This window comes from Protopterus annectens, chromosome 6.part1, assembly GCF_019279795.1.
Source record: "Protopterus annectens isolate FY-2018-M chromosome 6.part1, PAN1.0, whole genome shotgun sequence".
Classification (NCBI taxonomy): domain Eukaryota; kingdom Metazoa; phylum Chordata; order Ceratodontiformes; family Protopteridae; genus Protopterus; species Protopterus annectens.
Window position 1 is genome coordinate 458322383 of NC_056738.1, and position 72089 is coordinate 458394471.

Here is a 72089-nt window from a genome sequence, read left to right on the forward strand (position 1 = left end):
ACTAACAGCTTCACAAGAGTCTATACTGTTAATTGCTGTGATTGCACTGATGGTATGGTTCTCCTACCCTAAAGGCTCTAAAGGTGTAATGAGCCAGAATAACTTCTGAGGATTTATTAATAGAAACAGAGACCAAAAGCAACCAATCCCCTTAGTGATCCAGAAGGAAAACATCAGCAGCCAAACCTGTTGCATCCTAGTCAGTTTGCATAATGGCTAACAGCAGCAGGTGTAAAACCCAAAATCAGGAACAATGTGGAAGAACACTATAGTGCCATTATAAAAGGAAATTATTTAAGAAAAATAAGAATTTTTTTCTTAAATAATGTTATTGTATAATAGCAATAACTGATTCTGTGGTATGGTATGGTATATTGAAGATTTAGCCATGGTTGGCTTTGTTTAATCACTCAGGCTTCACCCTTGTGATTAAACCACACCAACTGTTGGTAAATCTTCAATATACCACACCCATGTTGTTGGTTATTGCTATTTTATTACCCCTATAAAATCAATTAAATCTATTCAACACACTCACTCTATTTAAAAAATATAATTAGTTAAATCTAAAATTATATGCTATAAAACAAACTTCTTAAGTATCTTCTCTATAGCCTAGCTGACCTAAATTTTAAAATTGGTGCCAGGGAAATATTTTCATTTAATCCCGGGGGAGTATTGGCTTCCAGTATCAGCTGCCAATATATCACCTGGTATTCTATCTTTGTCTTCCGTGGTTCACCTCTTGAACCCTGTGGACCTTCTTCAAGCACAAAAAAATGTATATTTAGCTTCTTTACAGCTTAAAGTATGCTTATACAGGGCATTTGTTATGTCTTTCTTTTCAATGTCATATAATTGTTCATAGATCCTTTACTTTAGTGCCCTTTCTGTCTTCCCCACATAAAAAGCTAAACAGCATTTGCAATGGGTCAGATAGAGCACCCCTTTACCATTACAATCTGTGTAAATTTTGGCTTGCATATCTGTACTATGTATATAAATACCTTAACTGTTACTAATATGGGCACACTGGGCACATGTTCCACATTTAAATGTACCTTTCCTGCTTCTCATGAACCCTTTATCTTTTTATCCTTTAATATTTCTAAGATGTTTTTAATATTATAACTTTTCTTAAATGTAAATTTTATAGGCTGTTTAAATATCCCCCTGTAAGTCCAATAAACTGGCAAATATTTTCCAATTTTAGTTATAATATTTTTAATAATATTAGCATCTTTGTTGTAGTTCATTACAAATGCTCCTGTACATGCTGAACCTTCTCCTTCTTTCACCATATGCTTAAAATTATTGCTGTTAACACTTTTTTGATTTTACAGGCTTCAAGTTAATATTCATTTTCCCCAGAATGGGAATGTTTCTATCTCCTCTCCTTGCATTTACTTATTTAATTACCTCATCTATAAGGCTAACTGGGTATATTCTCTCTAAAAACATTTCTTTCAATCTAAAACACTCATTTTTAAAGTCCCCCTCTTCTGAAGTCATTCCCAGTATTCTTATAAAGTGACCCTTTAGGATACTTCTTTTTTGTTCATAAGGGTGTGCATTGGTAAAATACAAATATGAGTTTGAAAAAGTGTCTTTTCTGTATACTGTAGATTTAAACTGTTCCTTGGCTTCAAGTTTATGAATTGTAACATCCAAATAATTCACTTGTTCCTTAGTAAATTTAAGGAATTCTGTAGTTGTACTGATATAGTTTAAGAATTCTTTCAATTTATCTTCTGTATCTGTCCAAAAAATGCAGATATCATCTAAATTTTGCTTATACATATTCCAACAACTTGCATAAGGAGAATATTGTGTTGTGAATATACTTTTTCTCCCACATATGCATATTCATATAACTTGGAGCACAACATGCTTCCATTGCAACCCCACTTATTTGTTTAAAAAATTCCCCTTCAAAATGGATAAAGTTGTTGTGCAGCACAATTTCCATTAATTCTAATAACGCTCTGAAGTCTCTGAAATTAAATGTGGCCTTTTCTACCACGGTCTCTTCAAACCATTCCAGCTCCTTTTCATGAGGTATGGCAGAAAATAGATCTACAATGCCTATTGTAATGAATATTATATCTTTATTATACAAATTCCTTTCTATCCCTTTTAAGAAATCCCATGAATCCTTTAATATTCCTTCTTGCTCTATCCACATTGGTTTTAACTTTCTAACTTTAAATCTATATATTTAGCTATAGGATATGTTTTAGATCCATTATCAGCCACAAATGGCTTAAGTGGGGGATCTATTACATTTTTATGCACCTTAGGAATCCCAAAAATGGATGGTATAAAAGGCTTATCCATCCATAAATAATTATAAGCATCTAAGTCTATCAAACCTTCTAGTGATAAATCTTTAAATTTATTATTTATTTATTTATTTATTTATTGTTTGTTAACCGGATTAGTCCAGCTGGGCTTGTGGCCCATTTTCAGTGGAGACCCGAGGAGAAAAGCTCCATTACATAATATAAAGTACATAGATTTGCAGCATTAGAATATATCTAATATACAGAATTTACATCATTATGTGATGTAAGTACATAAATTTATAAACTTACAAAAGGCAGAATTACAGAATGTAAAATCTGTCTTAGAATAGGCAATATTAATTTCATTTTTTGAGACTCTGGCATATTTACTTTCATCATTGAGCATATTCATCATCTTACCTAAATATAATATATTATCCATTATCACCATCCCTCCCCCTTGATCTAGCCTCATTACCCTTATGTTACTGTTCTTAATACTAGCAATAATTGTCTTTCTCCCAGGGGGGAGGTTTGGGCTTACTCTAACCTTCTGCAGTGCTTTTCTTAACTCTGTTTCTACAACTATTTCAAAGTTTTTCAATCGGGGGTGCAATTAAGAGTTATATGTACTTTTTCTCCTAAAGCTCATACTCTCATCTCTTCCACTGCATTCAGGTGTAACAATTCCATATTCTTTTTTTGGGTTCATATTAGAAGCTCGAAGGTCCTGTTCAGCGAATACGAAAAGAGCGACACATATTTACTGAACTGCGAATACGCCGAATGCCGTAAACCACGAAATTTAAAATCACATATCTTCATACTCGGCCAACCCCACCACCCGTGACATACTACCTACCCAAACAAAATAAATAAACCACATACATACACTATATCTATGCACTTACCTTAACCTGCACCCTAACCCTAAGGTCCATAACTATCGCACACTTACCCTACAGAGATATACTCCAACAAACTAAATAATCCATACACATACACTTAACAAAAGCTTACTTCTAACCCTACATTAAACCTTACATACATTACCTATATATGCACTTTCCTTAACCCACATCCTAACCCTAAGTTCTGTAACTATTGCGCACTTACCTTACCAAGTTATACTGCAGATGGGCCAACTATGATGAATCGACATTTCGAATTTCCCAGTTTTGAACGTTCGCTGTTTTCGTGGTTCAAGCAATACGTGTCGCTCTTTTTGTATTCGCTGAACAGGACCTTTGAGCTTCTAATATGAACCCCTTTTTTCTAATAAACAGCTTAAGATCGATTAATAATTTACTAACTTTATTTTTTCTTACTAGGGACAAATTTGGACCCTTTCATAAATAAATTAAAATAAGTACTATCCATCTCTATGTTACTATAATTAAAAATAATGAAATTCTTGTATGAAAACATATATTCTTTTTGTACTATCTGATCTTTGTTGATGTTCAAAGCTGTTCTCTGTTCATATTCCCTTACTCTATCCTTGTTTTCACCATCTATCTGGTTTCCGCACGCCCCCCTCCCCTGTCGTAATTTTAATAGGTCACTGGTCTGTATTTTGTTCTTTCTGATCTTCTTAGGGCTGGAAATTCTAAAGAGTCATTTAAATCAAAATCAAAATTATCTCCAATTTCCCCTCTATCATAATTCTCATGTCCTTCATATTGTCTTCTACCTGCTGTACGATATTCTCCTCAATAATACTCTTCCCTTCTATCTATAATTATGTGGGTTAGCCATATCGTGTGGATATTTTTGGGTTTAGTAATAGTGGTTTCCTTTAAACTGTCTGGGACTTGGGTAACTTCTCCTTTCTTTGTATTCTATTCTCTTTCCAACTTTTTGCTTTTCCTTCTCACTAAGAAGGCACATTTCTCATCAATTTTCTTTCTAATATTAAAATATTTACTTTTTTCTTCCTCCACCGTAAATAGCAAATCATTGATTAACTTATTGTTAACACTATCTATCTGTTTATATGGGTCTGCTTCATAACAATGAACTTTCATAACATTGAATTTCATAACACTGAGACCATAGCATCGAAAATTCAAAACATTGAAAACCCAAAACATTGAAAACGCAGAACATTGAAAGTGTGCTTCATAACATTGAAAACTACATTGCACAAGTAAATAATATAACCTACACCTACAACAACACCTAACTAACAGACTTTCTACTATGTTTCTGCAGGGACAAAAGCCCCCCCATGTATCCCCCATTTGGGGGGCTCTGCCACCCACACCCCCGTAAATTAAATATACCAACTCCAAGATCGCACTACAGTGGAAAAAAGTTAATTTCCTAACCTGATACAGTGAGGTTAGGAAATTAACTTTTTTCCACTGTAGTGTGATCTTGGAGTTGGTATATTTAATTTACTGGGGTGTGGGGGCAGAGACCTCCACATGGGGGGTGCAGGGGGGCTTGCCCCCCCCCCTGCAGAAACGTCTTAGAAAGTGTGTTTGTTAGTTAGGTGTTGTTATAGATGGAGAGGATGTTATTTACATATGCATTGTAATTTTCAATGTTATGAAGCACACTTTCAATGTTCTGAATTTTCAATATTTTGGGTTTTCAATGTCTTGGGATTTAGATGTTTTGCTCTCAATGTTATGAAATTTCAATTTTATGAAGTAGACCCGTTTATACAACATATCCATAATCTTTTCAATCTGCTTAGTAATAGCTCTCATAATAGAGAATCCACAATTATCAAATATGTTAAACCACTCTTTATGGATATTAGACCCTTCTACAACATTATGTGGGTATTTATATACCCTTAAACATTTTGGTACCATTTCCATTTGTAAACATTCTCTTAAATATTTTTTATCTAAGTGTAAAGTTTTGCACTTAAGCATTATATCATATAGGAAATTTACATTGGCTTCATACATATCAACATTTTCAGTATCATGCTGTCCAGTATGTGTAAATGAATAATTATTCTCTACCAACCATGCACCTCAATCAAAAATGGTATTACCATAGCCATTGTTGTTAGCACATTTGGGATGGCCAGGGTGGTGCAGAGGTTATCGTTGCCATCTCACAGCAAGAGGTTCTCTGGTTCGATTGTCTGTTAGGGTGCTTTCTGTGCAGAGTCTGCATCTCTTCCCCGCAGTCATGTGGGTTTCCTCTGGATGCTCTGGTTTCTGCCCACATCCCAAGGACATGCTGCAGGTGGATTGGACACTCTAAATTGGCCCTAGGTGTGAGTGTGTGCCTTCTGTGGAAGGTCAGCCGCTGGCTGGCAACTTGACAATGTAAAACTCCACTGCCAATTGTTTTGCGGACCGTTGTTCCTGTGTGGTGACCCCTAATAGGAAAAGCCAAAAAAAGAAAAAGTTTAGCATGTCTACAAGCCTAATGCAACTTGCCTAGTGTCATGAATGTAATTACAGGCAGCTTTTTCTGGCAGATGTTCCTTCAGTTTAGAAGCCATCAAGTGTTACTTGAGAACACATTTCCCTGGTTAATTGATTTCATGTTACCGGCCTGAGTTTAGTAACGGTCCTTTCCCCTGTGGTAATACCAAAACATGGTCCCATGAAAGTAGTGCCAACATCCTGACTTCCTCTCAATAAACATGACAATTCTTTTATTTGTAAGATTGATTTTATTGGAGGGCATTGACCCAGAATAATAATTTTGAGCAAATGAATCCTTGCAAGGATAATAGATATGAAATTTTGTTGCACTGTTCCAGTTGTTAAAGTGTTTGACTGTCTCGTCTGTATGTTTTGACAATTTTAAGCCAAGGTCAAGCAGGATTCCTATGCATTTTTGCCATATAATATTAGATATAGCATTATTTAAGTTATTCCTTGCAATCATACAGGGGACACTGGCCAGTTTTTGAGGAGTAGAAAATAGCATAATGTTATATATTTGGGGATTAGTTAGCCAGTTACAGAGATTTATGAATTTGCTATGTAAGTTGTATTGAAACCCAGAAAGCATTTTATTTGCCTATAAATCTATGAGATCATCAGGTTGATGTGTGGTAGGTCATACAGTAAGTCATTTATAAATAATGAGAACAGCAAGGGTCCAAGAAGTGATCCCTGGTGTTCTCCGATATTGTGTTTTCCTTTACCAGATAGGATATTGCAGTTATACAGATAACTTTTAAACCAGTACATAATATTTAATCCAAAAGTGAGTTTGTGTAGTTTGTTGATCAGGAGGGAATGATACACAGTTTTAAATGATCTTATCAAATCTACAAAGGGAATGGAAGTAACTAAGCCATTCTTCATACTGCAGCAAATTCAGTTATTGGCAGTATAAAGTACAGTCACAATACTAAAGGCCTCATGAAACTTGTGTAATTTGTCACAAAGGATACCATCGATATTTATATTGACAAATATCTGCTTGTAAAATCTATAGCAGTATGTTCAAAGAATGCTTCTGTAATATACATTGGAATGATGAAGGTAGTATAGTAACTAAGGAGGGGAAAATGCCCCCAGGTGCAAAGTGTTACAGAAAGATCAACTAATCCCAGTTGCTCTGTAGTGCATACCAGCATTTAAAAGCCAGTACTGCACATGCTTTCAATGGGGTGGCACAGTGGTGCAGCAGTTAGTGTTGTCGCCTCACCGCAAGAGGTTTTCTGGTTTGATTCTCAGCTGGGGTGCCTTCTGTGAGGAGTCAGTATGTCCTCCTTGTGTTCATGTGAGTTTTTTCCTGGTATTCCAGTTTCCTCCCACATTCCCAAGACATGCTGAGGGGGATTGGACACTCTAAATTGGCCCTAGGTGTGAGTGTGTACATGTGTGCCTTTTGTGAAAGGTTGGTTGCTGGAGTGGCAATCTGACACTGTAAAACTCCACTGCCAATCATTCTGTGGACAAATGATCTGCTGTGGTGACCCCTAATGGGAACAGCCGAAAGGAGAAGAACACTACACATGCATTCAGTCCTGAGCACTGTAGCACTCTGTGTGTGATATAAACTGTAACAACTGCTTGCTGCCTTGTGGGCCACTTTAAGCCTAACCAGTTTTCCTTTTGGTGTTTGAATTAACCAGTCCCATTTGGTGTTAGATTGGCCTTTCCCATCCAGTCCCATGGTTGATAATTATAAATGACTCTTGTGAGAATAACTGAGATCATACCATAGATAGTTTAAAGGGACCCATGTTTGGGATAAAACATTTAATAGCTTCCTGTGTCCATTAGTAGTACAGGGGACAGTCCTGGGGTACATTTTATATAACTCATTAATAGATACAAGTTAGGTTTTGAATATGGACAGGGATGAGCTATGTTTTACATGAATGGGGAGGCTGTTCTAGAGTAGTGATATTCTATGTGGGCTATACCTGTCCCCCCAAACCATTCTGTTGATGTTGCAGAATAGGTTCAGATCCCTAGACTGGGTATTATTGATGTCATTTGACTTACTGATGTGCAGCAGGTCCATCCGTATTGGGTAAAAAAAATGCCTTGCTTGCCAGACACAGGTCACATCTTAGCAGTCTGTAGGATACAGAGTATAGTGACAGGGCTCTGAATCAGTCCATATAGGACATGTTGTTTAGGTCTTGTGTCCTTTTAGTAAGGTATCTCTGTGGGTGTTCCAGTTGTTGCATGCGTCTGGACAGATACATGTCAAAGAGGGCATTATACACAATGACTGGCATAATGAGGCAAAGTAAGGGGGGATGACATCCCTTGATCTAAACACAATCCCTTTTCTTATTAGCAGTGCAATATAGAAGGACTTTCTTATGACAATGGGCACATGGTTGAAATTTAGGTCGCTATCCACATAAGTTCCCAAATCCAGAACAACTAAGTCAACTCTTGTGGGTGTGTTATCATTGTGGCATTTCCCTGGGGTTGATTACTTCCCAAAGGATATAATAATGTATTTTTGGCATATAGATTCAGTACATGATTTTGGCACTTGTTATTTATTTGGGACAAACCTTTCTGCAAGATGGCTTGGCCTTATGAGGATTCAATGACTGTTCCTAGCTTGCAGTCACCAGCAAACTTAGTCAGCCACAGCCCTTTGGTATTGGCTTTTACTTCAGAGCAACAGATTCTAAACAGGAGCATTGGGACCTAGGGGACTTCACTTGTGCCAGGTCTGTTTGTGGAGATACCTTCCTCTATTTTGGTCTCCTGCATCCAATCTTAGAGCCAGTTGGCAAGTGAGTGGGTGACACAGGAGTTTATTCCCAGTTTATTTAGCTTTTCTACTATGCACAAGTGGGGGATTGTTTCAAAAGCTTTAGACAAGTTGAGGTATGTGGTACACACCATTTTATCTTCTTTCATTGCATTGGTGACCTTTTTAAAAAAGTCCACCAGGCTGAGTAAGTGTGACCTACCCTTGGTGAATCCAGACTGAGACAAATCCAGTGTTGGGAGGTTTCCCTCTGCCCTTAGTGATTAGTCACCCCCCCCCCCCCCACCCAGATACTTATAAGAAAACAGGAATCCCAAAATCAAGGTCAAAATATAACTGGACCATGATGCCGTACCTGAAAATGTATCAAATTCCATAGAAAAATAGTGAAATCCTGTATATTTGCCATATTGTGCAAACATTTTTAAACCTTTAAAATGTAGCAGGAACAAGTGGAGAACTGGAAGTCTATTTCTATAAATTGCTAAGAACATAGTAATGTAATAAGACTTAAAGCACTACTTTCTTAGAAAGAATGACCATGGACTGAGCATTTATTGAGTAGAAGGGCACTGGGGTGCAGAGAGGCTTGTATCTTTGTTATACACTGCTATTTAAATGGTATTTTTCAAAAATGTGTTTTCAGGCTCACTCTCAACATTTTTTCAACATACTTTACTTTTTGCATTTTCATTTTCAGGATTTGGTCCCAGGATATGGTTTTTCATGCAAATGTGATAGAAGATTCCTGTCTGCACTTTCTCTATGTGTGTCTGTCTATATATATATATATATATATGAATAGCATCCATGCAATTCTACACTAAGCTTTGCCACTGTCCTCCTTTATCTTGTCAGGAATTCAATAAGGGCCATATTGTTTAAGAGGTAAAGCATTACATGAGTTTATGCTTCCATAACAGGTTATTGATTTGGATTGCAAATATATCCATCGTTATTCCTTCCATAACAGGTTATGTATTTGCATTGCAAATATATCCACCGTTATTCATAAAAAGAGAACACATAAGCACCGTTTTCATTACAACAGAATACCAGCAAAGAAGATCTTCATTTCTATGAATTACATTCAGGCCAGTAGCACTGAAAACCTATAAAACATCTTCTACAAATCAAGGTTCTCATTTTATATTTTCATTACAAATTTACTTGTGTTGTAATTGTCCTTGGTGTAAAGAGAGCAGAATATACTTCAGACAGTGTAAATACTAAAGAGTGCAAGCTAACCATAATGTGAAATGCTAAATCTGTCTTGTATAACTCAAAACTTGTAGTATCTCTGTTACTAGAAAAGCAAATCAAATTTTTTTTGAAAGTGGTTATAAAAACCAAGCTTAATTATAATCAAATATTCTTGTAGAATCGCTTTTTGTCTGTGAATAGCAAATATGTAATGTTTTTTGCTTAATTCTTTGTAGAGGTTCTATAATTTATTGCAATGCTGTGAACCCAGAACTCTCATATTTTTTAAATGTTTAACTTCTTCACATGGATTGAGCACTTTTTGCACAAAATATCTATAATGGGAGAAAGCATTTTTATTTGTTGTAAGTTTCAAAACCTTATGTCTTAACAGCATTGATGGAATTTCAGATATCATGCAGAGTGTATTACATTTGGAACTGCAAAATACAATGAAATGAAAATCATTCAAAAAATGTATTCAGACTACCTGCTGGCATAGCAGTTTACATTCCATTTTCAGCACTGGTGTCTGAGACTGGAGGGTGAACAGGCACCATCTATAGATAATATGTTAGGGAAGGACAGACCTTTGAATAATGTTTTATTTTTTTTTTCCAGAAGGATGAATTGCCCAAGTAGTAGCCAGCGCATAGATTTTTTTTTTTTGTTTCACACAAGTAGATTTTAAATAGAGCACATTCTAAATGATAATAATACTTACATTTCAAGTAAAGTTGACTGGCAATAAAGCCATCACAGAAATATTCAATTATCCATAAAATGTAAAGGTTGCCTTATTTTCCCATAGCATATTTAACACGGAGTTGAACCATTATGAGCGTCAGGTTTACAAGGAAGCAACTCATAAAGGTAGCTGTCTAAACACCATGCCACAGGAGACTCTATAATAGGATTTCTGGTTGACAAAAATTCAAGAGATATGAGATTGCAATCTAGGAAGATTGAGGGAAGCATGGGAAGGATGGATATTATTTATAAAATATAAGAAGATAAAAAAGAAGTTAATATGCATATAGAAGAATATGATCTGGTTGCAAAGCATAACCAATTTATTTTGTTTGAGATATAGTTGCCAAGAAATTCACCTCAAGAGAGAAGCTCGAAAGGTGAATATTGGCATCTATGTCAACAACATATAAGTGAACGTTATGATCAAAGACCACTCATAATTCTTTGACGTGCATAGAGCTTTAGAGAAAAAAAAGCATCAAGTATTTTGCCAGCTATCAAGGCCTTAAACTGCTGTCAGAAAGGCAATGTAACACTTAGTCCCTTAGATTTACACCCATCTTGCCATGCCTTTAAACTGTCCAGATTTTCACAGAATGGCCAGATGTTTACCTCACTTGTTTGGACTGTTCCATATAAACTCTATGGTTTTCAGACAAATCATGGAGGATTGAGTAGTGACTTGTATTTGAGTTTCAGAGATCTTGTCATTTAGAGAAAATGCAGGCAAATACATATATGGTTATTTTATTTACTTTCTAAGTTTGTAAGTGAAGGGAAAGATTATCAGTACTGACAGCAGGCAGAATCAAATATTTTATTCTACCACTGTCATTTCCGAGTCAGTACTGGCAAATTTTATGATGTAGCACTAGACCCAGACCCCCAACCTTAACAACCTAAGCAGGAGGTGTTTAACATTTGTTAAGATCAGGTCTCATGCTACTCTAGTGCTTAATTGATTTGTCTTTTTCTAAATAACAGAGAATAATCACCATGCTCTATGCAGTACAAACATTTTGGTATGTATTAAGTTCTAGATAGTCCCCTGTTTTGTTGATCATTTATTGGAAAGTACAGAATGTTTTATTCTTAACAGTTGTTATACAAGCTATCAATTATATAGGGGATAAAACTAAGAACTGGATAAAAATAACACATGAGAAACAAAGGTATAAGTAGGTAGACTTAGATACTGTTATCCTCTCTGTAATAAGATGAGAAAAATCTGTTGCAGAACTTAATGGGACAGCATGTAAAATGAGTTAAAAACAAGACTTATGATTGTAATATGAATGCAATATGAATGTAAAATTGCTGACAAATGGATATATAAAATGCTATACAAGTTATTGCTGCCTGCATTTTAATGCATGCTTAAACAATGGCGATTTTTGTCATTGGTTTAGTTTGCCAAATTACGTAGCAGTCAAAGTTCATTATATTGACTATTGCATAATTCAAAGGTTTTTGCCATTTCTTGGAATTTATGTGACCCTGGAGTTAGTATATTTGATTTGTGTGTGTGTGTGTGTGTGTGTGTGTGTGTGTGTGTGTGTGTGTGTGTGTGTGTGTGTGTGTGTATGTGTGTGTAGTTACTTTTGGTAATTTTAAATGTGATCTATTTGTTTACATTTCTGATTACTTTTTTCAATGATTTTGGTAGCAATTAATGTTAATATGTGCAGGTTAAATGCTAAACTGAATTTTAAAATCATAGAGGACATGTTCTTAATTTGAATTCTGAGGTATAAAATTATTCAGGATGACTTTCTTATATTTATATAGAAAGGAAGACCATATATTTGGACATATATCAAAACCTGGTGTTAGATTTTAATATACATTTGCTAACTGGAAAAAAAGAATAAATTACAGATGCTACCTAAAAACAAACTATAAAGTAGAATGGAAAGAGTGCTTGGTGGAAAGGAATTATTATCATTCAGAACATATTTATGTTAAACCAGATATACTGGGTCTTTCTAAGACTCATAATATCTGCTTATTAGAGTAAATGAACACATAAATAAATCACTGTCATTGGCCTATACACATCACAAAATGTACAGTCTGTTAATGTTTGGTACAAAAGATTCATGCAGTTAACAGACGTCTCATGAATCCTTCAACCTGACCTACTATTAGTCCTTCGGAGCTGCTATATCCTGCATGGTAAACATTAACAGTACATCAGACATGCTTAAATGATCTAAGGTGCAAAAGGAAAATTAGAATGGAGACATAATATATGCTTCACTTGGTATAGTATTAGGAATGTTAAACATTCTAAGTTGCTAAAGTAAACATCAAAATGAAACTATAACATCACAGGTGTGCATGGCAAAAGCCACAGATATCCAGTGCTTCCTTATACCCTTTATATAGGAAGGAAATATATACTCACTATTTATTAATAAAAAAGTTGTTTATGGTACTCAGGTCAGCTTTTTAATTTAATCCATAATATAGGTGCAATGAATTACATGAGAAAAATTATGATTTCATAATTCACTCCACACTAACACTGTTATGAAGGCTTCATTTCACTCGTAATTTATAATACGCCCATCTAAATGTATTTTAAAAGTCAGCATATGTGTTTTGGCTAACATATATCACATCTGCCATAACGGCCATAAGAAATGTTATGATGTGGGTATGCCATGACCAAAGTAGTTGCTTCAGCACATCCCCCATCTAAACACAGGAAACAAAAGATTATGTACCCAAGGTCTGTGGAAGGTTGCTCTGTGGTTAAAACCCAGCCATGTGTGCTGAATGTCAGTTCCTCAAAATCAGGCAATAAAAAGCCTTGCATGAAGTGATCATCAGTTCCACTGTGAGTTATCAAGAGTACAATAAATGTGCAGGCAAATTTCAATGTTTCATTACTGTGCTTCATAACATTCCTTTTTGTTATATGGCTTAATATGTGTTATAAGTATCTGCTTACTCTTAAAAAAGGTTTTTGTGATGCTCCTTTTTTCCATTCTCACAAAGCTAAATCTTGCTTCTATGTCAATTTTACTTACATGCATTTGTGTGTGTGAGTGTGTGTGCGCGCATGCGTGTGCATGTGTGTATATACACAAACATATATATAGTTTTATGTGTGCATATTTTGGCTGTGCCATATTACTCAGAAAGTATATTTTACAAGTGTTGTTACCATATATATATAGTTCTGATGTGAAAGTAAAACATAAGATGCATGTATTCTGGTAGCAAATAGTTCATTTTGACTAATATAACATTTTGTTAGCCAAGCTACATAATCTAGTTCTTGAATTTTACTTCTGAAGAACAATTGCTGTCAAAAAGTATACTATGTCTGTTTATACCCTCCTAAAATGCATTAAGTACTTATTGTCTGTGCAAAACAATTTTAACACAGGCAGAAGAACTGTTAAGATTTAGGTAAAGTTAACCAAAGGACACTAAGTAGTTCTGAATTGAAATGTTTAGTGCAAGGTGTACATATAATTAAGGACATTTCTTCCCTATTTGGAAGTAACACCAATCATAATCTTGTTAGTTATATAATTATTTACGCAGAAAATGTATAAAATGCTGTGATGATATCTCTGGTGTGTGGCTGTAACTACTGAATAGGAAATCCCTTGTAGGATGGTAGTGAATGAATTAGGGGTATTTAACAGGTGAATAATCACAGAGACTGTACAGATGAACATGGCAAACAGCACTTAATGAAACTAGCTTTTGTAAGTGCTAATGATGACCTGCAGAAATGAAGAACTGTACCAAAATGATAAGTAAGCAAGTGAGAGGGAGAGGAAGTAAAGTAGGAAAAAACAGTCTTTGCAAAGGAAACACCACTCACTGCTGCAAACTTTGCAGGAATGAATGCAAAGCACTAAAACATCTGCTAGGATAACAAATGAAATATAAAAAAAAGTTTAGGAAATATATAAGATGCACAACCACATGAAGTCCCTGTCTTTTGGTCACTCAGGTTTCAATTAGCAATTTATTCACCGATTTATCGCAAATACCATGCTATTTCTCTAAATTTAACCCTCCCATAAAAGTCATGCATTTTATTTAAAATAAATGGGTGTATATTCAAAAAGAGATCAACAGTATAAACACCTAAAACAAAAATAAAAGGGAGAGATAGAAAGGAAAAGTTTTGCAGTTCAGCTGTACTTCTTGTAACTAGTAGGCACAGAGTTCCCAGATAGGTTACATGAACATAAAGGGATCTGAATTGGGAAGAACACTGAGCTAGATCTGTTTTCACCGTAGTAGAATATAAGCGCATGCTAAAATGTTGTTCATATGAGTACAAATATAAGCTGGTTTATGACTAATGTAAAGAAAGAGGAGAATACTTCAGAAGTTGTACATAATATGTCCAAATTTTGGAACACATAGAACTTGCGACAATTTATGTTTGACTACTAAAATCTCAGCCAATAAAAAATGCAGCAGGGAAATCTGTAGACACTGCAGTTTTAACTTTTCCCACTATGACTTTGTCTGTTCAATGCTTTTATAACTGGATAAATTAATGATCATTATAGACCAAGGCAGACAGGGCTATATCACAGGCAAACAATATATGCATTGACAGTTTAGAGCAGCCAGCAAATACTACAGAGAGCACCTGGAGTTTAGGAACAACCTAAAACCCCGGTGCCACAAGGTACTACCACTGGCCAATGTGCTACCATGTAAAAACAAGCAATGAAAATCAGGAAGTATGTCTGTGGTCCTGGATGCTCAGACCCAGACAAGGAAGGCAAGGTCAAAAACAAATGCTAGATGTTAGAAAATGTAGGGAGCCAGTCAAACAGTAAGCCATTGGGAGGCATTCAGAGACTCACAAAAATTCAGGGTGATCATGAAAATTGCAAAGACAATATGTGAATGGTGAAGGTAAGCTACAAAACCCAGGAGCTGTGGTGCTCCAAGACTAAATACTGACTCTCAAGTGTATGAGACTAGCCAGAAGAAGAAGAAGAAGAAGAAAAAGTGTATGAGACTAGCATGGATGGTTTCCAGTAATGATGACTTTCAGATAGAGATGTCCAATCTTAGATCGATGTTCAAAAGGTGAGGTTACCCAGATGAATTTTTGAACAATATTTTTGTGAAGTAAACAGGAAAAGGAGTATTGGTTACTTTTCCCCTTTACTAGGAAAAGTGCAGGGTATTAGTCCCTTTGTTGAAGGTGACTCTAAGGCAGGACAGAATGGGGTAGGGGGTTTTCAATGTGGATTACTTTTACCCTACACAGGACAATTTGAAGGTCTGAAAGAGATTGTGGAAAAAAACTGGTCTATATTCCCCACTAATAGTGAATTTCAGGATACAGTAGGACCAAAACCTATTGTGGTGCATAAGCAGGCTCTCTGTTCCAAGATGTTGTTGGAAAGACTTAATTTATGTTTGAAGGGTCTTTTATTGTAGTGACCGGGTACGGAAATTTTTCTCTTAAATGTAGGTTTTCATGCAGCAGTAAGGGAGTGACCTACCTAGCCCTTTGTACAGAATGTCCTGTATTTTATATAGGGAAGACCAAGACAGTATTAAGGCAGAGGGTATATGAACACCAATATGACATTAGGAATGAGAGTGAGCACAATGCACTTGCAAAACACATTAAAGGACACCCGGGACACTCATTCAAGTTTTTTGTGGTATAGATCAGGTTCAATTGGGTGAATGGGGCGTCCAGTGGATGTCTATTTGGAGTATTTGGAGTTGAGGTGGTAACTAAAAAAACTAATGCTGCATAACCCCGGGACTAAACAATAATGTTTCTATTACCAGTATGCTTAAACTAAAGGTATCATATTATTTTTAACCTTTTACTTCAAACCTTTTATTTCATTCTAATATGTGCAAAAAAAGTTTTAATGTTTCATTTAGATGATTGAAAGTGTTTCAGGTCATTTGTTAAAGTTGGGTGTTCAGTTTTAAAAAAGTGATGTGATACACTATTAGTTTATCTGGTAACTAGTGAATCCACACTAGCTGAAACACTAAATTCAAACCATCTGTTTTTATATTATGTACAACATAATGTTTTTTAACATGTTTTCCAGTTTCACCAAATGTTTTATGAGGACAAAATGGTTTTTCATTGGTTAATTATGCCAGTGTTTAAGCTTTAACAATTGGCTTAAACACTGGTGTCATTCAAAGGGGATCCAGTGTCTGTCTGCCTGGGATGACATGCTGGACAAGCCACGCTGCTTCGCAAGGGACGGCTTGCACCTGTCACCCCTGGGATTCCGGATATTGGCAAAGGCTCTTGCCACCCCCATAGTGCCTTTTTTAGGCAAGGCTCAAATTCTAAACCTACCACCCTAGAACACAAAAAAGGAAAAAAACTAAGGGTAATGCTGCTCAATGCCAGAAGTCTAAATCTCAAAATGCACGCACTCGAGGCCCTTCTCAGTATGGAGAACATCGATGTCTGTGCTGTGACAGAAACCTGGCTCAAGGCTCCTGAGAGCACCCCAGCGCTATCAGGTTTTACCTCATATCATGCGTTCCGGCCCCAAAATCAGGAAAATACCAAGAAAGGAGGGGGGGTATCCATATTCATCAAGGACACCCACACCTCAAGACTGGTGGCAACGCACGATGCATCAGAGACCATCCAGGTGCAATTAACCATAGGCAAGACTGCTCTGCAAATTGTAGCATGTTACAGGCCACCCTCACAAACTCAGGAACCTCACATGGCCTTCCTGAAAACACTAGAGGGGATAAATGTATCACCAAACACCATCATACTAGGTGACTTCAATTACCCTAATATAGACTGGGAGCACTACTCAAGCCCAAACACCCTAGCCCAAAAGTTCCTGGAATTCATAAACTCAAATGCCATGGAACAACTAGTCACCATCCCCACAAGAGGAGATAACATACTTGATCTCATCATCACGAACATGGGAGCACAATGTTCAACACCGGAGGTGTACCCCTCACTGGTGAGATCAGACCACAAACTAATCTCGCTGGAGGTCCTCATCCCACCCCACCTGAAATAAAAAAGACCACAGTAAAGAACTTCTCAAAAGCCGACTTCACACTTCTAAAGACTAGTGTGGTCTCCTTTAAGGCCCCCGAGCCGGCGGAAAACAGTACTCAAGCCGCTGAATCACTTACAAATGCCTTCTACCAGCACCTGCAGGACTGCATGGATAAGGCAATCCCAAGCAAAACAAAGACTCTTTGTACCAAAGGCAAGCGTCCAGTCTGGTGGACCCCAGCCATAAACAAACTCTACAACAAAAGGAGGAAGCTACTACAAGATAGAGCAAAATCCTTAAAAGGTAAGACACCCTTGATCACTATAAGTAAAAAACTAAGAGCTCTCATAAAATCATCCAAAGCAAATTTCGAGAGAAAAATAGCTAAAGACTCAAAAGACAATCATAAGGCCTTCTTTAGCTATGTTAGAAACCTGGGAGGAAACTCCCAGATATGCTCAGAGCTAGTTCAAAATGATGTGAAGATTACTGATACTACAGACATTGCCAACATACTGGCTGACAGGTTCAGTGCAAACTTCTCCCCCCCCCCAAAAGGAGAGATATCTATACCAAACGATTGCAGCCCCCCAAACATCTCCAGCACCCAAGTGAGAACTGCTCTCTCCAAAGCAAAAAACACAGCATCCATGGGACCTGATGGTGTCCCCGGCTGTGTGCTCCATGAACTCAATGAGGAATTAAACCCACAGCTAGGACAGCTGTTTAATCAAAGTCTTACCTCTGGATACGCACCCAGGAGTGGCGCACTGCAACTGTGGTACCACTTCACAAAGGCGGTGCCTCCACCGACCCTGGAAATTACCGCCCATTAGCTTGACAAGCCTTATCTGCAAAGCCATGGAGAGGATCATAATGGACCTCATAAATAAAGACATAGGGAATTTGCAGACTTTGGATCCAACCCAGTTTGGCTTTGTCAAAGGCAGATCATGCCTTTTAAACTTGGTTGACTTTTTCAAACAGTCACCAAAGCCATTGATGAGGGAAAGGCAGTCCATACAGCCTACCTCGATCTGGCTAAGGCCTTCGATACAATACCCCACTCGGGTATCATTGAAAAACTCATCAGCTTAAATGTCAACCCATACATCACAAGATGGGTTGCAAACTGGCTGAGTGACAGAACCCACAGGGTCAGAGTTGCTGGCGCCATGTCAGACTCAAAGCCTGTCACAAGTGGTGTCCCACAGGGCTCAGTCCTGGGCCCACTCTTGTTTGGCATCTACTTTTCCAAGTACAAGCAAACACAGGAGGGTTATGGCTGACAAAGTTTGCAGATGACTGCAAACTGGGCCATAGTAGAAAACACATCTGATACAGATATCCTTCAGAAGGGTCTCACAGAAACGGATAACTGGTGCCAGAGCCACGGCCTAAAGTTAAATGCCAAAAAATGCATAGTCATACCCTTCGGGAAAAACAAGGTTACCCCTAGCTACCAAATAGGTGGCAATCCACTGAGCACAGAAGAAGTTATCAGGGACCTGGGGACCCAAGTTGATAGTAGTCTGTCATTCGACACCCATGTAGCTAAAGTAGTTAGGAAGACCTTCTACATTGCCCACCTTATCATGAAGGGATTCTCATCTAGATCAAGGGAGGTCATAGTCTCCCTTTACTCATCACTCATCAGACCAATGATTGAGTACAATGCCCCATTCGGAATGTATCTGACCCGACACTTGCAGCAGCTGGAGAGGCCACAAAAGTTCCTCACCAAAAGGATAAAGGGTCTCAAAAATCTGTCCTATGCTGCCCGACTGAAAGAACTCCAGCTCTATTCAGTCGCCACCGCTTGCTCAGAGGTGACCTTTGCCTAACATACAAGGCCATGACAAACCCAGATTTGATGAATATGCTTCACCTCAAAAAATCTAGATCCATCAGAGCCACAAGGGCGGGAGACTTAAACCTTGACACGGCTATTAATAGGACGTGCTGGAGGGATAGATTCATCACCCAAAGACTCCCTATGCTGTGGAACAAAATCCCGGTACATGTGAGGCAGAGCACCTCACTGGCCTTGTTCAAGAGAAATCTTGACCAATGGATGGGAGATCACAGATATACCCCAGGGATAACCTCAGTGTCACTGCTCGACAGAGGCACAGCAAAATAATGGGTATAGTTCCCCATACTAAAGGGGTGGCGTAAGCCACAAAACGATGGGCTAGGCTTGTAAATGCCCTCGGGCAGATAGCCTAGTATGAACCTATGAACCTATGAACCTAACAAGGTAACCAATTAACAAATGGAGGGTAGCTACCCACAGATATACAAATGGTGAGCGTGTGCTTATTTGTTGTTCTGATGAAGTCCTGATACTTGTGGACAAAAGTGCTTAACTTGTGTTATTTTGAATAAAGCGTTTTTGCATCACCCGGCTCTGTGGACTTCTTCTACCAATTGTTCTTCTGCTGTATTCCTGGCTTTTTACCAGTTAATGAGATGATATTGGTGCTGTAGCATAGTCATTAAGGCTAAACATTAAATTAAACCTGCTATCCACTGGAGGATTAAGCAGAGCCTTACTTCTAAATGCCACTTGTGAGAAAATGCCATACACTGAACAGTCAACATAATACTTGTACATCTATAGAAATGACAAAAAAGTAAAATAAAGTATTTATATTCCAATATGAAATGATATAATAAAACAATAGGATGAATAAATGTTTAAGCAGAACTCTAGGTATGCAAGGTTAAGGTCTGTATTCATGCTAGTATCTATTCATAAAATAATTCATACGTAATAAAAATGTATAATTAAGTAGTAAGTATTGACATCAATCTATCAAGCAATACCTTATTTGCACTTATTAGCTATATAAACACAAGTGCACACACACACACACACACACACACACACACTCACACACACACACACACACACACACACACACACACACACACACACACACACACACACACACAAGCTGCTAAATATGAAATATACATAAGACAGGAACTACACAAACACAGAAGCTGCTAATTATGAAATACAAAAGACAGGAATTAATTCTGTCATAGTCTATGTTACGCATGCTTATCAGAAAGGAATACAATGTTTACATAACTCTCAACCTCTTAACTTAAGCATCAGGGCCAAAACCAAAACTAATGGAAGGATAAAGGTACAATACCAGGGACAGTTTTTAAACATAGCTCGTACCACTTAAAATGGTAATACAATAACCGTATTTACATTACTATGTACGTTTTGTAGAATAACAAGTCTGGAACTATAATGTTTGGCATCATTTAATAACTGTAATCTAAACTGCTAATTTATTTTATGATGAGCAGATTGTGAAACTTCCTGAAAAATCAGGGACAGTAAAAAGGTATGGAGATTGTATGGATATAAATGGACAGAAAATTATATATGTACACGTTTTTCCAAATTGTACCTGAGAGATCCGATGAAAACTTATCAAATCTCATTTATATGTGGTTAAACATGGAAGTAAGGTGGTTTAAGACAAAGAATGTTATGAAATGACATTTCACTGACAATGTTTCACTGAATTTACCTATGATAAGTGAATGACAAGCCTTTTGGTAAAATGCCTTTCTGGGATATTTTTAGAAGTCAGTCACTTTAAGGTTAGAATTGTGCATTTGAGTTTTCTAGCTAGAGTTTGAGAGTATGAGGGTGCTAAACCTGAGAGTATGCTTTGCATTTATTATACTTCATGTTGTAGTTTTGTACATTTTTATAGAACATTTTTTTGGCAAATTACTTTCTGTGTTGTTGTTATTTGATTATATGAACTCAGTGATGTTACATTCAGTGTGGTAGTTCTTATCAAGCTATTCTGCAGCTATTACAAACTATAATTGCATATGGATTTGTTTTATGCAAGCCTTTAGTTTTATTAGTGAAAGTATAAGTAGTCCTCTTTTCTACATTAAAGACAAACAACTTTCATGAAATGCTAAATTCACAAAAAAAATCAGCTATAGACAAAAAGTTTCTGATTATGAACCCGAGAATTAAGCATGTACCCACCAACCATCACATTTAAGGGCATGTCTTTTGCAAAGCCACTGTTTATTTTCAAGCTGCTATTAATATTTCTTCACAGATTTAATGAATTTTAATTCTTGGGGATATCCCAATAGAATAAAAAGAAATTCCATAGAAGGCTGTATTATTGATATCTTATTTAATAAAACTTTGTACTTCTTAAACAAATTATGCAATCACAGAAGTCAGACAGAAGCATAGCTTTTCATAGAATACAACAGCAAAGTAAACTAAATCAAAGGAAAAAAATCACATTTATCCTTTTTTCACTTGCAGGAGGACCATCACAACTATGAAGTCAATATATTTAGTCTTGCTTTTTGTTGTCATCATCTGGCGTATGCCTACAGGTACTGTTATTTAACTTATTCAGTAACTTACAAAGTCATAGACTTGTAATATGAAGAAAAAGATGGACAGAATGGTTTTGGAAATCTATGTGTATGTCAGTGCAAACAATGAAAGGGCAAAGGGCAAATAAATTCTGACAGTCTATTAACAATTGTCTATACATATTTTTATATTAGACGCTAGCATACACACTGCTGTTTTGACAGCATTACATATCAGATAAACAGGTTACAGATGTTTGCCTCACTGCTCACAGAATGAGCTGTACTGATGGTTGAATTTAAAAGTGAAATGCCAAGACAACTACATTTATTTATTTTCAGATTCAGCCCATTACCACTGTGTGGTTTAATTGATTTGTTCAGTCACACACTAGGCAGATGGAGGCTGAAAGAATCAAACCACAGACTAAGGGATGCAGCTTGTTAACAATTTGTAACCTTAATCCTGTACATTAACTGGGTTTCTGATTTGTGGTTCTTCTACACAACAGCTTTCTGATGCAGCCTTCAGAGGCAATAATACAACAAGTTACTGGGACAGGAGTCAAATGCATGTGTTTTGCGGTGAAATGAGATGTTGGCAGGGCAGGAGCATCACAGAGAACTCTGTCTCAGAGGACTGAGATGCCCATGCATAGCCTGTGCAATTGCAGAGTTTTACAACAACACATCAATGCAGTGAAGCTGAATTGTGAATGACAGTCTTAACTTTTGTAGCCTCTCAAGCAAAACTGTGCTTTGTGTAAAGTGGTAACCTTTGTGGGTCATGTAATAACTTGTGTTGTGCTATGCATTGCCTGGTACTTGCTACTTTCTGTTATTTTTCATTCAAATGTAAAAAAGTATGTGGAATATGTGCATGGTTTGCATACCCCTGCATTATCAATTTTCTTTTAGGCACTAATGACATTATTGGTACTTAATTCTCTGGTTTAATAAACATTGTTCACCAATACCTATTTTTTTGGCTTCTCATAAATGTGTACTTCTGTAAAAGGGTCTATGGTTAGTTAGATTTACCATCACATCAAAATTAACTTCTGAAGTAAATAAAGGACACAGAAAGTAATTCCACATGTGTGAAATGGTTTGTAAAGCATCTGCACTTGGATTCAGTCCAAGGCCCTTGCAGCAATAGAGAACTGATAAATAAATACATAAATAAATTGTGATTATGTATACACGTATATAGTTTATACCAAACATTGTTTGCTACCTTTTGTGTAACAATAGCAAATGAATTTCATATTAGATAAGTAATGGGACTCCATACCAATAATACAAACAACAAACATGACTGCTGTCATTTTCTGTGTTTTAGCTGACAATCATTATGTATATTTTCTTTCTCCTTCAAATGTAGTTAACAGCAGGGCCATCAAAAATCAAGAAGTCTCAAATAAATATCTGTATGTCAACAAATCCATGGAATACAAAGATGCTGAGGTATGAATACTATTAATATAATCATGTTATATGTGGTGTTCTTTCTTTCACAAAAAATGTTTTAAATAGATAAATAAAAAAGCATACTGCTAAAATGTACCAGCAACAAAAATAAAAAGATTATTTTACCACTGCATGATTTGGGTTCAGAGGCAGACGTCTGACAAATTGTATTAAAGAAGAACATAAAAGTAAAGATGGCTAACCACTGGAGTTAGCTGAGACATATTTATTTGCTTGTTTTATTTATTTTTTACTGGGAAAGTCTGTCTGGTTTGGAAAGAAACTCGTTTTCATGGGCAGGCTGGGGAGAATAGCTCCAAAAAAGTAAGCATATGTATACAATATACGTATAAACAATCAGATTACGTTGAACATATATACATATAAGATACACTGACATAATAAAACATTGTTCAATGCTCATTTATAAGGTAAAGAACATAACAATATTGCCAAACAGAAAGTGATATTACAGTAGCAATTTTAGGAGACATGAATCAGCATGTAACATGACATAAAGTTAATGAAAATGGCAACAGAGCATTTCACATTCTGCTAGCATATTTTGTTGCAGTAGTGCATATCACTATTACGAAACATATGGAGTTTTGTTTTGTTTTTTTGTGAGGGGATGGAATTTGTAAAAGAGGATACAAGTAAGGGACATAGGACAGTGAGAGGAACTTGATCACATGGAATGTAGCAATGTTTATAATATATACTACCACACAGCTTGCATTTTCAAATTGAAGGACTATTTATTTAATATATCAAGCCTTTGGTGGCCAGGTATGACCCACTAGAAGCAAATTCCTGTATTTAGTGGTGACATGAGAACTATGGACTTATTAAAATGTTAATGGCATCAAAAACAAACAAAAAAAATAATCCGAGGGATTCAATAAAGCCTACACAGTCTCCCAGATTTACTAATCTTCCGTGTAAGACTAGATTAGTCTTACACGGAAGTGCCAGTGTAAGAGTTAATGGGAGCGCACCATGCATATTAATGAGGGTGCGCTGCCTCAACTCTAAAGCTTACATGGATCATGGACGAGTCTAGGAGGCATTTCGAACTGCTGAACAGTCCAAAAATCCACGCCCCCGCAATGAAGAAATGCCACAACTTCCATTTATATGAGCGAGTCCGCTCATATGTGTACAATGTAACACTACACTCCCCCATATGTTAAACAACTTACAAAATACAATGAAAGAAAATTTTTTCCCCCGATTTAGCTGCCTGTAGTTGCGTGGGTTTGCGCGGGTTTGCCCATTGGTTAGCTACAGTTAGCAGCTTAGACACTAGAATAGGATAATAAGAAAAAAATATGCAAATTAAGAAATGTAGCGATAGCGTAGTGGTTAGAGCCTTTGCACAAAGAGGAGGCATTCCCGGTTCGGGTCCCACTACTACAAGTTAATTTTCTGTGTGAAATCTGTATACAGAAATATTTCCTGACATGTTTTATGTATAAGTTTTGTAAAAAGCATTGAAATGTTAAATGTAGTAGTGCACGAATTATATATATATATATATATATATATATATATATATATATATATATATATATAGATATATATATATATATATATATATATAAAGGTGAATTTTTATGCATTCTGAAGCATGAATACCCTATTTTAAGCAAAATAAAGCACTGCTAAGCACATTTGACCAGCATTGAGCATATTTAAATACATTTGCGCATAATTAAACACATTTGCGCATAGTTAAACATATTTGCGCATAGTGAAACATATTTGCGCGGAGCTGCACACCAAGCTAACCAGCAGAACATTGGGCAAAGTCAAATAAACACACCCACACTTGCTTTACTGTCCATTGACCAGTCAGTTCTGCCCAGCAGGAAAAAAATAAAGCATTGACAGGGCTCATACTCAGGATACTGTGCAGTATAGTGACAGTACTTAACCACTAAGCCATGATAGCATTTAACAAACATGCACTTTCAACAGAAACATATCTATCAAAAGAATTTTAAACATTGCCAAAATCAGCTAAGCAGGTGTGCCCACAGCTGAGCTTTTCAAAACTGGCCAATCACAAATAAGTGTGGGAAATGAGACATATTTATGCTCCACAGGCGGGAATACTTGCTATAACTGGTTGTAGCTTCCTTCTGCAGTCAGCATGGCTGGTGTTGGTGAAGGCACTCGATTTAGAGTGCAATGCTGGGGCATCCAGGAGACCAAAATCATGGTTTGGCTCCTCGTACACAAACATGAGGAAAGACTCCTGCAGGGCCAGTACCAGGGTACCCAACTTAAAATGGAGGCCTGGAACAGTCTTGCCCATGATCTCACCAGTGCTACTGGTGTTCCTTGGACTGGTGAGCAGGTCAGGCACCATTATTCTGACCTGAAGCAGTGTAGGGGGGATGACCAGAACCAGTGGACCCAGGAATCCTGTGGGATGCTGAATGCTCCAGTACTAAGTAGCCATTGTATTAAGTAGTTAAGAATTGCCATGCTTGTCTAAACTATGGATAGGTATGTCTCAATATCACTGCACTTACTTCACAGCTGCATGTGAGTGGGCTACAAATCAGCAAGCCCATGCAGATAGGCTGCAAAGGCTGCGTCATGAGGCAGGTTAGTAATTATTCTGCATGCACTGTTATATAAAATAAATGAGATAGCCTTCAAAAAGTGTTTTAACCCAATAAATGAAGGTGTAATAATCCTTTAATAAATGCATACTTCCTGGAGTGCGTCTGTGTCATATTCTGTGATATGTTGTTGCACTGTTGCATTCTACAAATAGTAGTGTTGTATTACACACTTGGGTAGGCCCATATAATGTGGATGAAGGGAATCCCAGTAGCTTGTATGCATATTTACAGCCCTCAACTGCTGGTTTATGGCCAGCATGTACAGGTTAATCTGGCACATGAGTAGCTTGGTATTGTGTTCCCCAGAAATGTCAGTGTGCTGCCAGAAATGTACAGAGTTGTTAACATATAACTGATACTTTCACCTGAACATATCTAGATAATTATATGAAAGTAGAGCTGTCAGTGTACCATCTTAGCAGTAGTGTGTGTGAGCAATTCTCAAAATATGTTGCAGTAACATCTGCAACCTGGACATTTTGTATGTAAGATACTGCTCATGTATATAATGATCTAGCAAATTCCAGTTGCACAATATGAGGACATTGGGTACTGTAATAATAACTGTAAGGGAAAAATATCAGTAGTTAATAGTAATGTAGTGAAAACTAGAAGGATATATAAGTTGTTACTTGAGCTATCTTTTTCCACCCTACCATATGTGCATAAAATATGCAATTCCACACCTCAATTGGTATGTCTAATCTCAAAACATTTGTTGGGACATATGTCCTATTGGTTTATAACTATATGCATTTATTTCTATGCATGTGCCCTGTTAAAATACCACAATATTGGTGGCCTGTTGCCATCAAATAAACCTGCATGCTGTTGTAATGTCCACTATTATTTTATATATGCATGTGTCATTCTTGCTTTTCAACTGTTGAAAACCGGGTGTGTTGGGTTAATGGTAATACTTCTGCATGCTGTTATAACTAACTGGCAATGCTGTTGACTGTTACTAACCCATATCTTTATTAAACTCTCCAAAACATAGTTCATATGGGAAGGCAGGTCCCAGTGGACCCACCTGTCCCACCTCAGCTGGCCATAGCACCTGGCACCAGCAGATCTGGTGCCCAGCCTGGGACCTCCTCCTCTATTGGCACTGTGCCACCTTTGGGTGGAAGTGCTGTGGGGGATGGGGCTCAGCCCCCCCATGCAAGCAAGGATGGAGAGGCACCTCTCACCCTTTGTACTGTCCGGGCTGTGGTGCATAGAGAGATAGAATATTCTGATGCAGACCCTCTATGCCAGCTTGAGGCCCAAGTATCACAGCTCACAGGTCATCCTGCCCCTCTTACACAGCCCCCAGCACAGCCACCTTCTGGGCCGTGAAGGTGCAGTAATGACTACCCATGGGTGGGGACCTCAGTCTCACTGTTTCCATCTGGGGGCTCATGGGCTTACGATGTCCAAACATCCCTCCCCGTCAAAGGTGTTCACCCACCACATGTGTCATATACCACCCCTGTATGCATCTTGTTTGTCTTGTCTGTTTACCTCCCCAACCTACCTTCCCAAATATATCTACTTCCCCTACCCCACATTCCACTCTTACCTGAAAAAAAGGGCAATCTGCTCCCAAACAAAAATTACACCCCATACATAGCTGCCCATTTTGCACACATGTCCACTGGACACATGAAATGTAATTTAATTGGCATTACAACATACTTTGTTGTCCTCATTCCTCTCTCAGGGGTTGAAGGCTTCCTATCTACCTCCAAATTTATTGCATATGCACAGCTGTTGCTGTTGAAGAAATGGGCAGCTATGAACCTTCCCTTCATCTGTCCTGCACATCCTAAGCTATTTTCCATACTGTCTTTCCCTCTTTGTGCCTCTTTTTCACCACTTTCCTATCTCCCCATTTTTCTTTACTTTCAAAGAAATTAGCACGGGGGTGAGCAGGAGTAAGCACTTTTAAGCAGTAGTGAGCGGGTTTGTGCTTGTTAGCACTTGTTAGCACTCCTTTATGCTTGTTTGTGCTCCACTAAGCAGTGCTGCGCATAGTGCAAACCCACGCAAACCTACTCAAAACTGCTTAAAAGTGCCTTAGTCACTCTGTATGTCAGGGCCCTTGTTCTGCTCAGCAACAAAATAAAACACCTCTGTAAGTTTCGAACACTGGACCTTGCATACACTGCACAACATGAAGTACCACTAAGCCACGGTAGATATACATTAGTTTGATGCTTAAATAATTATAGCATTCATCAGAATGAGTGAATGTAAAGGAAAATTAGGAATATCATACCACACAGCTTGGTCTGTTGATGTTATTCAACAGTTGTTGTGGCATTACATTACATGACTGTGATAAGAGAAACAGCCATTCTAGCAGGAAATAATGTTACACCATCACTTTACATCCCCACACAGTATCACAGCAGAACAAACACTGGCATATCTGTTTAGGGCAGCGAACATACCTCTCAACTGTCCCTAATTTTCAGGGACATCCCTGATTTTGACCCAAATTGTATCTGTCTCTCTGAATCCCTCCTAAAACTACTGACTTTGGGCAGAAAGGTGGTGAATTACACTTAATGAATAATGACAATAATTAAGAGTTAGACACTTTTTTTACTTCAGAAAAGGTGTATTAATTCATATGCTGTGATTCAACTTAATGGGACTAATATTTTAAAGGTGTCCCTGATTGTACCTGACTTTTTATTGACTTTTCCTTGATTCTGTTCAAAAATGTACCTGATTAGTTGAGAGGTCTGGCAGAGGCAGAAACACAGAGGCATATTAGCCTTTCTGCTGTTACACACTATGCGAATAGCTTTCGAAGGAGTTTTGGAAGCATACCCTTATGTAGGAATACAACACTGAAATACAAATGGATGTAGCCATGTACTGGTAGCAACCAACGGTAAGAATGCCATTGCTCCATTGCTGAAAAGACCTGTGTGGTACACAGACAAAAAAAAAACAGGCTATTCTCTGGCTATCATGTGGATAGTTCCACAGTTGGGAGATACACAGGCAGACTACATGCCTTGATAAACTAACATGTACACAGCAACCCTGTAAGTCCAGCAAGATAAAATCCACACAATACTACTTACGCTCTCTGTACTTCTGCAACCCTACCCAAATGTAGAATATACCTGGGTGTGCAGGGTCTAAGAAGGATGTAGGTAAGCATACTCACTGTACTGAAATGTGTCCAGTTTTTCTGAGCAGCTTGTGCTAATGTCAACAATAAAAAAGCACAAACTGTTTAGAACTGTGTTAATGAATATTCACAGTATAGCAGTTCACAAACAATTCTTGTGCCAAAGGAATACATCTCTATAACTAGCTTTGTATGGCAGTTAATTGTAACAGTTGAAAAGAAAGTACATCTTTCCATGTATCTTGGGCTAGCATTTTGAGGGGTGAGTACATTTCTACACTGACAAGTGGGTACTGGAAGCAGCAACATTAGGTCTGAGTACAAAATGTAAATCTCTGGCTACACCCCTGGGTTCTGATATAAGAACTATACTAACCTTCTGTCTTGAACAATGATGTCCACACCAAACAAGGATGATCTCCATCTTGGAAAGCTGAAAGGGCCATGCCTACATGAGACAGCAGTTTATAGTACTGGGTTGCTATGACAGTGATTACTGCAATTACTACACAGCAGGCTGCATGCAATTAGCAAATGGTGGGCAATAACTGGTGCAGAGGCCATCACATGCTCATGTGCAAAATCCTACAAAAGCAGGCTGCAATCTCTGCCAACAAACTCAATCACTCTATTGCAGAGACTGACAGAGAGAGAGAGAGAGAGAGAGAGAGAGAGAGAGAGAGAGAGAGAGAGAGAAAAGGAAAACAAAATATTACCAAGTTATACAAAGGAAAGGTATGTGGCACATATGTATTTACTGGCATGTAGTAGATGTTATTGAAGACTAGTCTACATAATGTGAAACATTCATATGTGGCAACAGTATTTCTTTATGCATAGATGTTCTGCTTAACTAGTGCTATGGACAATACTGTGTGTACCTGTGGGCAGTGGGACATACCTGTGATATGTGTAGCTCAGCATTAAATGTCATAGATCTGATCCATTTTATCTGTGTTCTGTACAGTAGTGTGGCTAATGGCTGTTGGGGGGATTAGTGCTGCCATTATATAAACATGGGTGTGAGAACAACACATGCATGATAGTCATATTAAAGTGTAGCTTAGCACTGGCAACTGCTGCAGCAGTCTAGTATGGTTATCTAGCATCTGTAGCCATATATACCCCCCTAATGTTAATCTGTGTTCATATGTGACACCTGTTTGTGTTGCAGCAAGGCCCAACAGTTCAGCTGTGAGGTCCAGGGACTTACAACAGTGTGGACCATGTGTGTGTATTCCACACACATACGGAGAAATATATATGTGTCATATATATTCACATCTGTATATGTGCATAGAGCAGGGGACATATTGCAACTGTTTGCGAAGGGGGGAGATATATATGTTGGTGAAGGTTAGTATGCGCATATTTGTATGTAGGTTTTAGTGTGTGACAAATAAGACAGCATACAATGCTGGTATATGACATGTGGTGGTTCAACACTGTAGGTGGTTTGTTCACTTTGCAATGTTGAAGCCAGTAAGGCCTGCTAAAGCTACCTGGGCTGTGAACACCTTCAATTCATTTATCCCAAGAGTGTGCAATTTTATTGCATTACTGTACACCTTACATGCTTTGTATAATTGATATTCTCACTATGAAAGGTGAAATATATATGTGCCTATGTATATATATGTATATGTAGGCAAATGGATGTGTATATGTATACTCATACACACCTACATCTACTTGTTGCAATAGATTCTCTGTACTGTTGACTGACTGTGATGGTCAATATGTTTGTGAATGCGTCAAAGATATGTATCTGTGGGATAGCTTAGTGGGAAACTGTTTATGTTATGGTAAACTGGAGGTAAAGCTCTCTCCAACCAAGACTGAACCTGACAGTCATGAGGAGAAGGTAAACCTTTGCACCACACCACACTCAAATAGTCTCACTACGTCTACACCACCAAAATCCACACATAGTAACTCAAGAACATTCGCAGAGATTCTCAATAATAATCTGCCTAAGCAACAGAGACCTCCAAAGCAGAAACACAAGCAACCTCCATCCACCAACACAACCCAAATGACACATAGCCCACGGACTCAGTGTGCCACTCAAACACAACCAATAAGGCAAAACAACATACCCAACACACTAGTCATAGGTGACTCTATAGTCAGGCACACTGATGTCCCACTCACCAGACTAAACAAGGAGAAGGTTACTGTCAGCTGCCTGTCGGGTGCCAGAATCTACCACATAACCCACACACTCAGGTCACTCCACAACAAGTACAAATATGACTCTGTTATTGTCCATGTTGGTGTGAATGACCTGAGATGTACCCCCCTGGACTACATGAAAAGAGACATGGAAGAGCTCTCCGATCTTGTAGCCCAGGCAGGTATGACCATAGCCCTGAGTAGCATTCTGCCATCACCCAGAATGATACCACAGTACAAGGACAAAATGATTGACTTCAACAATTGGCTAAGCTTCTAGTGTCATTCTAAGGAGATCCAGTATCTGTCTGCTTGGGATGACATGGTCGACAAACCACGATGCTTTGCCACAGATGGATTGCACCTGTCACCCCTGGGATTCCGGATACTGGCTAAGGCTCTTGCTGCCCCTATAGTGCCTTTTTAGGCAGGGTTCAAGTAACAAATTCACCACCATAACAGGAACAGGCAAGCAAAAACTGAGGGTAATGCTACTCAATGCTAGAAGTCTAAATTTCAAAATGCACTCACTCAAGGCACTCCTTAAAATGGAGAACATCGATATCTGTGCAGTGACTGAGACCTGGTTCAAGGCTCCAGAGAGCACCCCTGCACTACCAGGCTATAACTCATACCACACTTTTCAGCCATGTAACCTGGACCGAAACACCAAAGGTGGGGGTGTGTCCATATTCATTAAGGATATCCACACCTCCAGGCTAGTTGCTCAGCATAATGCATCCAAGGTTATCCAAGTGCAACTAACTCTTGGCAAAACTGCAATCCAAATTGTAGCTTGCTACAGATCCCCCACCCCACTCCCCAGGATTCCCACTCCTCTTTTCTTGATGTACTGGAAAATATTAGGGTTCAACCAAACACCCTAATAATGGGCAACTTCAACTACCCCACCATTAACTGGGAAAACTACTCCTGTACCAACTCCTTAGTGCAACACTTTCTGGAATTCATAAACTCCAATTCCCTAGATCAACTTATCCGCACCCCCACCAGGGGCAACAATATCCTAGACTTGGTCATTACCAACATGAGTGACCGGTGTTCCACACCTGAAGTCAACTCCGCGTTGGTCCGATCCGACCATAAGCTAATCACCCTTGATATCCACATCCCACCCCCACCCCCCCATTAAGGAAACCACAGTAAATAATTTCTCCAAAGCCAACTTCTTGCTTCTTAAGACAGAAGTAGTGAACTTCATGACACCCATGCAGTTGGACAATACAGTTACAACTGCTAAATCCTACTGAAATGCACTCTATAAGCACTTACATGAGTGCATGGATCATGCTATCCCAAACAGAACCAAGATGCTATCCTCCAAAAAAAGGAAGCCAATCTGGTGGTCCCCTGCCATAAACAAACTGTACAACAGAAGGAAGAAACTGTTGTAAAAGAGAGTAAAATCCCATGAGTGGAGGAGCTCCCTGGTCAACCTCAGTAAGAAGCTGAGATCCTTTATAAGATCCTTCAAAGCTAGCTATGAAAATAAAATCTCCACTAATTCCAAGGACAACCACAAAGCATTCTATAGCTATGTCAAGAATCTGAATGGCAACACCCAGGTCTGCTCTGAGTTACAGCACAAAGGCATGAAAATTACAGAACCAACTGATATTGCTAACATCCTGGCAGATAGGTTCAGTGTTAACTTTACCCACCCCTCACCCCCTAAAGGGCCCATATCTATATAAGAAGAATGCAGAGTCCCTGTAATCACAACTACGCAGGTGAAAGCTGCACTGTCTAAAGCCAAAAACGCAGCATCCATGGGACCAAACAACATCCCAGGCTGCGTTTTACATGAACTTCAGAATGAACTGGCCCCCCACTTAAGCACCATGTTCAATAATAGTCTCACGTCAGGCTTTGTGCACACTGAATGGTGCACAACAATAGTTATCCCACTACACAAAGGGGGAGCTACCACTGATCCCGGGAACTATAGACCTATTAGCCTGACGAGCCTGCAAGGCCATGGAATGTACCATCATGGAACTCATAAACAAATTGGTAACCTCCAAACTCTGGATCCAACCCAGTTCTGGTTTGTGAAAGGCAGATCATGCCTCCTGAACTGATCGACTTCTTTGAGGCAGTCACCAAAGCCGTAGATGAGGGTAAGGTGGTTCACACAGCCTATCTTGACCTCGCCAAGGCTTTTGCCACCATCCCTCATTCTGGAATTATAGCTAAACTCAATAAACTAGGCATAAATCCCTACATCACAAGATGGGTTGCCAACTGGCTCACTGACAGAACCCACACTGTAAAAGTTGCAGACTCCAAATCTGACCTCAAACCAGTGACTAGTGGAGTACCACAGGGCTCTGTCCTGGGACCGCTCCTGTTTGGTATCTACTTCTCTGAAGTACAGGCTAACACAGAAGGCCTCTGGCTAACGAAGTTCGCAGATGACTGCAAACTAGGAGCCATAGTCAAGTCCCCAAATGATGTGGACATCCTACAGAAGGGCCTCTCTGAGACACATACCTGGTGTCAGAGCCATGGCTTCAAGCTCAATGCCAAAAAGTGCAGTGTCATCCCCTTTGGTAAAAACTCTGTACCCATGAACTACCACATAGGCAGCAATCTACTTAACACCGAATGCATGATAAGAGACCTTGGGACCCAGGTGGACAGTAGTCTCTCCTTTGATAGTCACATCGCCACAGTAATCAGGAAGTCCTTCTACATGGCACACCTCATCATAAAAGGGTTCTCATCCAGGAAAAAAGAGGTCATTGTTCCCCCTCTACTCGACACTCATTATACCCATTATGGAGTACAATGCCCCTTTTGGAATGTACCTCTCAAGACATCTGCAGCAGCTGGAAAGGCCACAGAAGTACCTCACAAAGAGGATTACTGGACTCAAACAAATGTCCTACACTGACTGCCTCAAAAAACCGCAGCTTTACTCCGTAGCATATCGTCTACTGCGAGGTGATCTCTGCCTAACATATAAAGCTATGTCAAACCCAGAGCTGTTGGACATGCTACACCTAAAGAAATCACAATCCCTCCGAGCTACATGCTCTAGGGACCTAAACCTTGTCACCACAATAAACAGAACATGCTGGAGGGATAGATTCCTATCCCAGTGACTTCCCATACTCTGGAACAGGCTACCCATCTATGTCAAGCAAAGTTCTTCATTAACACTCTTCAAGAAAAATCTTGATGAGTAGATGGGAAATAGGAAATACACCCCGGGGATCACTTCTGTGTCTCTGCTCAACTGTGGCACAGGAAAATAACTTTCTGGGATGGCATAAGCCAGGGAACCTTACTGGCTAGGCTTACATAGACCCTTGGGCCGATAGCCTAGTATCTACCTATGAACCTATGAAGCTATTATGGGTCCTTGCTTTGATCCTAGCAAAAACTGTGTATTCTGTTGCTAGGCAGAACAAGTGCTATTGCATACCGTGTGATTAAGTCCCTTGGTTTTAACTAGGGTGTGTCATTGGAGGCTAAAGCACTACATCTATGATTATTGATTGGTACCGATGTTGAATGCAAATCCTGTGTGTACTGTAGTACTAATTGAAGCTCTGGGCCTGTACAGCAAAGTATGGTGTATGTCCACATTGCTTGCATCCACTGTTTTGTGTGGTCCCTGTATTCATCACAGATTACATTTCTCAAGATTAAGGTTGTGTAAGTACTGACACACAGTACTGTATAGTACACACTGAAAGCTTATCAGGGTTGTCATACCTTTATGTCCTGTAATTATGTCTGATGTATGTGTGGGTATGTCTGTAACATGTCCTTTGACATATGTGTGGTAATACATATAATTGCGTATCTAGCAACATTCATAGTGTACTACAGCAGTATGTGACCTATATTCCCAATTGTGCACATATTTTGGCCACGGGTTTGGCATTAACAAGTTGTGTGGTATAGTAGTAATACATTTACTGGACCTTACACTGATTGTGATGGATGATATATTTCTTTACACATTAGCTTGATGTATATCTGATGTGGCTAGGTGGTACGTTGTGTTGCATACAGTGTGTCAGGTACTCTTGTATAGTCTTATATAGTGATTTTATTTTGTTGCTGTGCAGAACATGGTTCATTAGATAGAGAGTGAGCAAGGCACTTTCAAGCAGTTGTGCGGTGAGCAGTGATAAGTGGCAGTTACAGTCTTTCACTCTCGGTTAGCTTATAGGTTTCTATATATGGCAGTTCAGTGATATCTGTACTGTATAATGTTAAATGTGCCATATGACTTGCTCAGACATATTTTTCTATTTATGTCTTCCAGGGATCATGGCTCACCACAGGAACCTGAGTTACAGTAGTGCTGAAGATGATATCATCACTAGCAGTATGATTCAGCACTAACATCTAATGTTTTCACGAATCAGCCAGGACCAGCAGGAGCTTGCTGCAATGTGGCAAGATCTTGTCCACAGGGTCAATGAGGTAGGCGGGCATAACCGCACATATGAACAGGTACGTCACCACAGCAGTGATCTTCTCAGACATGTCCATCAGCATGCCGCTGATGTGCGTAGAGAATAGCTTGCAACAGGGGGTATGTTAATATCCATCCCCCCATAACCAGAGTGGAAGACTGATCATGAGCCTGGTGGCACCTGCCCAACAAAAACAGCAGCAGACATACACCATGATGGAGGTTGGAGCCACTCAGCAAGCACAGATGGAGCATACAGGTAACATGGCATATCTGTAGACTACTGTTATATGTATTGGTAGATCATGCATATGTGAGATGTGGACTGTGTCGTTCAAAGATGTGGAGCCTGTTGTTGTGCAATACTGATCATTGGGAACATAATCTGTAGCTCTGTGAATGTAAACCATTATTGTACTGTAAGATTGCAAACACACAGTAGCAATACCACAGTTGTGACCACTGACAAACTGTCTCATCTCTATGTAGGTACCTCTGGGGTGACATGAAGGCAGCAGATAGATGTTGGTGAGTGTGTACTACATTTATTATTTTAAATAAAAAGTGCATGTCATAGTTAAGGTGTAGGCCATGTATACATGTAACACACCTACCCATAATGCATGCTGTGCATGTTTAGTGTAAGAGCATGCACATCTCACTGATGTGATTAGCTGCCTCAAACACATGCAATACCCAGACCATCTCAAACAAATGTGGCTAGACTGTAGTGACCATTGGATAGGCACAGTTGATGCTCAACATGCACATAACATACACATCTATGTCATACACAGAGCATTTTAACATGCTACACATTAAGGATTCCCAAACCCTCTGTATAGACACTCCAGTATCCAAAATCTCATCCACACATTATACATAATATACCTGAGGGGTAGAGGTCTATCCTGGGGCATTTAAACACTCTGCAGCACACTACACATTCATGTCAGGGAATTCTCCTTATTGTCCTCCTTACAAACTCACGTAACAACTGGTTGTGAAATGGTGAATTTAGCCAAGGTAGTACAGTTCTGGCACAGCACGATTTGTGCTGGTTTGTGAAACATTTGTAGCCTTGAGTGACCACCTGATGCTTCATGATTATGGCCTATGGTACTATACCCCATCCAGTTATTGTAGCCACAGTACTACACATAGGTGTCATTGCTACACACCATAATGATGTGTGTGTGCACACATATGCACCTCTAAACAGTATGCATACCAATCACCATTTGCACAACTGACACATATATGTCTTGTGAAGCTATTGAGTGGCTAGGTCATATGACACATATTGGGTATGTGTAGTGTTTAAATATGCAGTTGTATTTTAGCATGCCATGTCATGGATGAGACTGGCATGTCCACAATATGATCTACACTCACCATAAGTACCGTACATTGTGGCCGAATGGTATTTCATCAATTATCCATGCACCACTGATGATGTTATGCGAATACTCATCATGCATGTGCTAAAATGTTTCCACAATTTTTTGCTAAAGAAACAGAGGCTGTAATCAGCATTGGATACTTATCTGCAACACAGATACACATCCAACAATGGTATGTACACATGTGAGTTATGGTGCACAGTACATCACAGGGTTATGAATACCTGCACAGCAATGTTGTGTCCATGTATGCATTGTGTTCCAGGGGGAGGGCCTCCACCTAATAACAAAACACATGCATCAAAGCCATGTATACTGTTAGTAACAAGGACTGACTACACTTGCACTGCATGCTGTTGAGCAACACATGTCCTGCATACTGACATGTGTGATATGACTGTTATGCTTGTGATACTGTACCCCACCATCACCTGCTATTGTGTATGTTCTATGATTGCTGGCATTGTGTGTGCCTGCTTTCGGGAGGAGTGTAGTTTTGTGTGTGTACATGTGTGCATGTGCACATGTGCGCAAGTGCACATGTGTGCATGTGTGCATGTGTCCATGTGTGCATATTTGCATGTGCGCATGTGGTCTGAAGTCATGTTCAGGTCTAAAAATGTGTTTCCTGTTTTCCTCTCACAGGTGGTGAGGTGGGACTGGATCAATACAGCAGGGAAGCTGATGTCACTGAGACAGACAGTGATCATGAGGATAGGTGTGTTGAGGCTCAGGCAGGTTTGTCAGGCTCTATTGTTGGGCCACCAATCGACAGTACACAAGTCTCCACCCCATTCATGCACACAGTCATACTGCCTGTACATCCATCATCACCATTGCCCTCAGCTGAGGGACAGTGTACGGTTGGCACTGGCCAGGACAGTGTGGTATCTATGGCACATGTATCAGGACACAGTAGCCATAGCCAGGTTTCTGGAATGGTACCACATAGTCAAATGCCCAGGGGTTCTCGTCAGAGCTCTGCTGGTCATCATGCCCCTGGCATACATGCCACACCTCTTTCTACCACACGCATGTTCCAGGCTGTCATGGAAGCACAGACACAAATGGAGTGGTACACCAGACAGGGGCTAAGGACGCAGAGCGCTCATTACACCTCTGTAAATGACAGTATCCATGATCTGGCAGGTGCCATACGTAACTACACTGCTGAGGACATTGATAGAGGTTGGGATGAGGCATTGGATATCCTCCACAATGTCATGTCCATGTGTCAGGACAGAGCAGAATGGTTGAGATGTCGATGTGGACATATGCCAGCAACATCACCAGCTGGAGGTCACTGTGGACGTCCAGCAAGTCACAGCCACTCCCGTAGTGCCAGTACCAGCCCTAGCAATATTGGGGGGGCCTGTCCATAGACCTTCCTAGAAGAACACATGGACGTGGCTCTGGCCAGTCCCAGCATGGACCTGGATCCAGTGGACAGTTGTCAACCTCTGAGGATAGTGCCCAATCTGGATTAGCACCTGATACTGTATGTAGCACCCCTGCCAGGCACAGGTTCCATATCAGTGCCAGAGACGGTGATCTGTAAAGCCTGCCAGGTACAGTCTGTAGCTGTCTCACAAATCCCCATATATGGCAGCCACATGGTGGAACTGTGTGCATGCAGACACACACACATAAACCTAGGGCAAACACATACCCGGACACATGACATCAACATTGGCCCATAACAGTACTCATGGCCCTCACACACACACTCACACACACATGTTGATTGTATGGCTCATGTGTAGGCCTCTTGCAAACCAACAGCACACCCTGTGCATATGATGAAACCTGTGCCACTTCCTGTCATCTGTAACATTGATGCAGGAACAGGCTTACATGGTGCTGATGCACAGGGTGACTTTAATAAAGTATAGCAATGGCTGGATGTGTAGCATGTTGTCAGCAGTAAAGTGTAATGATATCCTTGAAGGTGTAGCTGAGCAGGCATGGTGCATTAAAGCTGTAATTAGCAATGTTGTATTGTTTTCACCAGTGTTTATTCCAGTTGTGTTTTGTTTGCCCATGTGCCACTTGGCTGATGTGTGTAGTTGTGCCAGCATGTGTCATACAGTGGACAGTAAGTGTGGGGTGTGTGCAACACAGGTTTCCAGGTGTCCATTTGCAAACATGGTGGAGGTGCTCTGTCTGCATGTACATGCATATTGGACACATGGGCATGGTGACATGCCCTGTATTGTCCAGTGTTAACACTCCATAGTTTCTATTGGTGGCCAGTATGCATTGTACTACACACATTTTGGAACTTGAGTATGCATGGGTGTGTATGACACTGGTTGACACTGTGCTGTGGGTGATGCTGTTGTTGCTGTCTGTCACTGGTTTGCATTACTAAGGTTAAGAGTGTCCCAGCTGCATAATCCTTTAGTAATGCACACTGTTCACTTTCAGGGTGGCATGGACCGTGCTATCACAAACACAAGAAATTATCACTTATACAGTGAAAGTGCATTATTCTCATGGACCCCTGCCATAAACTAAATATATAATAGAAGGTGTGAAGTTGTACCAAAAAAGAGTTACATACCAAGAAGGGATAATTTCTCTGGTCAGTATCTTTGTGAAAATACAAGCCCTCATTAAACATATAAGGCAAGCTTCAAAATAAAAAATGGCAATGATTCCAAAGACAACACTAAAGCTTTCTTTAGTGTTGTTTATAATCTAGAGGGGAAATCTCAGATCAGGTCACAGTTAATGTAAATGGACACAAAGTACACTTATCTGACTGACATTACCAATTTCTTGTCGGACAGTATGAATGCAGGTCTCACCACCCTGTCGTTACACAAGGGCCACATTTCCAGACCTGAAAGATGTAAAACCTGATGATTCACAGACATTGTAGTTAAAACATCTCTTTACCAAAATCCAAACCACAGTGGCAATGGTACTGGACAGTGTCCCTGGCTGTGTCATACACAAGCTGACATATGAAGTCACCACTCACCTAAACACTCTGTCCAGATGCAGCCTCTATACAGGTTGCATACTTGTGGAATGATGCACAGTAATGGTGTTCACAGTCCACAAGGGTTGAGCTACAATGTCTTCTTCTTCTCCTTTTTGATGCTCCCATTAGGGGTCACCACAGTAGATCATCTGTTTCCATTTCTTCCTGCCCTCTGCATCTTGCACTGTCACACCATCCACCTGCATGTCCTCTCTCACCACAGCCAGAAACCTCATCTTAGGCATTCCTCTCTTCCTGTTACCGGGTGGCTTCATCCTTAGCATCTATTTTACAATATACTCTGCATCCCTCCTCAACACATGTACAAATCAATGTAACCCTGCCTATCTGACTTGGTGTGCTAACCTTCAAACCTGGGCTGAGCCTCTAATATACTTATTCCTAATCCTGTTCACCTTCATCATACCCAGTGCAAATGTTAACATAAATTGATTAGGGGTAGAACTACAACAGATCCTGGAAACTCTCACCCATAAACCAGACAAATGTAATCTGGAAGGCTATGGAGCACAGCATTATGGAACTCATTAACAGAGACATTATGAATCTGCAAACACTGCACCATACCCACTTAGGTTCTCTAAAGGCCAGATTATGGCTCCTACACCTAGTAGACTTCAAGCCAGTTAACAGGGCTATAGGTGAGGGAGGGGTGGTCCACACAGCCAAGGTATAGCTCACCAGCAATTCATACCCATCCCACATTCTGGTATTATACATAACCTCAACAGACTGACCATAAATGATTGTTAGATGATGGATTGACAACTGACACACAGATGTAGGACACACAGTAACATTTGCAGCCTACATGTACAATTCTATGCCAGTAGCAAGTGGTATTCACCTGCACTCAATCCTGGGAACACTCCTGTTTGGCATATAGCTGTCTTAGGTACAAGCAAAAACAGTAGGGATATGTCTGCCCACGTCTGATGAAAATGCATACTGTGGGCTATACTTTATTCTCCAGATGACACAAATGTCCTCCAAAAGGGTATCATAGAGATAGATACCTGGTGTCAAAATCATGCTGTACAGCTATAAGCCAAAGAAAGCATAGTTATCCACTTTTAGATAACAAAGTATCCCCAGAGTACCACATAGGTAGTAGCCCCCAAAATGTGGAACGGGTACTAATGTATACAGAGAGCCATGTGTTTAGTCATCTCTCCTTTGATAATCACACTACCAAAGGGTTTTGGAAATCCCTCTGTGGCACACATAAGCAATAAAGGGTTTGCATGTAGTTCCACAGAGGTTGTTGCACACCTATAATGATTAGTCATCTTTGCCAGACTTTGCCTGCTTTGGAACAGGAATCAAATATACCTCAAGCATAAACCCTCACTCACACTCTTCAATAGAAACTGTCATGAGTGGATGTGAAACAGAAGACATAGCCCAGTAATCACTGCAGTGGCTAAGCTTGTTACAAGCATACAGAAATGACCTAAGGTCTGGAAATCACCAGTACACTCTGGCAAAGATAACAGATGCTTTCATGGAGAAAGCAGAGTACCCACCTATGAAATAATTGAGGTCACATCTATGTATATGGCTTTGCCCCACAGCTACCTTACATGTGTTATGCACATACAGTTGTCATTGTGATATGTCACACACTAGAAAAAAATTAAATAAAAGCACTTTACACTGATCAACAGTATCACACACTCTTGCACACCTGGAATACACACACAGTTAGCAAGTGTGGGATTCAAACTCCTACCTAGCTGCATTCTGATACTACAGTAGTATGTATTTACATGACATGCTATACACATTACTGGAATTTCATTTTTCCACAGGTGTATTTGTAGGATGGTGACATCATCAGACTTGACAAAGATGAGTATATCACTTTTAAGGGGTGTGGGTAGTCTCCAAAAAGGCTGTGCCCTCCCCAGGGACACACACAATTAACAAGTGCAGGATTCAAACCCTTATTTACCTACATTATGATACTACAGCAGTACGCATTTACACAACGCGATATACACATTACTGGGATTTCAATGCTCCACAGGTTTATTTGTAGGATTTTGACATCATCAGACTTGACAAAGATGAGTATATCACTTTTAGGGGGTGTGCGTAGCCTCCAAAAAGTTTACTCCTCCCCAAGGGCACACAGTTGACAAGTGAAGGATTCAAACTCCTATCTAACTATATTATGACACTACAGCAATATGCATTTACACGACATGCTATGCACATTACTGGGATTTCATCTTTCCACAGGTATATTTGTAGGATGGTGACATCATCAGACTTGACAAAGATGAGTACATCACTTTTAAGGGGTGTGGGTAGTCTCCAAAAAGGATGCTCCCTGCCGAGGGACACACACAGTTGGCAAATGCAGGATTCAAACCCCTACTTAACTATGTTATGATACTACAACACTATGCATGCACACAACACACAATACTGAGATTGCACTTTTCCACAGGTGTATTTGTAGGATGGTGACATCAACAGAATTGACAAAGATGAGTATATCACTTTTAAGGGGTGTAGGTAGTCTCCAAAAAGGTTGCTCACTCCCCAGGGAGAGACAAACACACACATACACAGTTGGCAAGTGCAGGGTTCTTAATTCAAACTAAGAACTTCCTTACACTTCAGCAAGCAATATGGAGTTACAGGGTGCAATACAGACATTACTTGCTGACAGTTTGCCCAAAGCTTTTTTTCACATTTGCTAACCTCAGCAGGCTTATCATATTAGGTGTATTGTGAGTGTATTTTATGCATAGACCCTGACCATATCATATATGGGTTGATGCACCCCATGCTGGCACACACAGGGTCAAACCGGTGGCTATGCTCTGTCAACCCAATAGTGGACAATACAGTCAAGAGGAGTAAGGTCATACAAGCACAACACCAACAGTCTCACATAGACCCACAATATAAGCACCAGCAAAACACACACATAAGTACACATTACCATACTCGGAGAATACAAATATTAATCAGAAAAGGAGTGAGTGTCCTCCTAAGCAGACAAGCAAGCAACATGCACCTCCAAGCACACACCAAAACACACATAATACACCAAAGCAGTGTGTCTCACAACAGGCCCTAAGGCAAAACAATATACCCAACCCACTAGTAATAGGTGACTCCATAGTCAGGCACACAGATGTTCCACTCACTAGGCTGGGTAAGGGGAAGGTTACTGTCAGTTGTCTGTCAGGTGCTATGATCCGCCACATAACACAAGCACTTAGATCACTCCAGAACAGGTACACATGTGACACGGTCTTTGTACATGTCAGTGTGAATGATCTGAGACATACCTCCCAGGACAACAAGACAAGAGATATATAGTAGCTGTATGATCATGTAGCCCAGGCTGGTTTGACCCTGACCTTGAGTAGCATCTTACCTTCACCTACATGATACTGCAATATAACAGAAAGATGATAAACTTCAACAATTGGCTGAGCTTCTGATGTCATTCAAAGGGTATCCAGTCTCTGTCTGCCTGGGATGACATGATAGACATGCCCCGTTGCTTCGCTAGATATGGTTTGCACCTGTCACCCCTATGCTTCTGAATACTGGCCAAGGCTCTTGCTGTCCTCATATTAACTTTTTTAGGCAAGGTCGGTTCATAGGTAGGTACTAGGCTATCGGCCCTGGGAACTATGCAAGCTCAGCCTAAAAAGGTACCCTGGCTTTTGCCACTCAAGAAAATTATTTTCCTGTGCCACTGTTGAGCAGAGCCACAGAGGTGATCCCCGGGGTGAATTTCCTATTTCCCATCCAATCATCAAGAGTTTTCTTGAAGAGTGCTAATGAGGAGCTTTGTTTGATATATATAGGTAGTTTATTCTGGAGTATGGGAAGTCTCTGGGACAGGAATCTATCCCTCCGGCATGTTCTGTTTATTGTGGTGACAAGGTTTAGGTCCCTAGAGTGTGTAGCTGGGAGGGGTTGGGATTTCTTTAAGTGCAGCATGTCCAACAGCTCTGGATTTGACATAGTTTTGTATGTTAGGCAGAGATCACCTCTGAGTAGGCGATATGCGATGGAGTAAAGCTGGATTGTATTGAGCCAGTCTGTGTAGGGCATCTGTTTGAGGCCGGTAATCCTCTTTGTGAGATATTTCTGCGGCCTTTCCAGTTGTTGTAGATGTCTTGTGAGGTACATACCAAAAGGGGCATTGTACTCTATAATGGGTCTAATGAGTGATGAGTAGAGGGGAACAATGACCTCTTTTTTTCTGGATGAGAAACCTTTTGTGATGAGGTGTGCCACGTAGAAGGATTTCCAGACTACTGTGGTGATGGGATTATCAAAGGAGAGACTACTGTCCACCTGTGTCCCAAGGTCTCTTATCACACTTTCAGTGTTAAGTATACTACTGCCTATGTTATAGTTCATGGGTACAGAGTTTTTACCAAAGGGGATGACAATACACATTCTGGCATTGAGCTTGAGGCCATGGCTTTGACATCAGGCATCTGTCTCAGTGATGCCCTTTTGTATGATGTCCACATCATTAGGAGTTTCGATTATGGCTCCTAGTTTGCAGTCTTCTGTGAACTTCATTAGCCAAAGACCTTCTGTGTTAGCCTGTACTTCAGAAAAGTAGATACCAAACAGGAGAGGACCCAGGACGGAACCCTGTGGTACTCCACTTGTCACTGGTCTGAAGTCAGATTTGGAGTCTGCTACTTTCACAGTGTAGGTTCTGTCAGTGATCCAGTTGGCAACCCGTCTTGTGACATAGAGATTTATACCTAGTTTAGTGAGTTTATCTATAATTCCCGAGTGGGGGATGGTGTCAAAAGCCTTTGCAAGATCTAGATAGGCTGTGTGAACCACCTTACCCTTGTCTATGGCTTTGGTTACTGCTTCAAAAATGTCTATCAGGTTTAGGAGATATGATGTGCCTTTTGCAAACCCGAACTGGGTGGGGTCCAGAGTTTGGAGATTACCAGTGTCTATGTTTATAAGTTCCATAATGATACATTCCATGGCCTTGCAGACCAGGCTCATCAGGCTTCTGGGGCGATAGTTTCCGGGGTCTGTGGTGGCTCCCCCCTTGTGGAGTGTGATAACCGTCACTGTGCACCATTCCGCAGGCACAAAGCCTGAGGTGAGGCTATGATTGGCCATGGTACTTAGGTGGGGTGCCAGTCCGTTCTGTAGTTCATGTAGAATGCAGCCTGGGATGTTGTCTGATCCCATGGATGCTGTGTTCCTGGCTTTGGAGAGTGTGGTTTTTACCTGTGCAGCCGTGATTACAGGAACTTTGCATTCTTTCGGTATAGTGATGGGCTCTATAATGGGTGAGAGGGGGTAGAGTTAGCACTGAGCCTGTCTGCCAGGATATTGCCAATATCAGTTGGGTCTGTATATTTATTGCCGTTGTGCTGTAACTCAGGGCAGATCTGAGTGTTGCCATTGAGATTATTGACATAGCTATAGAATACTTTGTGGTTGTTTTTATAATAAGTGGCAATTTGGTTTTTGTAACTAGCTTTGGAGGATTTTATCAGGGATTGCAGCTTCTTATTGAGGCTGACCAGGGAGCTCCTACACTCATGGGATTTTACTCTCTTTTGCAGCAGTATCTTCCTTCTGTTGTACAGTTTGTTTATGGCAGGGGACCACCAGATTGGCTTCCTTTTTTTGGAGGATAGCATCTTGGTTCTGTTTGGGATAGCACAATCCATGCACTCATGTAAGTGCTTATAAAGTGCAATTGTGTAGGATTCAGTAGTCATAACTGTATTATCTATCTGCATGGGTGTCATGAAGTTCACCACATTTGTCTTAAGAAGCATGAAGTTGGCTTAGGAGAATTTTTTTACCATGGTTTCCTTAATGGGGGTGGGGGCAGCATGTGGATATCTAGGGTAATTAACTTATGGTCAGATCAGACCAATGAGGCGTTGACTTCAGGTGAGGAACACTGGTCACTCAGGACAAACCAAACCCCATAACCAACACAAATAACCACAAAGTGAGCTAAATGCTACTCATTGCCAGAAGTCTCAGCCTCCAAATGCACACACTCCAGGCACTTCTCAGTATGGAGAATATGGATATCTGTGCAGTAACTGAAACCTAGTTCAAGGCTCCAGAGAGCACACCAGCACTACCAGGATACTACTCATTCCATACCTTCCAGTATCAGAACTTGGATCATAGCACATAGGGCGGGGATGTATCTATATTCATCAAGGAAACCCACACCTCTTTCTACATCCTCTCTACAGGATATGTACCCATAGAATGTTGCAGAGCAATGTTCTTCCCACTCCACAGAGGTGGGGCCACAACAGACCCTTGGCATTCCTGCTCTATGAGCCTGACAAGTCTGCTCGGCAAGGCAATGGAGCCAATCATAATGGAAGTCAAAAATACCGACTTTGGGAACCTTCACACAGTTGAGCATACCCAGTCTGGCTTCGTCAAATACAGATCATGCCTTCTGAACTGGGTGGATTTCTTTGAGACAGTTACGCAGGCTACAGATGTTTGAAAGGAACTCCACACAGCCTACCTATACCTCACTAAGGCCTTTGACACCATTCCCCAGTCAGGTATCATAGATGAACTCACCAACCTGGGCATAAATCCATACATCACAAGATGGACTACAAACTGGCTCACAGATGGATCCCACAAATTAAGAGTTGCTGGCTACATGTCAAACTCTAAACCGGTAACAACTGGTGTCCCCAAGGGTTCAGTCCTGGGGCCCCTCCTGTTTGGTATATACTTCTCAGACGTACATGCCAACACAGGAGGGTTGTGGTTGACTAAGTTTGCTGGGAACTGTAAAGTGTTTGCCATAATAAATTCCCCAGATTACACAAATATTCTCCAGAAGGGACTCTATGAAACAGATGTGTGGTGTCAGAATCATGGCCTCAAGCTCAATGCGAAAGAAAGCATAGTAATCCCCTTTGAGGAAAACAAAGTACCCACAAACTACCACATAGGTGTTACCCCCTAAAAACTGACAAGGTAATGAGGGATCTGGGGACACAAGTAGATAGTCATCTTTCCTTTGACAACCATGTTGCCAAAGTGATTAGGAAATCCTATGTGGCCCACTTAATCAACAAAGGGTTTGCATCAGGATTAAAAGAGGTAGTGGTGGCCCTCTACTCTTAAGTCATCAGACCTATCAGTGAGGACAATGCATCATTTTGGATGTACTCGACTAGGCATATCCAGCAACTGGAGAGACCACAGAGGTACCTCACCAAGAGGATTACTGGCCTCAAACAGTTGTGTTATGCAACACAACTGGATAAACGTAATCTGTTCTCTGCTGCATACTGCCTACTCAGAGGCAAACTCTGCATAACATACAGAGCCATGTCCAACACATAACTGTTGAACATGCTCCATCTAAGGAAAACAAATTTGAGTCACACTACACACTCCAGGGATATGAACCTCATCACAACAATGAATACAACATGCTGGTGGGATAGAGTACCATCCCAGAGACTTGCCTTACTGTGGAACAGAGTCCCAATGTACATCAGACAGAGCCCCTCGTTGACACTCTTCAATAGGAACCTTGATGAGTGGATGGGAAACAGATAATTCATGCCAAGGATCACATCAGCAGCCCCACTAGAAAGGGGCTTAGGGTACTAACTATTAGAACTAGGGCTTAGGAGACTAACCAATGGGTGGTGAAAGTTGCACAACTTGACTAAGCTAATATATGCCTTTGTGAAGATAGTCTACTACATACCTATGAACCTAAGTGACAGGTACATTTCTACAGATAGCAGATGTGTACTTCATTGTACAGTCATGTTGTACAGCAGGCACATGCACCACATACACTGTAATGCTTACATATACTAGTGGCTGTTATGTACAGTGGGTGAGATGTGCACCTCATGTCTTTTGTGCCATTGGGATGTGTGCTGGGTGGGACAGTCCTGGATAGCTCCCTGTCATGGTCACCCTCTTACACACATCTCTGGCCATCCATCTTTGGCTTATTATACTGTGTTCCCCTACATATATAGGTACATAGGTATGTAATAGGCTATCTGCCTGAAGGCATATAGTAGTATGGACAGAGTGTGCAGCTATCACCACACCTGGGGTTAGTTCCCTATGCCTCTGTGTAGTAGAGCTGGTGAAGTGATCCATGGTGTGACAGTTCAGTTTCACATACACTCATCAAGGCTCCTCTGGAAGAGTGTCAGTGAGGGACTTAGCTTAATGTAGATTGGGAGCCTGTTCCAAAGCAAGGAAAGTCTGTGAGTTAGTAATGTATCCCTCCAGCATGTTCTATTTATTGTTGTGATGATTATATCCTTAGATCATGTGGCACAGTGAGCTTGGGTTTACTTCAAATAGAGCATGTACATCAGTTCTGCATTGGACATGGACCTGTGTGTTGGGCAGAGATTGCCTGAGTAGACGGTATGCAACAGAGTACAGATTGAGTTAGTTCAGTCTTGTCGCATGGGGTAACTGTTTGAGGCCAGTAATCCTCTTATTGAGGTACTTCACTGGTCTTTCCAGCTGCTGAAGGTGCCTCGACAGATTCATTGCAAGTGTGTCATGGTACTCTCTGATGGGTGTGATGACTGATGAGTAGAGGGAACCTCCTTTGACCTACATGCAAAGACTTTGGCAATTTGTGGGAACACACAGCATGATATTCTAACCACGTTTTGAATGCGTTTCTCAAAGTAGAGATGACTATCCACATGAGTCCATAGATCCCTTATTATTACCTCCATATTTAGGGTGTTGGCGCCTATGTGGTATTTGTATGACTGTAGCTCGAGGCCATAATTTTGACACCTCATCTGTTTGACTGAGACCCCTTTTAAGGATGTCTCTGTTGTCTCAAACATCGATTATGACAACCTTTTTGCAGTCATCCACAAACTTTGATAACCATAGCCCTCATGCATTTGACTGTACTTCTGAATAGTATACACCAGACAGGAGGGGTCCCAGGACTGAGCCATGGGGGACAGCAGTGGTTACCAGCTTACAGTCCAATAGGGAGACCACAATTCTTACCTTGTGGGATCTATCAGCACCAGGCAGCATATTTTTGTTTTTTAATTTGGTGTATCTCTTATTGCCTTGTTTCAGCTGTTTTCTGCACGATTTATTATGTACATTGTATTATGTTTTACCCCATCAAATGTATATATATTTCCCCTGTACTTGTTACTTTTCTCATGTTGAACCCCATGTAATGTCTATGTTTATACTCATTCTCTGTTAATTATGTATGTGGAGCTTTTCTCCCCAGGACTCCATTGAAAACGGGTTCTTTAGCCCAATGGACTATCCTGGTTAAACAAATGCAAATAAATAAATAAATAAATAAATAAATATCTGTGCCCCAGTTGGCAGTTCATCAGATGACATACGTGTTTATTCACAGGTTGTTGATTTTGTGGATATGACGTGTGTGGGATGTTGGAAAAGGGCTTTTCCAGGTCTATGTAGGCCATGTGGAGCTCATTTCATTGATGTATGTCCTGGGTAACTGCCTTGCAAACTGTCTACCAGATTTGCGGACCATGATCTGCACCTGGCCAAACCAAAATGGATAGGGTTGGGTGTTTGTAGGCTCCCAATAGCTCTGTTTATGAGTTCCATAATGATAGACTCCATGGCTTTGTAGATCAGTCTTATTAGGCTTATAAGACAATAGTTCCCATGGTCTGTTGTGCACCAACACTTGTGGAGTGTGCCAGTTGCTTTAACCCATTCAACAGTTTCATATCCTGTACAGAGGGTGAGTCTCAATAGACTGTTCAGGTGCAGGGCCTGTTTGTTTGGAGTTCACATATGACACAGTCAGGGACACCAAGTCATCCCATAGATGCCATGTTTTTAGGTTTGGATAGAGCAGTTTAACCACTGTAAATGTGATTTCTGGGTTTTCACAATCTCCAGCTATGGTAATGGGCCCTTTTGTCAGTGAGAGGGGGTTAAATATGTATAGAATCTATCTGACAAGATGTTGGCAATGTCAGTCGTGTACATGTTTTCGTTTACACTTTGCACTAACTCAGAACATATATGAGTTTACATTGATATTTATGATATAGCTAAAGAAAGCTTCATGGTTCTCTATGGAATCTTTGGCAATATATTTGGCAGAGCTTGGCTTGGATAATGTTAGGAGTGCTCATTGTTTTATGATGATACCAATTGGAGATTTATTGATCTTCTTTGTATTTTAACTTTCTTTGAACAACTTAAGTACTTGTATTACATAGTTTGATTATGACACGGGACCAATTTATTATATGGGTATGTTTTCATATCACTGGGTGCGCAAGGCAGGATTGGTGAATAGTGACATGTGTCTGGAGTAAGAACTGTAACTGCCAGATATGTGTGGCCCACTGTTGTACTCAGACATGGCCTAATTGTGTGAGCATGCCCAGTATGAGCTTTCAGTATGTCGTTGACTGAAATTTCAAAATTTAAGTGTGTGAGCATGCCCACTATGGGCATATATACTATATGTGTGTGAAATATCACGTTGGTTTTTACTTCAGGGCTCATCTTTGTGTTGTACATTGACAGGAAGCATTCTGTACCTGCAGGGCTTCCATGAGTCAATTTGCATAGACTTATCAACATTTCTACATACAGGGGGGGACAGCTATTATTTGTATATTTCTACCCGGGGGGCACACCTGATTGTTACTGTGGGTCTACATAGGATGAGGGGTACACCTGACACTTATACACATTTGCTAGGCCTGCACTGCTATGTCAGGTACTCCATTTCAGTCTGTACTGTTTCTTATCGTACTGGCTTGAGGCATGCCACTGTACTACAGACCTTATCTTCCAATTACACACATATTAGTTTGGGACTTCATAGCCTACCCAACCCACATCACACTGCCTGGCCTGCTGTTATCTGTCTGCATAGGCCTGGGGGGAGGTTACCCATATGCCCCTTCAGAGGGCATGATACAGCATTTGTTTGTGTTTGTCTACAATTGTCCTGCTGGCTGTGACTATTAGGTATGTGACCCCCCCATCTGGTATGTGTGAGTGACTTAAGTTGTGCGTGTGCCAGTGAAATGCTGTCATGGCTTAGTGGTTCAGTACTGTGACTATAGTGCACAGTATCCTGAGTTCGAGCCCTGTCACTCCTTTTTATTTTCCTGCTGGGTAGACCTGACTGGTTAAGGAACAGTAAAGCAAGTGTGAGCGTGTTTGCCTGACATTGCCCGACTTCGCCCAACATTGCTCTACATTGCCTGACATTGCACTGGTTAGAGCTGTGCACAGCTTGGATTTAGATATGCTCAATGCTTGCAAAATGTGCTTAGCAGTGCTTTATATTGCTTAAAATAGGGCACTCATGCTTCAGGTTGTGCTGCAGGGCTGCCTATGTCAGATGAATATAGTACACTCCCTATACATGTTTGAAAACAGGTAGTGTCAAGTTAAGCATCCCTTTTACTGTATGTGTGAGTCAGAGAGAGGTGTCATTTTTAGGGTTCCTAGTGAGTCAGTGCATGTGCTATGCCTTGCCTCTTTGCTAGGCCAGGGCATACTGGGCATGCCTCCTTCTGCCTACTGGGGCAGGCTCAGGTTCTTCCTCCTATGAGTCATGCTGTGCCTGTGCAGGCTTTGGCAATGGTGGGGGGCTGTTTGGCCCTGCATCATGCTGTTCCTGCTGCAGCTGTTTCGCAGGATCATATTGTGTAGCATGGCACATAGCATAACAATTTGGGTAAATGTAGTTGGTGAGTACTGCAAGGCTCCACCAGATGTGTCAAAGCACCAGAACCATGACTTGAGCATTCCAAACACACGCTCAATTATATTTCTTGTTTGTGCATATGCCTCATTATGGAGTTCTTGTTCAGGTGTGTGTGCATTTCTGATGGGTGTCATCAGCCACGACTCCAGTGCGTATCCATCATCCCCCACTAGATGACCATCAGGGATGTCCCCATTGGCAAATCTCTGGTACAGCTGCATCAGATGCCAGATGTGGGAATCGTGATAGCTTCCATGGAAACCAGCACACACATTCATTATTATGCCCTGGGCATCACACACAACCTAGCAGTTGATGGAAGGGAAGCCCTTGCGGTTCATGTAGTCCCTACCCCGCTCACTGGGTGGTGCTTTGATGCTTATGTGTGTGCAGTCTATTGCACCCACTACCTCAGGGTTTTCTGCTATTTGGTGGAAAAGACGCATATTGCTGGCCAATGCCTCATGGGAATTGGGGAAATATACATGGTCACCGACATGTGCTGACATGGCATCCAGGAACTGCTGGAGTACCCTGGATGTTGATGCCCGTGAAATCCCCATCATAACACCAGTTGGTCTTTGGAAGGTACCTGTAGCTAGTATTCTTAGGCCAACGCATACCTTGGTATCCACTGGGATGGGTTCCCCTCTGTTGGTTCTGTGTGTGAGGCGTGGTCGGCACAGCTCAACAATTTGCTGTAAGAGGTCTCTGTCCACCTATCTCCAGCTCATGTAGCCCCTGGTAGGTTATCCTGGGTCTGTACACTTTTCTCCATTGCCTCACTGTGGGTTGCTCAGCAGCATTCACAACATCACCACCCTCAGCACCTTGCACATGTTGGTTTATGATAGCAAGAGCAGCCCCTAACATTTTGCCCGACTTAAGCTTTTTAAGCTTTCCCTCTTTGTATACTGCAATGTTGCAGAGTTCTTGAGAAAAAAACAGGGGGGAATGATGTTTGCAGAGTTTAAAGTGCTGGGCTTGGCTAGTCTGCTGCCTGTGTAATTGGCTGATTCTGATATATTTTACCTGGCAGCTCTGCTAGTTCTCCTTGGTTAATTTCCTACTACTTCTTTTCCTTCCTTTTGGCTTCCTGTTTCTGCCTGGGGAGCAGCATCGCACAAATGAGTGCAAACACATGCACACGCATGTACATGTGCACACACTCACTTAAACACGTGTACACTTGCTTACACACTCTAAGCATATTAGCAAGGAGTTTCTTATCTCTTAGCAGTGTGCACCTTGGGTTTGAGGTTTTCAACTCAGGGCACACATGAGCCACTGTGCTCCAATTAGCTTGCAGCCTGTCTGATACACCCCCTCATGATGTCACCTATCTTCTAGTCTTACACAACCATACTCCTACTCTTACACTCTTGGGACATGCCTTACATGCTGGGGGAAATTGGGATTCACTATCCTTATCCTCATTTGCATAGGATTGCCTAGTAATGCATGGTTACAGCTCTCACACTGAGCTTCCCCTCCTTAGCAACCACTACTCAGTGGCTATGTTGTCTTCAGCCTGCCATTCACCTGCATGGTAGAATATGCTTTTTAGCGAAAATGCCTATTTTTGGCTTTTTTTAATTTATTTTCTTGTTTTTATAAGCGCCACACGTTTGCGAGGTGCTGCGCTATGCTTAAACTGGAGATTGGGAGGAAAAAAGTTAAATTATTATATTTTTAAATATTTTAAAATGCCAATGGCCTTATATTTGGCCATTGGCATGCTTCCTCAACTGTATGCATCCTTTATTTGGAGCTGTCATAGCTCCATTTAGCTATTTGCAGAAATGTACTCCTTTACCAACGGAGTACATTTCTGCAGCTAACACTAATCTTCCATGGACAGGTTAGTGTTTTCTGGATCACAAATTTACTTCATTTGCATGGCTTTCACCAGCAAATGAGGTAATTTGCATACTAGCATGCTGTCCATGCAAGAGTAGCTTTAGCTGCTCTTGTGCACACCCCTGACGGGTGTTCCTGGATCGCACATCAGAGATATTGCCGGCATGAGCTCCTACTCTCTTCTTGCACTCCGTTCAAGCTTTTGTAAATCCGAGGGAGTGTTTTTTCACTGTGCTCTTGTTGAGGTGCAATGCACACAAAGCCGCAGGAAAATTTGAATTCAGTAAGCACTGGTTAGAGGCACGCACCCCCACAGAAACAACAGAAATACTTTTGCTTGCTAATTAACAGACGAAACATGGTGGAGCAATTCAGCAAGTTGGAAAGGAACTGTGTGGACTCTGTGCTGGTGTTCCTTTTATAATCAAAAACTTTTCAAATACAGCCAAGTAAAGAAGCCTACATGGCATTCCTCTAAACCTCTTAGAGCAAGAAATCTGGACAAAGCCATCAATAATGGAGGGGAGTAGGAACAAAGCACAGTGAAAAGCTCAGAAGAAAGAAATGTTCGATCTCCGTGATCATTTGGGAATTCTGGCAGGTGACAGAGGTGTCCATGTGGTTGAAACAGAGGCATGCTTAGGGCTTGTACAACATGAAAAGTGTAAGCCTGGATATGAGTTAAGAGGATACTAATTAAGATTAATGTTAATGTTTAATTAAAAGCTAATATCAGGAGAAAACTCATAATTGGAAACTGGTAATGAGCACTAGCCCCAAACCTGCCATACGTTTAATCAATAAGGCTAAAAGTGAGATGAGATTAGGCAACACAGTGAGAAGTGGCAGAGGTAGGAATAGGATCGGTATACAACATTTGGCATCTTAAGGCAGCACCATGGACAGGATTACCTGTTGTCACAGAGAGGAATAGGATTAGTATACAATGCAAAAATAGGCACACATTTTAAATATTGCTCCTATAAACTTAGAAAATCGATAGAATAACAGATTTTGCATTAGTATGAATTTTCTGAAGAGTATGAAGTCAGAAATTCAAATGTCTGTCATTATTTTCTGACTTTAGCCCTCAATAATTTGCTAGTGATTTGCCAGAAAATGCTAATTCTATGAGAAATGGTCCAAAATATGGGGCAAAAATCTGGTAATTTTGTAAAAAATGTGTACAGTTGATTGGTATGCTACACAGATAGTGTAAAGATTTGTACAGAACGGTCCCTAATATGTGGTAGCAGGCTGGATGCAACAAAAGGAGAGTACCAAAAGCAATTGTTGTGCAGGGACAGAAATGCAGCTTTGCTCCCCCAACCCTAAATGAACAGTACACATTGGTTTATTAATGCAGACAGCTAATGGTTAAGTGTGCACTAATCAAAATAAATATAACAAACATATTCATAGTTACATGTCAGCATATGCAATATGTAGCTGATGAAATGCAGGCATTTCCATCTAAAAAGCAGTACTCCTCTGTACATATTTATCCCAATATAATGTCCTCCCTTCTGTGCTCAGTATTTGGCCCCGCTTCAGTTTCTCTAGCTACATGTCTGCCAACGGTGTAGATTCAGGGCTATGGTCAAGATACAACTGAGGTCTGAATGCATTAGAATTACTGAATCCCCCCAAAATTGATCTGTTTAGGGATGTAAATATACTGCAGGCACTCCTTCAGTGTTTGTGTTTATGGGATGGCAACTGTGAATGCTTACATCAGGTGGGTGTGCCAGGTTAGATTTATAAAGTGCTACAAGTAAGTAGTGCACAATTCACAATTTCTGTTTCATTAACATCTAACATATTCTTCATTTGTTGCCAAATTATATTTTCTCTGTCAGGTTTTTAGTATTATTTAGATGAAAGAAATGAAATGAAAAGAAAAATAAACAGAGACACAGTTGAAAAGAGGAAAAGCAATCTATGACATACACAGTAGAACATGTTAGTACACATGAGATATGTCTACATAGGTCTGGATTTCACCTCACTCCAGTGCACCTTCAGAAAACAGGATGGGTACCTTATCCTCCTTTACCACACAGACAGCTTTTCAGCAAAGAAGTGAAGTCATTCTTCACACAACTAGCTGCAACAGAATGTACACTGCTATCAAACCATAAGCTGTTATTTCCACATTTATTATAATATTTGGACTTAGTGAGCACACAACCTGTTATGATTACTGGTTGCAAATATACAGCTCTGTCTTACCTTTCTGTGTTTCCTGGTCATTCATCAGATATCTAACCAGTACTCTGAGACATACATTCTGTAAGCCTTGCTATATCACTGGCCTTAAAATTTGTGAGGATATTAACTGACAATAATACGATCTGCATTTGCCAACAACTGAAGGGCAGGATGGATGACACAAACAAACATAGTCTGCACTTTGTGGGGGGGGGGGCAAACTTAAGTTATTGTTATGTTACATGCAAGGGTAGAATTGTTCTGTTGTGGGGCAGGGCAAATCATAGTTACTGTTAAACTGTTGTTTTGGGGTAAGCAAAAGTGAATTACTGTTATGGCACAAACAATAATAGACTGTTCTTTTTTGGGGTATCAAGGGAGAGTTATGGCACAAACAAGAATGGACTGTTCTTTTGGGGGGAGAGATGATTTACTCTTATGGCAAAAGCAAGAATGGACTATTCTTTTGGGGGGCAAAGGTGAGTTACTGTTATGGCACAAACAAGGATATGTTGATCTTGTTACTCTTCTTGTTTTGCATCCTGCCTGTTGTTTGATCTTGTGAGGGTTGTGAAGTCAGAAACTTTACTTTCTAACTTCTCTAGTCAGTGATTTTCCAGTACAAGCACATGGTGGTAAATTGAGGGCATTCAGTGATCATCAGTACTTCTGAGACGTATGACCGTGTGAATACTGATGGACACATACAAGTGAAATAAGTCTCTGCTGTCACATGTTATGGTAATGTTTGTACAAATATCTGACCTTTTACTTCCTTACTGTAACAAGTGATGAAACACAAGGATATGCTTTAATAGTATTAAACAATACATTCCATGTTCAGGACTTACCTTGTAAATGCAGCAGTTGCCACAGTGTTAGGCCAGGGCTGACTCTGTCTGGTGCAAGCAGTACACAGCCAATACATGGTGAGGTAAAGGTTGTGTGAGTTGCCTGGCATCAATGTTACTATATGTATATGAGTAGGAGGAATGTTTTAGGCTCCTAGGTGGTGGGTAAGTGTGCTATGCTTTGTCTATTAGCCAATGCAAGGGTATACTGAGCAGGCTTATGTCTGCCTACACACACACAGCAGCTGGTGCTTTCCCCCTCTGACTCCTTATCTGCCTGTGGCAGTGGTGACCTTGGCATTGGTGATGTGATGTCTGCCCCTTCTCCTTGCTTATCTGATCCTGCAGCAGCTATTTCATCAGGATTATGTCATGTAGTATGTCACATACTGTAAAAGATTTTAGTTCATGTCCATCAATTTTACTGCAGGGTTCCCCCAGATGTATCTAGGCACTGGAACCATGACTTCAGCAGCCCAAACACATGCTCTATGACATTTCTAGTTTGAGCGTGTGCCTCATTACTGCATTCTTCTGTGGGTGTGTGTGTGCATTTCTGATCTGATAGGTGTGATCAGCCATGGTTCCAGTGCATAGCCTGAATCCCCTAGTAAATGACCCTGTGAGATATCCTCCCTAATAAACACCTGGAACAACTGGGAGGTGTGCTAGACATGTGAGATGTGGTAACTGCCCGGGTCGACAACACACATGTTGAAGATAATTACCTTTGCATTACATATGACTTGGCATTTGATAGAGTGGTATCCCTTTCTGTTAATGTAGAGCCTACCCTGTTCCCCAGTTGGTGCCTTAATTTCTACATGAGTGCAGTCTATGGAACCCAGTACTCCAGGTTAGTGTGTTACCTGGTAAAACTGTTACATATTTCTGTCTCTCTCCTCAGAACTGTGGGGAAAATATATGTGTTCAATGGCATATTGGTGCATAACATCCAAGAAATGGTGGGGGATCCTGGATGCTGATGCCTGTGACACCCCCACCATGCCCCATGTTTGTCTCTGAAAGATACCTGTTGCTAAGATTCTAAGGGCTACACAGACCTTAGGCTCCACTGGAATGGGTTACTCTCTGTTGGCTCTAACTCTGAGTTGAGGGCAGCAGAGGTTGCAGAGTTCCTGTAGTGTGTTGATGTCCACTCTGTAGCTCTCTACAATTTCCATGTCATGTAGGTTGTGATAAGTTAAACATGGGCTGAAAACTCTTCTTCTTCCTCTTGGCCTATGCCTACTGGCAGCAGCATTGGCTTCAGCCTCTAGTACGTACAGATGGATTAAAGCAGCATGCAAATCAGTTGCTTATGCTGTAATTAGCATCTATGAAACACAGACAAAGACAGATGCAATCCATTAATAATCTACATCATTACAGAAAGGCAAATGTGTAACTAGGCAAACTGATGTTGAGCAGAGTTGCATATGTTTGCAAGACTGCAAAAATGCTTTTTCTTCAGAATATATCTGTACAGATGATTACAGAGATTCAGAAGGTATGCTTGCTTTTTGTCAGGTACATACTGCATATGCTGGAATGTATTGAAGACAATCTGAAGCAAAGCATTTTACACTTTCATCTCTATGCATTACTTACAAGAGTACTAATGGCATTGGCATGTTTGTCAAGTCATTTCACAGGTATGCATGACTGTCAATACGTGAAAAAGCAATGCTGTGTGATAAATTTCATAGTATCATAGAAGGCTACTAGGCTATTGGCCCTAGGACCTTTACAAGCCTAGCCATGTTCTAAACCCATTCTGTCATAGACAGAGAGAAATAGCCTACATTAGTGTGCAAATTTATGATCGGCACTGGCTGCCCCTATCCAAAAGGGACACAGGTGAAACCCCCAGGGTGAATTTACAGTTTCCCATCCAGTTGTCCAAATTACACTTAAATAGGTTAATTGAGAAGCTCTGTTTAACTTGAATTGGGAGTTTTTTCCAGAGGAGTGGCAGCCTCTGAGAGGCATAGATATCTCTCCAGCAACTCCTGTTTATTTTGCAGCCTAGGTTAAGGTCTTGAGAGTGAGTGAGTCTCATCCATTAGATTTATGGATGAACAGCATTTCCATTAAGGCAAGGGCCAAGACTGCTCTGTAGACCAGGCACAAGTCACCTCTAAGCAGTCTGTACATTATAGTATATAGTGACAGTGCCTTCAGTCTGTCCATGTAGGTCATATGATGAAGGCCTTGAATTTTCTTGGTGAGAAACCTCTGAGGTCTCTCCAGCTGCTTCAGGTGTCTGGTCAGGTAATAAAGAAGGGAGCATTGTACTCTATTATTAATCTGATGAGGAACAAGTACAGAGGAGTTATAACCTCCTTCATTTTGGATGCTATTCCCTTACTTATGAGATGGGCAACATACAAGGCCTTCCTCACCACTGAGGACACGTGATGATTGAAGTTAAGGCTGCTATCAACCTGCATTCCAGAGTCTTTCACCACTGGGTTTGAACTTAGGGGGGTATTGTTAGTGTTGTAATTTACTGGGACTTCACCTTTACTGAAGGGGGATAATAATACATTATTTTTGCATTACGTTTAAGTCCGTGGCTTTGGTACCAATCATTTGTCTGTGTAAACTCTTTTTGTAGTATGGTGACATCATTTTTGGTTTCAATGACTGCACACAGTTTGTAGTCATCAGCAAACTTGGTAAGCCACAGACCATCTATTTTCACCTGAACTTCTGAGAAATAGATTACAAACAGACGTGTACCCAGCACAGATCCTTGTGAAACACTGCTAGTAACAGGTCTGCTGGTAGACGTGGAATCCCCTACTTTGACTGTATGCATTCTGTCGGTGAGAGCGTGAACTACCTATCTAATGTAAGCATTCTGTCGGTGAGAGCGGGGACTACCTAGCTAATGACATATGGGTTAATCCCCATCTGAGTGAGTATCGATGATGCCTGAGTAGGGGGGGGGGGCAGTGTCAAAGGCCTTAGCTAAGTTGAGATAGGCAGCATGCACTGTTTTGCTTTCATCCCAGACTTTGGTGACATTTTCAAAGAAGTCCACCAGATTTGACAAGTATGATCTGCCTTTAACGAAACCAAGAGTCAAGAATTTGAAGGTCCATGTTGATTCTTTCCAGGGCTTTACATTGAAGGCTGGTTAGGCTTATGGGTCTATAATTTCCAGGCTTGGTTGAGGAACCCACTTTGTGCAAAAGGATCACAGTTCCAGTTTTCAATTCAGGTGGGACAAATCCAGTACTTAGATTGTGGTTTAAGAGAGTACCCAATGGTTCCACCAGCTCCTGTTTTAGGCTGTTTAGTAAGCAGCCTGGGAAGTTGTCCAGTCCCATAAAGGCTGTGTTTTTGGTCTTGGAGAGGGTGGTTATGACCTGCTCATTGGAGATACTAGGTAGAGAACTGGTGACAGGTATATTTTGGGGTGTGATTGGTGGGGACAGTGGAGTGAAGTTTTTGCTGAACCATCTCCTAGCAAGTTGGCATTTTTCACAGGTTCCTAATGAGTGATACACTAGTGATACTAGTTCAGTGGAAATCTGAGCCTTCCCTTTAAAATTTTGGATGCAGTTATAGAATGCCTTGTGATTATCCTTAGCCAGGCATGCTAATTTGGTTTTGTAGTTAGCTTTGGACGACTTAACAAGAGGTCTAATTTGCTTATTCAAGTTGTGGAGGGTGTCTTTCCTCTGCAGAGACCTTTCCTTCTTGTTCTTAGTCAGCAGTTTCTTTCTTTTGTTGTATGACCTATTTATGCTGGATGTCCACCAGGGTGGTTTGTTTTTTCATGAGGATCTTGATTTAATCCATTCAGGTATCGCTGAATCTATGCACTTGTATAGGTGTTTATACAAAGCATTAGTGTACTGCTTAGTATGAGAGACACTGCTGTCAGTGGTGAGCAGGGGTTTGAAACTATTTATGCAATCATATAGGAGGCTATAGTTTGCTTTGCAGAAATTTTTTAGCCTTTTTGCTCCAGACAGAGGGTCAGCTGTGATCATTACTTGGAACAAAACAGATTTGTGATCTGACCTTACCAGGGAGTGTCTCACACATGAGATGGAGCAGTGAACTCCCATGTTGGTGAGCACCAGGTCAAGGATATTTGAGCCCCTTGTGTGGGTGATGACTATGTCTTCCAGAGCATTTGTGTTAACAATGTCCAGGAAACTTAGGGTGAGCATGTTAGTGCTTGTATATGTTGCCCAGTCAATGGAGGGATAGATAAAGTCACCCATGACTAGAGTGTTTGGCTGTGTTGTGACTGACTCAAGTAGTTCTAGGTAGGCAGTGTGGTTTACCTGGTTCCTGGGGGACCTATTCTAACAAACATGTGGAGGAGGATCTTTCTTCCAATTAGCTGGATTTGGAGTAGCTTTAGGGAGTTGTTCTGTTTAACCAGTTTTGAGGTGTATTTGTCTCTGGCCATGACTTTCTCCTTGTCCAGCCATCTGTGTGTCTCACTATGAAGTCACTTATGAACAAGACATTTGGTTTTGAGGTATTTTGCCATAGACACATGTTGGGTGTGACATTGATGTGTGTGTTTATATATGTAATGGATGCTGTTGGGACTGTATTATGTATGAACAGTTTGCATTTGAGAGGTCTCTGTTATTTTGGTATACGTCTAGTCTGTACATCCGCATATGTGGGTTCATGCATTTTGTTGCTGGTTTGTGAAAGATGTGAAGTGTGTGTGCTGACAATCCACTTGGTATTTGATTTGCTCTTTTGTGAGGCAGAGAGCATTGATTCCAGATTTATAATATAGCTACACCTCTCACATTTTGTATTAGTATGTTTTAGGAGTAATGGGTTGTCAGTACACATGAGGCAGTTGATACATTGCCTCAGGATGCCCATATCCATTAGGCTGCTTGAGAAATGGTGGGAAACTATCCATCCACTATATCAGGCTTGTTCTGTAGTAAGTAGTGGGGAGAAAGCTGGGATGGAACTGATTCTGCTGTGGGACTAGTAGAATCAACTAAAATATGGAGATTTGGAAGTAGGTGTCTGTATCAATGCCTAAAAAAATGTGCAGCTGAGATGCTTTCTGAGCAGCAGTACACAACTATGTAGTGCACAGAGAAACAGGGAAGCCTAGGGTGGTTCTAGCAAAAATTTGACTTTCTATGTACAAATATTTCAGGGACAGTACCTTTGATAGCACTTTTAACATTTCAAAGATGGTTAATTAGCAAAATGTGTGATTTGACTGTTGTTTTGGGTGGTAGGAGAAATGTTGAGTTACTGTTATGGCACAAACAAGGACAGACTCTTCTTTTGTGAGGAGAGGCTAAGTGTAATTATTTTCATGGGTCAAAAAAGGACAGGCTGTTCTTTTGCGGGACCAAAGGTCAGTTACTGTTAAGCCGCAAGCAAGGATATGCTGCTATTGTTACTCTGCTTGGTTTACATCCTGCCTGTTGTTCATATTTCACATCTCTAGACTGTTTGATGTTTCTCCAGTGGGTATTAGTGAGAGTATAGCTTTTCTGTTTTATCTGAAAACAATTATCTTGTAGTTATGTGATACTTGTGTGTATTATCCTTCTGTTGTATTTTAGGACACCTATGACTATGCCACCCAGACATGTAAATCTCCATAGACCACCCCCAGTGAGAACCAGGTAATACTAGATGCCTTTAGACAACATGGGACTTTTTTACTGGGAAGGAGAAGGGAAGATATGGGATGCTGTATGCATATGTGGGGTCACTGGTGGATGACTTGAATGCCATGGGTGGCCATGGCAGAACATACGAGCAGGTGCACCACAGGGCCACTGACATGATCACAGCTGCAAGGAGGACAACAGCTGCAGTGAGTCATAACCATATGGCTACTGTGGAAGGCCCTGCTAGGGAACCACCATTAACAGACAATGAAAAGTTCCTGGCCAGTATCTAGGATCCTGACAGCTCACAGCGGTCTGCAGTACAGCATGTCCTGGATGTTGGAGACACACTTTCATAGACAACAGGAATGTCCCAGAAGGAGCTTCCAGGCAAGCTTTGGTATCTCTACAGTTGAATACTGTTGTATAGGAAAATAATTAAAATCAAAACATTAATTCTGTGACACATTTATTTTTTTTGGTGGGGGGATTGAAGATTGTATAAGCTTAGGTTGGAGTTGTCAGCCATGTTCTTGTTAAAAGTATACTTTATATGTCCATTAAGGGGTAAATGTATTACCCTTTGTGTTACTGTTAATTGTGATGATGTTGCCATTATCCCTTGCTTAACTTCCAGGGTTGTCTGGACTACAGCGGAGTTTCTCTTCTGGAGATGAAAAGCAAAACATTTTTATGTCACTACTGCTGAGCAATTTAAATAAATATTTTGGTGTGTGAATTTGTTCTCAGGCCTGCTGTGTGTATGGCTGTACAGTCTGTAATAGTGGCAGAACTGTTAGTTTGTTGGCATATATTGAACTATAGTAGTGCCGGTATTAATTTCTTACTTTTTCTTGGTTTTTATCACAGGTGATCATGACAGTAGGTGGGTTCTGTGCCATCTGATGTCAGTGTATCAGCAGACTCTGATTATGATGGTGGTGAAACTAAGACACAGTTGGGGTTGTATATGTTGAATTTAACACAGATATTGACATACAGCCATTCCCTGCATTTTCATTAAACACAGCCAGTAGCCCTATGTATACCCAGTCCACTGAGCCCACAGATATTGGAAAGATGGAGGGTGAGGACATTGATCAGGGAAGTGTGGCTACTGCAGCTTCAGTGCTCATTGAGTCTGTCCATAGCCAAAGTGTGGGTGAAGTGCCACACAGGACTATTTATAGTGGTGCTTGGAGAGGCCTGCTGTCCTTCCTCCACCTGGTGCAGGTGTCACTTCCTGTGCCACTCAGAGTATGTTTAGGGTCATCAGGGAGGCAGAGGCACATTCCTATAGGAGCTCCAGATAAATGCTCAGGGTTGTGCATGTGGCACAGTATAACATGCATGACTGCCTCCACCGTGTTGCCGATTCACTGGATTGAATGAATGACACACTAAAAAGAGGGATGTCTGTGATGGACCAATGGGTGTCTGTCATAGAATGAGCAGTGCCTTTGATGGAATGTGTGCTAGGAGATGAATGGCATCCTCATGTGCATAGGTCAGCTGCCACATCATCTGCTATCAGCCAACGTGACCGTGACTGATCACGCTCTCATAGTGGCAATAATTCCCCTGCTCTGTCAGTGAGATTGCTGTCTGCACACAAACATGGCAGGTCATGGGGTCATGGTCCTGGGCATCCCCACTAAGGAAGATCATCCAGCAGACATCAGTCACATTAAGGTACCAGCACTGCATCTTACCTTGGATGTAGATATGCCAGTGAAACTCATGGCAGAGCGAGCCAGCTCTCATGATTGGGGATCACAATGATGAACTGCCAGCTCCACCATGCACTCCTCACACCTGTCCAACAGAACAAGATGTAGAGCTAGCACAGAGCTTGGCTGTGTTCATGCAGATACGCATACATCAATTTCACCTGGAGGACCCCTACAGACACACACACAACAGCTACTCAGTTTGTGCCACTGGCGATTTGCTGTTTTATTTCAGTGTCTCCCCTCTTCTCCCTCCTACTCATACACACTCACCGATCTTCTTTGTCAACCTAGGCTTCCTACAGCCTCCACACAACACCCTGTGCAAGTGATGATAACTGTGCCTTATCCCTGTTTTCTGTCTTTTAGATTCAGGGATAAAAAAGTTGTCTGATGCTCAGGGTGCATAGTTAACTTAGTGCTTAGTATATTTGCATTTGTGTTGTTAAACTGCTGATTGTACTGCTGATTTATATTGGCCTTGGAAAGTTAGACATTTGATACCATCAAAAGTTCCCAATGTTATAGTGAATGCACTTATAAGGGTGTTGAGGACAGAAACTGCAATATGGATCATTACTTCCTAATTTCTCTATTTAATGATCTTCCAGGACAAATATATGGTGCACATCATAAGTTATGCCATCATATTCAGATGCAACAGCTGGAGAGATCACAGGGCTTTCTCAAAGAGACAACACAGTGCCTACAAACCATGCCATGATGCATGTGGATAGATTAGAAACCATGTCACTTGTAATCTGTCTAGTATAGGATGAAAAGACATCTGCTTGGTCTCCAGGCTACTGTCTGACCAAGCCCTGGTTTGATGACTGGATATCCAAAAATCTGATATAGTTGATGACATCAGCAGTGTCTGTTGAGAATATGGCAATAACAGTTTTCAACATGCTTCAGTAAAATGCTCTCTGCAATGCCAGGCAACAACAGACACACCACAGTGTACTTCGGTGAGAATAGAACCCCTACCTATCTAATTACACAAACTACAAAACACTACTTAATGCAAGCACCATGGCACAAGTCTGACTTTTGTAAGACTGCAGCTGAACTTGTATACATGATATCAGCAGGACATATGTGAGACAAGATGTTGGGAGGTCTGCATAGGCTCATAGCTTCATAGGTTCACATGAGGTTTCTACCATAATGGCCCTAGGTTCATAGGAGGTTACTATGCTAACTGCTCTAGGGCCTTTACAAACCTAGCAAAGTTGTACCATTATTCCCTTATACACCAAGATATGTAGTCCATATTTGCAAATCCATGATCAGCAATTCTTGCCCCTGGATAAGAGTGACATTGGTGAAACCCATGTGGTGATTTTACTATTTTGCATCCAACTGTCCAAATTAAGCTTAAGTAGGGTCATTGAGGAGCTCAGTTTCATGTGAGTTGGGAGTTTGTTCTATACAAGTTGCATTATCTGGGAGACATGTCTGTCTCTCCAGTATGTCCTGTTGATGTTGTAGGCTAGGTTAAGGTCCCTACAGTGAGTGAGTCTTGTCCCATTTGATTTACAGAGGTACAGCCTTTCCATTAAAGCAGGGTTTGAAAATGCTCTGTAAGCAAGGCAGAAGTCACCTGTTAGCAGTCTACATGATAAAGAGTACAGTGACAGAGCCTTCAATCAGTCTGTGTAGATCCTTTGCTGAAATCCCTGGATTTTCTTGGTGAGAAACCTCTTAGGTCTCTCCAGCTGCTGCAGGTGTGTGGTGAGGTACATGCAAAAGAGGGCATTGTACTCTATTATTGATCTGATGAGGGATGAGTACAGTGGATTGAAAGCATCAATAGCCTTGGATGCTATGCCTTTACTTATGAGATGTGCAATGTAAAGGGACTTCCTTACCACTGTGGACACATAATCATCAAAGTTGATGTTGCTATCAATCTGTATTTCCAATTTTGTCACCATTGGGTTTGGACTTAGGGGGATATTATTAACAGTGTAAATTTGCAGTGCATGTTTTTTGGGTTAAGTCTGTGTCTTTGGCAACAATCATTTATGCATGTAAGCCTATTCTGTAGTATGTTAACATAATTTGGTGATTCATTGATTACACACAATTTGCAGTCATTAGCAAACTTGGTAAGCCACAGGCCATCTGTTATTGCCTGCGTTTCTGAGAAATATATTTCAAACAGTAGGAGGACAAGCACAGACCCTTGTGGAACACCACTAGTAACAGATCTGCTGGTTCATAGGTTCATAGGTTTGTTCATAGGTAGGTACTAGGCTATCGGCCCAAGGGCCTATGTAAGCCTAGCCAACAAGGTTCCCTGGCTTACGCCACCCAAGAAAGTTATTTTCCTGTGCCATTGTTGAGCAGAGACAAAGAAGTGATCCCCAGGGTGTATTTCCTATTTCCCATCCACTTAAGATTTTTCTTGAAGAGTGCTAATGAAGAACTTTGCTTGACATAAATGGGTAGCCTGTTCCAGAGTATGGGAAGTCTCTGTGACAGGAATCTATCCCTCCAGCATGTCCTGTTTATTGTGGTGACAAGGTTTAGGTCCCTAGAGCATGTAGGTTAGAGGGAATGGGATTTCTTTAGGTGTTGCATATCCAACAGCTCTGGGTTTGACATAGCTTTATATGTTAGGCAGAGATAACCTCGGAGTAGGCGATATGCTATGGAGTAAAGTTTGAGGTTTTTGAGGCGGTCAGTGTAGGGCATTTGTATGAGGCCAGTGATCCTCTTTGTGAGGTACTTCTGTGACCTTTCCAGCTGCTGCAGATGTCTTGTGAGGTATATTCCAAAAGGGGCGTTGTACTCTATAATGGGTCTAATGAGTGTCGAGTAGAGGGGAACAATGACCTCTTTTTTCCTGGATGAGAACCCTTTTATGATGAGGTGTGCAACGTAGAAGGACTTCCTGACTACTGTGGTGATGTGACTATCAAAGGAGAGACTACTGCCCACCTGGGTCCCAAGGTCTCTTATCACGCATTCGGTGTTAAGTAAATTGCTGCCTATGTGGTAGTTCATGGGTACAGAGATTTTACCAAAGGGGATGACACAGCACTTTTTGGCATGGAGCTTGAGGTCATGGCCTGACACCAGGCATCTGTCTCAGCGAGGCCCTTCTGTAGGATGTCCACATCATTTGGGGACTTGACTATGGCTCCTAGTTTGCAGTCATCTGCGAACTTCATTAGCCAGAGGCCTTCTGTGTTAGCCTGTACTTCAGAGAAGTAGATACCAAACAGGAGAGGTCCCAGGATGGAACCCTGTGGTACTCCACTTGTCACTACTTTGAGGTCAGATTTGGAGTTTGCAACTTTTACAGTGTGGGTTCTGTCAATGAGCCAGTTGGCAACCCATCTTATGACGTAGGGATTAATACCTAGTTTAGTGAGTTTAGCTACAATTCCAGAATGGGGGATGGTGTTGAAAGCCTTGGCGAAGTCAAGATAGGCTGTGTGAACCACCTTACCCTCATCTACAGCTTTGGTGACTCCCTCAAAGAAGTCGATCAGGTTCAGGAGGCATGATATGCCTTTCACAAACCTGAACTGGGTGGGATCCAGAGTATGGAGGTTACCAATGTCTTTGTTTATGAGTTCCATGATGATACGTTCCATGGCCTTGCAGACCAGGCTTGTCAGGCTAATAGGTTGATAGTTCCCAGGATCAGTGGTGGCTCCCCCTTTGTGGAGTGGGATAACTGTTGCTGTGCACCATTCAGTGGGCACAAAGCCTGATGCGAGGCTATTATTGAACACGGTACTTAAGTGGGGAGCCAGTTCATTCTGAAGTTAGTGTAAAATGCAGCCTGGGATGTTGTCCGGTCCCACGGATGCTGTGATTTTGGCTTTAGAGAGTGCAGCTTTTACCTGCATAGTTGTGATTACAGGGACTCTGCATTCTTCCTGTATAGATATGGGCCCTTTAGGGGGTGAGGGGGGAGTAAAGTTAGCACTGAACCTATCTGCCAGGATGTTGACAATATCAGTTGGTTCTGTAATTTTCATGCCTTTGTGCTGTAACTCAGAGCAGATCTGGGTGTTGCCATCGAGATTCTTGACATAGCTATAGAATGCTTTGTGGTTGTCCTTGGAATTAGTGACGATTTTGTTTCCGTAGCTAGCTTTGGAGGATCTTATAAGGGATCTCAGCTCCTTACTGAGGCTGACCAGGGAGCTCCTCCACTCAAGGGATTTTACTCTCTTTTGCAACAGTTTCTTTCTTCTGTTGTACAGTTTGTTTATGGCAGGGGACCACCAGATTGGCTTCCTTTTTTTGGAGGATAGTGTCTTGGTTCTGTTTGGGATAGCATGATCCATGCACTCATGTAAGTTCTTATAGAGTGCATTTGTGTAGGATTCAGCAGTTGTAACTATTTTGTCCATCTGCATGGGTGCCATGAAGTTCACCTCTTCTGTCTTAAGAAGTATGAAGTTGGCTTTGGAGAATTTTTTTACTGTGGTTTCCTTAATGGGGGGTGGGGGTGGGATGTGGATATCAAGGGTGATTAGCTTATGGTGGGATCGGACCAATGAGGAGTTGACTTCAGGTGTGGAACACTGGTCACTCATGTTGGTAATGACTAGGTCTAGGATATTGTTGCCCCTGATGGGGGTTTGGATAAGTTGATCTAGGGCATTGGAGTTTATGAATTCCAGAAAGGGTTGAGCTAAGGAGTTGGTACATGAGTAGTTTTCCCAGTTAATGGTGGGGTAGTTGAAGTTGCCCATTATTAGGGTGTTTAGTTGAACCCTAATATTTTCCAGTACATCAAGAATAAAGGAGTGGGAATCCTGGGGCATGGTGGGGGATCTGCAGCAAGCTACAATTTGGATTTTTGCAGTTGGATAACCTCGGATGCATTATGCTGAGCAACTAGCCTGGATGTGTGGATATCCTTAATGAATATGGACACACCTCCACCTTTGGTGTTTCAGTCCAGGTTACATGGCCGAAATGTGCGGTATGAGTTATAGCCTGGTAGTGCAGGGGTGCTCTCTGGAGCCTTGTACCAGGTCTCAGTCACTGCACAGATATCGATATTCTCCATTTTAAGGACTGCCTCGAGTGAGTGCATTTTGAGATTTAGACTTCTAGTATTGAGTAGCATTACCCTCAGTTTTTGCTTGCCTGTTCCTGTTATGGTGGTGAATTTGTTATTTGAACCCTGCATAAAAAAGGCATTATAAGGGCAGCAAAATCCTTAGCCAGTATCTGGAATCCCAGGGGCAACAGGTGCAGGCCATCTGTGGCAAAGCATCGTGGTCTGTCGACCATGTCATCCCAAGCAGACAGATACTGGCTCTCCCCTTAGACTGACACCAGAATCTTAGCCAATTGTTGAAGTCAGTAATTTTGTCCTTGTACTGCGGTATCATTCTGGGAGATGGTAGAATGCTACTCAGGGCTAGGATCATACCTGCCTGGGCTACAAGATCGGAGAGCTCTTCCATGTCTCTTTTCATGTAGTCCAGGGAGGTGCATCGCAGGTCATTCACACCAACATGGACAATGACAGAGTCATATATAAGGGCAAAATGATTGACTTCAACAATTGGCTAAGCTTCTGGTGTCATTTAAAGGGGATCCAGTATCTGTCTGACTGGGACAACATGTTTGACAGACCATGATGCTTTGCCAGAGATGGTCTGCACTTGTCGCTCCTGGGATTCAAGTTACTGGCTAAGGCTCTTGCCACCCCTATAGTGCCTTTTTTAGGCAAAGTTCAAAGGACAAAACCACCACCATAACAGCTACAAGCATGCAAAATCTGAAGGTAATGCTACTCAATGCTAGAAGTTTAAACCTCAAAATGCACTCTCTCGTGGCACTCCTAAAAATGGAGAACATTGATATCTGTGCAGAAACTAAGACCTGGTTCAAGGCTCCAGAGAGCACGCCTGCAATACCAGGCTACAACTCTTACAACACTTTTTGGCCACCAAACCAGGACCGAAACACTAAAGGTGGAGGAGTGTCAATATTCACCAAGGATATTCACACCACCAGGCTAGTTGCCCAACACAATGCATCTGAAATTCTCCAGGTGCATCTAGCACTAGGTAAGACTGCAATCCAAATTGTAGCTTGCTACAGATCCCCCACCATACCCCAAGATTCTCACTACACCTTTCTAAACATACTGGAAAATATTAAGATAGAACCAAGCACCCTAATACTGAGTGATTTTAACTACCCTGCCATTAACTGGGAAAACTACTCCTGTACCAACACTTTTGCCCAACGGTTCTTGGAATTCATAAGTTCCAACGCCCTGGATCAAATAGTTCATAGTCCCACCAGGGAGTCCAATATACTAGACCTGGTCATTACCAACATGGGAAATCAATGTTCCACACCTATGGTCACCCCCTTGTTAGTCAGGTCTGACCATAAGCTAATCACCCTTAACATCCACATCCCACCCCCACCCCCCAGTAAGGAAACCTCCATAAAAAATTTCTGCAAAGCCAACTTCATGCTACTCAAGTCAGAAGTGACAAACTTCATGACACCCATGCAGATGGGAACTGAAAGTTCAACTGCTGAATCCTACACTAAGGCACTGTACGAGCACATCCACTCATGCATGAATCGTGTCATCCTAAATAGAACCAAGATGCTCTCATCCAAAAAAAGGAAGCCAATCTGGTGGTCCCCTGCCATAAACAAACTTTACAACAAAAGGAAGAAACTGTTGCAGAAAAGAGGAAAATCCCAGGATGCAGAAAACTCCCATACGAGCCTCAGTAAGAAACTGAGATCCTTCATAAAATCCTCCAAAGCTAGTTACGAAAATAAAATTGCCAAAGATTCCAAAGACAACCACAAGGCATTCTATAACTATGTCAAGAATCTAAATGGCAATGCTCAAATCTGCTCTGAGCTAAAACAGAATGGCATTAAATATACTGATCCCAAGGATATTGCCAATATCCTGGCAGATTGATTCAGTGCCAACTTCATCCCCCTCTCACCCCCTAAATGGCCCATTTCAATACCGGAAGATTGCCAAATTCTGGTAATAATGACCACACAGGTAAAAAACGCACTCTTCAAAGCTAAGGATACAGCATCCATGGGACCAGATGACATCCTGGGCTGTGTACTACATGAACTACAATATGAACTGGCACCTCACCTAAGTGTCATGTTTAATCATAGCCTCACCTCAGGTTTCATGCCCACTGAGTGGCACACAGCTACAGTTATCCCATTCCACAAGGGGGGATCCACCTTGGATCCCAGAAACTACCGTCCCATCAGTCTGACAAGCCTTATCTGCAAGGCCATGGAGCGTATTATCATGGAACTTATAAACAAAGACATTGGCAACCTTCAAACACTAGACCCCACCCAGTTTGGGTTCGTGAAGGGCCAATCTTGTCTCCTGAACCTGACTGACTTCTTCAAATCAGTCTCCAGAGCCATGGACAAGGGTAAGGTGGTCCACACAGCCTATCTAGACCTTGCAAAGGCCTTTGACACCATCCCCCACTCTGGAATCACAGATAAACTTACTAAGCTGGGCATTAATCCCTACGTCACTCAATGGGTTGCTAACTGGCTTACTGATAGAACCCACACTGTAAAAGTGGCTGACTCCAAATCCAGCTCCAGACAAGTGACAAGTGGTGTACCTCAGGGTTCAGTCCTGGGACAGCTCTTGTTTGGCATCTACTTTTCTGAAGTACAGGCCAACACTAAGGGACTCTGGCTAACAAAGTTTGCAGATGACTGCAAACTGGGAGCCATTAATGAATCCCCAAATTATGTGGATACTCTACAAAAGGGCCTTACAGAAACAGATGCTTGGTGCCAGAGCCATGGGCTCAAGCTCAATGCCAAGAAATGTATAGTTATCCCCTTTGGGAAAAAACATGTATCCATGAATTACCATATAGGTGGCAGTACACTAAACACCGGAAGTGTGATAAGAGACTTAGGGA

General features: G+C 41.0%; 1 long non-coding RNA gene across 1 annotated transcript; it reads left to right on the forward strand.

The window, feature by feature from the left end:
• Nucleotides 1-9490: 9490 nt before the first annotated feature.
• LOC122805341 lies at nt 9491-23235 on the forward strand. Its single transcript, XR_006365356.1, has 3 exons — nt 9491-9597; nt 21759-21832; nt 23199-23235. It is a non-coding gene; the product is annotated as an uncharacterized LOC122805341 (long non-coding RNA).
• The last annotated feature ends 48854 nt before the right edge of the window (nt 23236-72089 follow it).